A 64,521-nucleotide genomic window follows, 5' to 3' on the forward strand; every position below is an offset into this window, starting at 1 on the left:
TCATTCCCTACAAATTGGCAAAGATGACAAAAGATAGGAATGATCAACACTGCAAAGGTTGTGGGAAGATAGGCATATCTTTGCATTCATTGTAGGTAGAATTATGAATAAAAACAACCATTTTTGAAAATAATTTGGACTTATGCAAATTAAGTATTCCTACTTTTTGATGCAGAGATTTCTCTCCTTAGGGTATATACTCAGAAGGTTATTGATCAGAACCAAAATATGTGTAGCAGCACTTTTTGTGCTAGCAAAAGATTGTAAACAAAGTCACTGCCCATAGATTACAGAATGATTAGACAAATTATGGTACATGAATGTAATGAAATATTACGATGCTTTAAGAAATATTGACTGGTGAATTCAGAGAAGCATGGAGTGATGCACACGAACTGACACAGAGTGAAGGAAGAAGAGACAAGAATATACACAATGACGATAATGAATGTAAGCAGAAAGAACACACACACACACACACACTCAAAAGTGAAAGTTGCAAAATTACAAAGAATAAGCATGACCTAAAATGAGAATATGAAAAAGCATTCCAATTTCACCTTTTTGCAGAGATCACAATGTACACTGCATATAGTTTCAGATTTTTTCCACATATATTTTTCGGTTCTGCTTATTTTTTCCTCTTCTTTTTTCTTTTCTTTTTTTTTGTCTTTAAAAATGTTATTTGTAATATTGCATGGTTTTCTGGGAGAGTTGAGGAAAGTTACTGAAGGAAATGATGGTAATATAAAAAACAAAAGACATCAGTAAAAGACATTTAATATAATAAAGCAAAATGCAACTTTCCTATCAGTCAGCGAATCTATATTAATACTTCAAATTATCCCTTAAAGTAACCTGGTTTTTTAAAACCATTTTGGATTAAAACTTTTCAAAAACCTGTTACATTTGAATCATGGTCTTTTAAAGGAGAGATCAGTCACTGGACACAATTTGACTTTTTCATGACGACTCAGGTGCATTATTTACAATATCAAGTATACTTAGTTGCAATACAGTATTACCCTTGGGATCTTTTGAGGTGTTCCAGATTATTTTCTCTGACTCTAAATGGCCCCAGTTTGGTAATATTTTAAATTGTTTGAGTTGATGTCCTAGCATCACCTCTCTTTAGATTACTTAATCCCTTCCAGGCTAAAGAACCATGTAGCCAACCTTGTTAAAATTATGAGTCAACTAAGAATCCATAAGCATTGAGGAAGAGTCTAAAAGGGGTCTCTTAGGGAATAAAGCTCATAAGCTCATTATGTGGTCTTTATAGGAACAATTTTGACTTTCAGGTGTTTCTTGCTTCTTTCCTAGTTTTCATTATGTTCTGGATAGCCAAGATTATTAGACAAGAGAAACCTAGGTTGCTGAGAGGTTTCTATATGGTAAAATACACATCTTTTTGTAATCTAAATAGTGTTCCTTACCTAGAGAGATGGTAGAAATTCCTTTTTGATAAGATCACAGATCCACTTATTTATTTTACCAGATATTCAAGTTCCCTTTCCCACTGAAGTCTTCCTCTGAAGCCCCATTATGGAATGTTGGGTGACTTCAAGGTCTTATAGGCTAATTTAGCAGATTACAGGTCTAATGAAATTGGAAAACCTTCAAACCTTGCTACATATTTGTCTTCTGATAATTAGCTAAGGATAGAAAGACTCACAAAAATTGTTCAACAATCAATCGTTCTGGCCACAACAACTCACTGAGGTATGGAAGAGCTGCCATCTGTATGGGTTTAGGGAATGTCCACTTAATGAAACCATGAATCCTTGAAGTATTCTCATAACGTTGGTCCAATTTTTTCAGTTGTTACCAAAATGCCCCCAAACTATGTACTAAATTTCAGGAGTTATCCAGGAGTTTTTTTCCCTTTTTGTCCATAGTAGAAAAGAGTACTGGTCTATTCTACTATCAGATTCCAAATCTATCTAATTCTGTCCCTTGGGGTTAATTACCACTTTGCCAGTTGTCTCCTAGATTCTGAATATTTGTGCCTTAAATCAGTCTCTTCTAACTCCAAATTCATATATTACAAATATACTGAATCAGTCCTTTGAATTATAACTCTCATCACTGGTATTTCTAACATCCAGTGTCCTCTGTACATTTCATCACAATGCTGCATACTTCTTCATTCAGGTCATTAAGATGTCAAATATAGTCATATCAAACACCACCCTCCTTAACGATACTTCTTCCTTTGTATATTATTTTTTATTTTATTATAGTTTTTGAAAAAAGGTTTCATGACTTTATTTTTATATTAATCAAAATAAATTTTTAAATCAAACTTTGTATCACTATACAAAATATTTTATCATGGTGCAAATACTATATTCTTTCCATTCTTTTTGCCAACAATACAATTCAACAGAAGAAAGAGTGTTAAAGATTATCTGGTATGTTTTCCTTTCATAGTATATTTGATTTTTGTTGTTCATCATCCACTAACTTGTTTTTTTTCTGATTATGCCATGAATCTTTTCTCCTCAAACAAAGACTATCCATTTAGGCTAGAAGAGAGTGGAAGTGGAGGTGTCCTGATTTTAGGGAATCATTTGTGCTCATTTTTTAAATTCCTTGTTCAATAAAGTTAACATAATTGATCTCATTAAAATTGTGTATCATGTGCTGAGGTTTTTTCATATGCATACTTAACTTTACCCATGATCATAATTCATTTGAATAAAGGGAAAAGCTACTATTATTTATTTTGTGTTCAAAGCTCTATGCCAAGGCATACTATTAATCCACCAACAAAAGTATCACTGTGGTTTGGATAAGAACTAAGAGTTTTGATTTTATGAATTTTAGGAATTTTTAGGATTTCAGGAATAATTGGCTTGAAAGCCATGATCAAAAAGAGTAAAATAGACGATGAATCCACAGATCACCTCCAGAAAGAAATCCCAAATGACAACTCCCAGGAATATAATGGCTAAATTCAAGAGCCCCCAAACCAAGGAGAAAACATTACAGGTGGCCAGAAACATTTCAAATACCAGAGAACTATAGTCAGGATTACACAGGGCTTAGCAGCTTCTACATTAAAGGATCAGAAGATGTGAAATATGGCATTCAGAAAGGCAAAAGATGTATGTTTACAGAATCACCTGCCCAGCAAAACCAAGTGTATTTTTTCAGGGGGAAAAATGACCATTCAATAAAATGGAAGATTTTCAAGCATTCCTGATGAAAATATCAGATGTAACATGCAGAAAATTTGAAGTCCATAGCAGAGTTGATTAAAAAAACAGAACCTACTATATGTTGTTTACAAGAAACACATTTGAGGCAGAGTGACACACACAGAGTAAAGATAAGGGGCTAGAGCAGAATTTATTGTGCATCATCAAAAGTAAAAAAGTAGGAGTAGCAATCATGATCTCAGACAAACCTAAAGCAAAAATAGACATGATTAAAAGAGATAAGTAAGGAAATTATATCTTGCTAAAAGGTACTATAAACAATTAAGTAATATCAATACTAAAAATATTTTCATCAAATGATATAGCCTCTAAATTTTTAAAGGCTAAATTAAATGAACTTCAGGAGTAAATAGACAGTAAAGCTATACTAACAGGTGACCTACCTTGATTTCCCTCTTTCAGATCTAGATAAATCAAACCAAAAAATAAACAGCTAAGAAGTAAATGAAGTGAATGAAATCTTAAAAAAGTCAGAACTAATAGATCTCTGGAGAGAATTGAATGGAAATAGAAAGGAATATACTTTCTTTTCAATGGTAATGAATCCCACACAAAAATTGACCATACCTTGAGGCATAAAAACTTTACAACCAAATGCAGAAATGGAGAAATAATAAATTCATCCTTTTCAGATCATAACACAACAAAAATTATAATGATCCATGGAAAGATAAATCAAAAATTAACTGGAGACTAAATAATCCAGTGCTAAAAAAAAGTTGGATCAAAGAATAAATTATAGAAACAATAATTTTATTAATGACAATGAGAAGACAACATATCAGAATTTATGGGATGCAGTCAAAGCAGTATTTAGGGGGAAATTTTTTCTCTAAAGACATATAGAGAAAATGCAAATCAATGAATTGGCCATGCAACAACAACAAAAAAAAAAAACAGAAAAAGAACAAATTAAAAATCTTCATTTAAAGACTAAATTGGAAATCCTAAAATTAAAGGATAAATTAATAAAATTGAAAGAGAACCATTGAACTACTAAATAAGAGGAGTCAGTTTTATGAAAAAAACAAATGAAATAGACAGTGTTGGTTAGTTCAATTTTAAAAAAAGGAAAGAAAAAAATCAAATAATCAGTATCAAAAAGGAAAAGGGTGAACTCACCACCAATGAAGAGGAAATTTAAGCAATTATTAGGGGCTATTTTGCCCAATTATCTACCAATAAATCTGGCAATCTAAGTGAAATGGATAAATATTTACAAAAATACAAATTGCCCAGATTAGCAAAAGAGGAAATAGAATCCTTAAATAACCCCATATGAGAAAAAGAAATTGAACAAGCCATTAATAAACTCCCTAAGAAAAAAAACCCCCAGGGGCAGATGGACTCACAAGTGAATTCTATCAAACATTTAAAGAAAAATTAATCCTAATACTACATAAATTATTAGGGAAAATATGCAGAGAAGGAAAAAATTTTATAACAAATGCCTGATAAAAGCCTAATTTCTCAAATTTATAGAGAACTAGATAAAATTTATAAGAATACAAGCCATTCCCCAGTTGACAAATGGTCAAAGGATATGAACAAGCAAATTTCAGATGAAGAAATCAAAGTCATCAATAATCATATAAAAATGTTCTAAATCCCTCTTATTAGAGAAATGCAAATTAAAATAACACTGAGGTACCACCTCAAACCTATCAGATTGGCCAATATGGAAGTGAAGGAAAGTGGTAAATGTTGGAGGGGATGTGGCCAAATTGGGACACTAATGGATTGTGGTGGAATTGTGAATTAATCCAACCATTCTGGAGGGCAATTTGGAACTATGCCCAAAGGGCTATAAAACTGCATGCCCTTTTATCCAGTAATACCACTACTGGGTCTGTATCTCAAGAAGATAACAAAAAAGGGGAAAAGACCTGCTTGTACAAAAATATTTATAGTAGCTCTTTTTGTGGTAGCAAAGAATTGGGTATTGAGAAGATGCCTATCAATTAGGGAATGGTTGAACAAATTTTGGTACATGATGGAATACTATTATGCTATAAGAAATGATATGCACGATGATTTCAGAAAAAGCTGTAAAGATCTGCAAGAATTGATGCAGAGCAAAATAAGCAGACCTGGGAAAACATTGTACATAACAACAGCAATATTGTATGATAATTATCTATGAAAAATTGGCTACTCTCAGCATTGCAACGATCTGAGACAATTCTGAAAGATTTATGACTGGGAATGCTATCTGCCTACTGAGAAAGAACTGTTGGAGTCATATTTCACATAAGAGTATTTATGGCTTTAACTGGGAGTTTTAGTTATGTATGAGTGTGCCCTTACAGCAGTGACCAATGTGGAAGTGCATTTTGCATGACCATAAAAATAATTTTTTTTTAAAGTCAGAAATGCATAGTGGGAAGACAGCAGAGTAGGGTGTGAAGCTTCCTCACTCTCCTAAAAAAACCCACAGAAATAAATAAATCAATCCACAGAATCTGCACTTTAGCAGCAAAAACAGACAGGAGTCAGGAGTGAAGCTGAACAGCCATGGATAACTAGGGAGAAATGTTTCTGACTTGCCTGGCCTCAGTCCCACCACTCTAAGCCCTTGGGGTAGGAACAGAGCAAACAGTCAAATCAGCAAGGGAGTCCCTACAGTCAAGACCAGCAACCTCATCTTGTGCTGAGCCCCAGAGCTTGTATCCCTAAGGATCCCACTAGAGTCTATAGGTAGAGAGCTCTGAGAGCAGTCGCATCTACTGGGACCTCCTCTCCAGAAATCTCCACTGGTCCACAGCTAGGGTCTGAAGGAGTAGACACATAGAGTCTACAGATGCCAGGCTCTAAGGGCAGAAACTCCAACCTTACTGCTAACAAATAAGGAAGTTTGGAGGTCTAGAACACGACTAGATACCTGCTCTGTCCCGGGCTGTAGCAGGAGAGTAGTAGGGAAGGAGCACACCCTGATAAGTATGGTTCCTGAGGGACTGAGGCCCATCAGCTGTGGTCACTCCTAGGAGAGAAGAGTCCCTGGCTTCTGCCACAGGAGGAGATGGATTGTCTGCTCAAAGTTATAATGGCAGAACTGCCTACGGGCTGTTTTTGGAGCACCTGAGGTCAACCACAGGCTAGGGTTTGAGAAGACTGGGAGTACATGTGACCCTGGACTATAACAATTGGAATAACTAAATGGAACCCAAGAAAAAACATACACATACCCACAATCTTGAAACCTGAAAACATATCTCAACACACTAGGAACCTTGAAACTCCAGCAAAAAAACCCAACACAATAATTGAGTATATTGATCTGGTTGCTAAAATTAAAAATAAACATATAAAAATGAGCAAGAAAAGGAGAAAGAATCCAACTATTGAAAGCTATTATGGGTACACAGAAGACATCAGCTCAATCTCAGAAGACAGTGAAGTAAAAAGACCTATTCCAAAAACAGCAAAGAAATACAATAAACAGCCACAAGTTCAAAAAGAGCATTTGGAAAAGCTTTAAAAAGACCTCAATACCACCTCACACCTAGCAGACTGGCTAAAATAACAGCAAAGGAAAGTAATAAATGTTGGAGAGGATGTGGCAAAATTGGGACATTAATGCATTGCTGGTCGAGTTGCAAATTGATCCAACCATTCTGGATGGCAATTTAATGCCAAAGGGCATTAAAAAAACTGCCTAACTTTTGATCCAGCCATACCACTATTGGGGTTATACCCCAAAGATATAATAAGGCAAAAAACTCATACAAAAACATTTATAGCTGCACTCTTTGTAGTGGCAAAAAATTAGAAAATGGGGGGATGCCCTTCAATTGGGTAATGGCTGAACAAATTGTGGTATCTGTTGGTGATGGAATACTATTGTGCTCGAATGAATAATAAACTGGAAGAATTCCATGTGAACTGGAACAATCTTCAGGAATTGATGCAGAGTGAAAGGAGCAGAACCAAAAGAACCTTATACACAGAGATGGATACACTGTGGCACAATTAAATGTAATGGACTTCTCTACTAGCAGCAATGCAATGATCCAGGATAATTCTGAGGGATTTATGAGAAAGAATGCTATCCATATCCAGAGAAAGAACTGTGGAAGTAGAAACACAGAAGAGAAACAACTGCTTGATCACATGGGTCAATGGGGACATGATTGGTAATATGGACTCTAAGCAATCACCCTAATGCAGATATCAACAATATGGAAATGGGTCTTGATCAATGACATATGTAAAACCCAGTGGAATTACTCACTGGCTACTTAGGGAGGGAGGGAGAACATGAATCATGTAACCATAGAAAAATATTCTAAATCAATTAATTAAATAAAAATTTTCAATTCAAACTTAAAAAATAAAAAATAAAAAGTCCTCAAAAACCAAATGAGAGAGACTGAAGAAAAAATTAGGGGAAAAAAAGAACAATGCTAGAAAATACAAGAAAATTACATAAAATCACCCAAATAGGAAAAAAGATCCAGAAATTCATGGAAGGGAAAAAAAAACATATTAAGAACTAGAATTGGACAAGGGGGACCAATGATTTCCTAAGACAACAAGAAATAATAAATCAAAATCAAAAGAATGAAATAATAGAAGAGAATATGAAACATCTTATCTTATGAACAAATGGCCTGGAAAATAGGTCAAAGAGAGAAGATATAAGAATAGTTGGACTTCTAGAAAATTACCCTAAAAAAAGATTTTGGACACTATACTCCAAGAAATGACCAAGGAAAACTGCCCTGAAATTCTAGAATCAGAGAGTAAAATGGAAATTGAAAGAATCCACAAAGAACCACCTCAAAAGAGACCCAAAGATGAAAATGTATAAGGAACAACATTACTAAGGTCTATAGCTCCCAGGTTAAGGAGAAAATACTGCAAGCAACAAGAAAAAAAAATTTACTACAGAGCTCCAGTCAGAATAACACAAGACTTAGCAGCTACAATTAAAAGAATGCTGGACATGGAACACAGTATTTTCTTAGACTAAAAGAATTGGGTTTACAGTCAAGAATAATATAGCCACCAAAGATGAGCATAAGTATAAAATGTTAAAAAATGGACATTTAATGAACTAAATGGGTTTCAACTATTCCTGGAGAAAAACCCAGAACTCATCAGAAAATGTACTATATAAGAAACGTACAAAGGAAATGAAAGACTAATCACAAACAACCCAAAAGGTCAAAGCATTTGATACCTGTATGGGAAATTTCATCTATGGCTCATGGCCCCTAGGAATCATTGCCTGAGTACTTTTTTTGTTTCTGGTTTTTAAAAAATATTTATTTATCACCATTTACATGTTATAACAAATTTCCACACAAGTTTTCCTAAATTATATGATTAAACTTATCTCCCTCCCTTTCTTTTCCCTCTCCATGCCAGTGCTGGCAGGCATTATGATCTAGGTTATACATGCATTATCATGTAAAACACATGTCTATATTGTTCATTTTTGTGAATAATCTTATAAAGTCAAAACATAAATCCAAATAAACAACTGAAAAATCGTGTCCTTTCAACTACTGATTCTGACTACAATAGTTCTTTCTCTGGAGGTGGATAGCATTCTTTGTCATAAGGCCCTCAGAATTGTCCTGAATCATTATATTGCTTAAAAGTAATTAAGTCTATCACAATTCCACAATATTGTGGTTACTGTATACAATGTTCTCCCAGTTCTGCTTATTTCACTCTGCATCAGTTCATGTAGGTCTTTCCAACTCTTTCTGAAATCCTGTTCATCATTCTTTACAGCATGGTAGCATTCAATCATCATTATCATCTGCCACAATTTGTTCAGCCATTCTTCAACTGATGGACATCCCCCTTAATTTCTAATTTTTTACCACCACAAAAAGGGTATAAACATTAATTATAAATGTTTTGTACAAGTAGGTCTTTTCCCCCCTTTTTTTACCTCTCTGGGATAGAGACCTAGGAGTGGTGTTCAAAGGGTATACATTGTTTTGTAACCCTTTAGGCATAGTGCCAAACTGCCCTCCAGAATGATTGGATCAGTTTGCAGTTCCACCAGTAATGCAAGAAGGCCCCAATTTTATTGCCTGGGTATTCTGAAGAGTCATTTATGGATAGAAGACTTGAAGTTGAGGTGAATGTAACAGAATGAGCCAAAATGGTAGTGGAGTAGACCAGGAGGAGGTAGAGTGGAATGGCTATCTCATATGGCAGAAGAATGATTAAGAACTGCCATAGAGAAGAGAATGAAGAAGTGGAGGGTTGATAATCTTAGAACCTTATTCTCATCAGATCTGGGATAAAGACAGAATAGCATACACAACTAGAAGGGCAAAAATCTTCCTAATGTCCCAAGAAAAAGAGGGAAGGAGGATGGGATAAAGGAGGGCCTGGGAATCCCTTTGCAGGACTAAGAAAACAAGTAAAGGAGGAATGGGTTAAGAGAAAGGAGGGAAAGGGGATAAGTAAAGGGAGGGAAAGGAGGAATATTTAAGGAGTATATATCAAAAGGTAGGGAGGAATTTTTAGAATCAAACATACCAAGAAGTAGGAAGCACAGTTGTTGGGATAAGGAAGGGATTTTTAGACAAAGGAGGGATCTTTGGAAAAGTGAGCCAATTTGGAATTAGGAGGGCAAAGAGAGAAGATAAGGGAGGATTTGGGGGAAGGGTGTGAATTGGAGAGATATAGGTCAAAGGAAATTGGACATCTGAGGAGGAATATGGCAGAAAGAAAGGAGGAGGGGGAACAAAGTGAGAAGGAATGGATTAGATCAGTGATGGGCAAACTATGGCCCAAGGACCAGATGCAGCCCCCTAAAATGTTCTATCCAGCTATAGGACATTATTCCTAATCTGATGAATACAATGAGTACAATACAATGATACAATGCAATGAAACTTCAAAAGAGTTGCCTTAGAAACAGATTGACAGTTGAGCATTTCCTTTCCTTTGGCCCCCTCTTTAAAAAGTTTGCCCATCACTGGATTAGAAAGAAAAGCACCATGATAAACTATGACACTGAATATAGATGGGATGAATTCACCCACGGCAAGAAAGTGGATAGCAGACAGGATTCAAAACCCAGAACTGACAATGTGTTTATAAGAAATACATTGAAAATGAGAGGCACACCCATAGAGTGAATGTGAGAGACTGGAGCAGAATATACAGTTGATACAGAGAAGACAGAGGTAGCAGTCATGATCTCTGACAGACTTGGGGCTAAAATGGATATAACTGGAAGGGATGAACAGGGTAACTATATTAAGGATACTATGGATAATGAAGCATTATCAATATTGGATCTGTATGTATCAAATTATAGTATCCAAATTTTTAAAGGAAAATATAAATGAGACACAGATGAAAGTAAATAATAAAGTAATAACAGGAGAGGCTTTAATTTTCCCCTCTTAAAATTAGATAAATCTAAACAAAAACTAAATAAGGAAATTAATAGAACTTTAAACAAGATAAAGATAACTAACTGAAGAGTTACACAATGCATGAGACTAGTAGTAGATCTAAACTTGAGCATACACATAATCCAATCAGCCTCTGGTGGAACAACAATGGTTTGGAGAGCACAAATATTCTGCAAAAGTCATACTTTAACACTCTTCATACTATAGAGGTAATCCTGAATTCCTGAGAGGTTGTGGCATTGGAAAAAAAAATTCCACTGGATATGACCAAACTGGAAAGACTTGATTTTGGAAAGAGTATGGTCCTGACAACAGATTGTATCTGCTGCCTAAGGCCCAATCCAGTTAAATATGGCCCTGATAATATAGGTTGACTCAGGATCTGACAGATTAAGTTCATCAAATTAAATGCTGATAGGAAACAGAGAGATATAGTTCTAATATTATGTTGCTAGAGCAGCTGTGATTTTTTTTCTTTTTAGAAAACAAGATAGAAATATACATCAAGAACTAAAAATCTGTTCATGTTTATTGAGTTAGGAGTAAGCTGCTCAATCATATGTTATTCTGACTGTAGCTCAACATTACAAATTCCATTACTAGGATTATTATTGAGAAGGTAAAGAGTTATGCATGTATGAAAATATTCATGGAAGCTTTGTTTGTAATGGCAAAATAACTGGAAATAACAAAAAAGCTATAATTGTGAGAAATGCTTAATAAATTGTGATATTTTAATATAATGGTTTATATCATGTTATTAGAAATGAAAATATTGGAAATATACAGAGATAGGAAAAGAATAAGAATAATACACACTATGATTACATTAAAAATATAACAGCCACAAAATCAAGAAAAAAAAAGTACCAAACTACCAGCATTGGGAGGGAGGGAGATAAGTTTGATCATATAACTTCAGAAAATTTGTGTAGAGATTTGAAACTTGTTATAACATACAACTGGTTAAAAAATATTTTTTAAAATCAAAGTAAAACAAATTCATGGGGAATTCAAAAGCAGAGGATGTTTAAATTAGCAATTATATAATTTACATATTTTAAAACAAATCATAATCAATGTAGAATTTATGGTTTTGTACATAATTTTAGTGCATTTATTTATTTAAATGGGGTTTTTTGTGGTAGAGTTTACTAAGTATAAATTTTTAAGAATAAATTTTTTCAAATGCTTGTTGACTGCCTGGACTCCCAAACTCCTATTAAAGCCTCATCTCCAGGACCTTGTTTCCTATTGCCCCAAAGTAGTTTGTGTTTCTCCTCATCCCCAAGATTACTTGGCATTTATTCTATATGTACATGTATTCTCTCTCCAACCCACCTATACCCAAAAACAGAAAATGTAAGCTTCTAGAAGGCAAGAATTGTTTCTTTAGAAAGTCATCTAGCTGGTCCTTATAAGTACTTGATGAATTCAGTGGTTTAAGGTCATGCCAGCAGCATAGCTACAATTTGTATTTAGGTCCTCTGGTTTCATATTCAGCCCATTTTGCTCAATTATAATTTCCTTGTGATTGATAATGAAAAGCTACCTAGATGCATAGGCATGATTTCACACATTTAAAAAAAGAAAATGGAAAATCAGCATACCATAAGTGATGAATAAATTACTTTAATGTTAAAAAGATCTGTATTTAATACAAACATAAAACAGCACATTGTCTGTTTTAGTTACAATAATTTTGCAAACTTCAAGAATAATTTTAACACTTTGTGACACACTAACACAGTATAAAAATGACTAAGTTATTTAACCCAACATTTAGTTCTCTTGCATTACTGTGAAATGTTAAAATACTAAGAGTATCAAATGTAATACAGGACTCTTACTCAATTTCTTTTTAAAAATCAAAATATTAAAAATATGCTTCTTACCAAACCATACATATAAAAAGCCGAAAGCTTCATTGTTCTTTTGCAATTATAGTACCTGTAATATTTATATCATAATAAAGCATTTTGGTTATCTGTAAATCAGTTACTTGGAAGGAATTTTAATTCCAAAAATTCCCAGTAATTGTCAATCCTTTGGATAGCAACATAGTCTTAGGAAATAAAATCTTAGGAAATAAAAACTACATCACTAAGCTTCAAGAGTCAACTGGCACTTGAAACCACAGTATTAAGCACATAAATGTAACATTATTTTTTTTAATTTTTTGCCAAAAAGGAATATTTTTAGATTTAATGTCATTATTCAGTGTTCAAATGGTTCAAATGGTTTCATGTGTTTTTATCACTTCTATTTGGGTATTTGGTTATAAACCAAAATCCAAGAGTTATTTAAAGAAATAACTGACATTAAAGAAAGGCATGTTACATTTCCACGTGGAGGTAACTTGTTTTAATTTAAATGACATATTTATTTACATATTATAAACACTAGATGCATGAAAACTGGTTTTGGAAACTGGAAGTAATGGTCAAATAACTACAAAAAGACCACAACAGAAAGACAGACAAAAGGAATTTTTTTGTTCTTTTTTTTTTAAATGTGATAAAATTAAGGGTTGGGATAATTCTTTTAAGATGACAACTACCACAAAGTACTCAATTTCAATTCTTTAGCCTTTGTCCTTAATTATGTGAAATGTTAATAACAATTAATAATTTCTCTTATAGGTAGTAAATGTACTTTCTGAAAGAAAAGGAAGGTCAAATTCTTAAGAGTGAAAAATATGATTAACAAGTGAAAAATTAAATCCCTGATTTATTTTTTCTAAAAGAAAAGAGAGATTTTAGTTGGGAATCTATATTACCAATATGCAAGTTCAATAATATAATTACCTAAAATTTCAGATATAGTTTATGGATAAAAGAGAGAAGATGTGTATCTGAAACAAATGATAATATGATTTCACTCATAATGTTAAATACCTTAGTAAAGTTTTATTCTCTCCCTTAATTGCTCAAATTAAATGGTTGACAACCTTTCACAGCTTTAAATTCTAGAAGGCAATTAGCAGTGTGAACTGAAAGTATACTTCATATGCAAATTTTTAAAGGTACATGAAAAATGCTAAGGGAAAATGAAGACATTTATTTTTCAGTATTTTTAACTACCTTTTCGATTTATTTCCCTAACACTTGTAAAAATGCTAGTCTTATTTCATCAATATAAAACTATTAAATATGATTACAATAGAATCTTTTGCATTTAACTTAGAAAAACATTTTACATGATATACTCATATCATCCAAGAAATTATAATCAAATGTCACTTTTAAAGAACTACCAGTATCCCTCTCAAGCAGAATGTAATAGTTCCTTTTTGTCACCTGCATGTCCTTACATATATAATCCTTACTTCACATCATTTATGATAGAAATATTTATCACAATTTGTGAGGTAAACAAGAAAATGTTTTTGGCAACCTTGAGCTCGTCAGATGAATTTATTCCATTTTTTTATTACGTATCTCATTTTCAACATTAGATGAAGCAGTGCTTGAGTTGTCTTCTTTTACATCACTAAAAGATGATTTCAATTTCTTTTGTGGCTCTCCTGAAAACTGCTGCTGCCTTGAGCCAAATAACATTCGACTCAGCATAGCTTCCAAAGGAGAGAGGGGAGAAGAGCCACACTCGGTAAGCAGCATAGTTATCTGAAAAACACAGAGGTATTAACTTATTACAACATTTTGGTCATTTTATAACTAAAAAGAAGTAGGAAAAACAGATGAAAAGCATGTTAATTATCACTGACAAGAGCAGAGACAGTAAGAGCTTATACACTGTGCAAGGGGCAAGCTCTAACTGCTGAGGAAGCACCAGAAGGAGAGGGCGCACCACTCCTGGGGGCTGCAGTTGTTAGCTGGCAAGAATTTGGAGTAGACGTATGCCTTAAAGGAAGAGTAGTAGGTCTTTGACAAGTGAAGACACAGACAAATGAACATGGAGGAAGACACTGTTGAGATCAATTATAACTTTCTTCTCATAAATGGGATAAGTATAATTTAAATACTTGTTTAAATTATGTATTCTGAACTTTTAAAGTGAATAATTCCCCATAGTACCACTTATATTTGCTTACTTTTAAAACCTTGCTAATTTATTTTATTTCATTTATACACATACAGACTGAAATGCAGTGGATAGAAAGCTAGTCTCAAAACCACAAGGTCCAGTGTTCCAATCCCACCTGTTTCCCAAACACGCTAGGTGACCCTAGCCCAGTCACTTAACCTCTTGGGGCTCTTAAAACTCTCTTAAGACAATAAATTATAGAGAAGGTACAGACCTAGAAATTCCCTAAACCAATGTATTCAGAGCTGAGGTCCTTATACTATAAACAGACTACAAGACACAAAGGAAAGGAAGAAAACATAACTTACACTAAGCACACCACAGTTGGCAGAAAATGAATTACTCATCAGTTCCCTATGTTCCCTGGCTAATAATCCAGGTTAGTTTCAGGGGTCCTTGGGACAGCCCAGATGTCTTGGTACACTGAAAATAGAGCTACATTTGTAGTCGGAAGGCTGTGTGACCTATTTTGTCACTTCTTGATATATATTTCTCAAATGTGGATTTTTCAGCAGCCTACTTGCATCACATTGAAGTTTCTCTTCTGCTTGAAAGGGTATAGAAACAGTCCCTAGTTTTCCCACAGACCCAGGTTTGCTAACCAAACCTTTAGAATTTCTCTTATGAAGTCTAGGATATGAATAGAAAATTAATCCTTGGAAGCCTTCTTATAAGGAAGCTAAGTTAAATCTCATGTTCAATAAATGATTTTATTTTTCCCACCAAAATGGTCTTCTCTGAATAAGAGTTGAAAGATCTTTCTCTTTCAGTGACCAGCTTCTAGCCAACTTTTCATGAAGCAATTTGCCAAAACAATAAAGATTAAGTATTTTATAACAACTCTGATGCTTACCTATTTAGTGAATTAAGTAACAATTTAAATAAATTACTCCTGCTCGGACTTCTGAAGGGAAAAGAGGAAGTTTCTTTATATACTTAGAGAGTCAAAGTAGGAAATGTTACCTCCTTCCAATCAGTGAAAAATAGATATATGCTCTGTCTTTGAAATAAAAGTTATGTAAGAGTTGAGAGCTAAAAGTAAAGAAGTGTTATGTATACGGATCTGTGTGTCTGTGTGTCTGTCTGTGTGTGTGTCTCTCTGTCTCTCTTGGTCTCTCCCCCCCTCCTTTAGTTCTTTCTGGGGTAGCTAAGAGATATTAAAACAATAGAAATCACTGGAAGCTAAAAAAAATTGCCCAGAGATAATCAAATGCCCATGTGGTCTGGAACCTTAAGAACCAAGAAAAAGAAATCATGAGTCTGTACTCCAAGTAAGATGAACGGTATGAATCAGAAAGAAATATTCCAATCAGTTAATGTTTAAAATTTGAATCAGAATAAACCACAGGCAAAATTCTAAGATTTACTGGCAAAGCCAAAAGAATCAGAGAATCACAGAGCTGGAAAGTCCTAGCTCTGCATTGACTTCAAATTATCAATTTGTTTTAAATGGTACTTTAACAAACAACTTTTAAATATTTAATTTCCATAAATATCTAGACAATAGTTTTCAATTAAATTAAAGATTTATTTCTATAAAGAGCTATACTATTTATAAACAGGGTACTAAAATTCAGTACCATAAATTAGTAATGAGAGAAAGGCTACACTGGAGTTTAGGGAAACATAAATTTTTAGTCTAAAACTCACTTTGTTCTTCAAACCAAATAGTTAAAGTGTCATTCTGTCTGGCAGAAACATTCCCAACTACATGATCACTGGCATTCTTTTTAAAGGATCAACAAAACTCTTTAAAAGTTAAATCTGTAAACCCAAAGTTATACAATGACAAAAACATGCCTCTCTCAAAATTGGGTAAGAATGAGAAACTTATGAATAAATTGGATGAGGGAAACTAGTGTACTTAATTTGCATTTTCTCCCCATTTGAAAATATTTTCCCTCATTCCTCAAAGAATGAGAAGGAAGGAAGGAAGGAAGGAAGGAAGGAAGATGTAATATAGTGATCATATCAACTCCCCTGGCTTCAATAAGTACCTCAAAAAATCTCAGAGCTATTAAAATAACCAGGGTCATCTAGTCAAGCAATTAACAACAAAATCCCTCTATTAAATCCATAAAAAGTGATTGCTTAGAAAAGCCTACTGAGAGGTAACCTGCTAGGGTTGAGACAAGCCCATTTAACTTTTAGATGGCTCTAATGATAAGACAGTTTGTCTTTATATTAATCTGACATCTCTACTAACCATTGTTCCTAATTCTTAGGACAAGAAGAACAAAGCTAATCTATCTTCCATTTGACAGTTTTTTAAATAAAGGCTATAACATAGCTAAATCTACATTTCAATCCTCAACTTGTCCCCCAAAGCTCTGGGGTCCTACATTTCTCAATGCCAAAGGGCTCTATCCAACTGGGTGCCCTTCTAGAACTTCAGATGTTGGATGGGCACATCGTGGCACAGTGTAGAAGAGATGGATTGGAACATGGCAGAGCTTAGTTCAGTCACCACAATCTCTGCATCAAGAGCTAATCACTTCTCTCCAGACCTCCCTTTCTTCATCTATAAAATAAGGGGTAAGGAAAATCAATTTTAATGCTGTATAATTTAATTAGTAATATCAAATTTGTCATGTTGCCTTCTCTGTCAAAAGGCCACCATTTACACTCAAGTTTAAAAAGATGTACTTCCCCAGACAGTATGAGGAATGCCATTGCATTCCTGCTCTAAAAGCATTTGCTCTTAAGCAGATTGAGCTGGGCCCCCATCTGCTGAGAACTTGAGTTCTCTTCCTTCTATAAACAGATCCTCTCTTGAGCCACATCTCTCCATAAAGGTAATGAGCTTCTGTTCTTATTCCTCATCATGGAGGTTAGGGGAATCTTGAATCATGAAGGAGAAATCTAACTAGAATTAAGTAGTTTTTCTTCTTCAGACTGCCAGACTGCTACTGACATCTCATCATCTCATCACCAGGCCCCTTTCTCAGCTGACTTTTCCCCTTCAACTACAGGTCACTGCAAGGAGCTGAGAGCTCTTGGTTCACCTCATCATTGTGTCTACCACTTAGAGTTGCCTTTTTTTGTCTGGGGGAGAGCTCAATAATATGCTGTAAGGAAAATAGCAGAAAGAGAATAGCTAAAACAGAATCTGTAAAAATTAATTAAATGGTGTTTTGAACTCTTACCGATATGACAACAATAAATAAAGAGTAGCAAAACATAAGAGTATGTTTTGGAACTGGCAGATCCCCTGTGTGTTGTAATGTAAAGAGAATTGCCCCCAGCAGACTTATCTTCGCAGAACTGAAAAGAAAATGAATTTTAATTAAATATATAATAATATCTAGACCATAAATTCATCACAACTTTAAAAATATAGTTTGCAAATGCAACAAAACTTTGGAACAGAGAAATCAGACTAATAACTCACGTATGTAACTATGATTTCTATAGTACTTTAAGCATTACCTAGCTCTTTGCCCCAACAATCCTGTAAGACAGATAGTGCAAGTGCTAAATAGAGCCCCATTTTATGGATGAGTACCTACAGGAGTGTCAGAGCTAGCTTAATATTTTCAAAATTATATTCTTGAACTATTTATTTGTACAATTTTAATGATAGTATATGATAAAATTTTATTTTTCCATGCTTGCAACTAAGGAAAAACTTTAGATAAATAAATGAAAAAATCTAATACAATACTAGAAATACTGCATAAACATAGATAAGTTTATCTATGTTTTAAAAGTTAGCTATATGTTTTAATACTCTGTGAAAATAAAAGTTGGAATTATTTCATAATTTAGTAATTGAGAACTGAGATATCAAGAAAGATAAAAGTTATGTCTGGCCTACTACATATCCTCTCTAGATAATGAGAAGCAGCAAAGTCAGTCCGTCTTTAAGGAAAAAAGTCCAAAATATTTGATGAGATAGGATCGAGGTCTTTTGCAGATAGATCAAGACATGAGTTAATTTCAAGACATGGCAAGGACTAGTTAAGAGTCTCTAAAAGCATCTAAATGTAGATCATAAAAGTGATTACTTGGAAGTTAGTTTAAGAAAGGTTTGACTTATTGTTCTTAAAGGACATAGACAGTGAAAATGTCTTTCTTTGGAAAAGCTTTATTAATTTTTAAATATCTCCACAGCATTATTCCTCACAGCATCACTGATGAACAAAAGATAACATTATCCCTAATTTACAATTTGAGAAACAAACTAAATGATCTACTCAAGATTCATATTATTAGTAACAGAGTTTTAATTTGAACTCAAAGCACTAAAAAACCTATATGAAATGGCAAATGAGAATTGCGATTATTACTTTTTCAAACTATGCTACTTTTATTCCAATGTAAAAATAGCAAAGACTCATTATGACACTTTATTTTTAAATCAGAAGGCACTCACCCCAAATCATCTAATAAACATTAATCAAAATAATTCAAGAACATTATAACTCGAAGGAAAACAACAAAATACTATTTTCCCAAAAGTTTACATTTGCATATTTATATTATATAAGGTTTTAGTCATCATGAAGATCAAATTGAATAGGAAATGAATGCAAAAAATAAGTATCTAGAAAAGTATCTACTTATAATTAAATATTATAAAATTGTGGTAAAATTATAAAAATTTTCAGTTGTGAAAATAAGAAATCTTATTAAGCAAAATATTTTGAAATATTTTTTAAACCTGTTAACAATAGAAAGAAAACTTAATTTGGAAACAGCATTGCTAATTTTTTTGGTCACCTTTTCTTACCAAGGATAACTGCATAAGGTGTAGGTCATTTTGACATTACAACTGATACTGTACACTTGAGTACTATTAAGCATGTATTTTGGGGCAATCTAGATATACTTTTATAAGCATACATATAGATTAGCACTATAAGCCTTAAGATTTCTTGGAAATGATTTCAACTTTTCTTTTTTTTTTTTGGCAACACTGACTTTGGACACTGAGAATAACGTTTATGCTAACATATAATAAATATCATTAAAAAGAATTATTATAGGTATGCAGTAAATTTATAGAGATATTGGAATAAGCTAATGGTCCACTTATTTGGAGCAAAACTGTGGTGAAATATTTTTACCATTCTAATGTTCAAAGAATGTTCAGTCACATGATGATGTATGACCACAGATTTCAATAGTAATACAAAAACAATGAGAAGTAATATTCTGATATGACTTACAAAATCTTACAATCTAGGGATAAAGTCTTTATGTGCCTCATAATGATCACTGCTGAAAAATGTTATGTAACCTTAAAGTTCTATGTAAATGCAAATTATTATTGCAAAGCTCATGGTTGTTTTCCAAGACAACTAGGTCAAAAGTTGAAGTTGTAGCCTAAATAGCCAGTGCCCAAAAATCTATTGTGGATGTTTTTATTCATTAATTTTATTAGTTGTTTTAATATTATTTTAATCTTTCCACCAAACTACCTCTTCAGATAATAAGTATACTGTGGACAGTAACAATATAGAGAAGTAACACTTAATTTGTCTCACTTTCTTTCAAACTTCAAGAAGTTTCCTAATTCTAGCACCCTAAAATGGTTTTTAAAAGCCTATTTACTCTGTCCATCCATTTCATTATTTTATGAACTTCCCTCTTATACTTCACACTTTTTAATACTACAGAGCCCTATTTCTTACAACTATTTTCATTAGAAGCCTTCCATCCACCATACTTATTCAAAAGTTATCATTCTCTGAACTTTATTTCTTCTAAGGGGTATAGCTTCAGTATCCATGACTTTATTTTCAGATTCATCATAGTTTATATAAAAGGCTAGGGCCAGTAGACATCAGTAGAAAAAGCACTAGAATTAAGAACCAGCAAAATCTTGGGCTCAGATCCCAGTCCTGACATTCACTAGTAGTATGACCTTGAAAAAGTTACTTGTTTGAATTTCAGTGTCCTCATTTGCAAAACAAAAACAATAAAAATTACAATACCTACCTCACAGAGCTGTTGTGAGGAAAGCACTTATAAACTTTAAAATGCTATCCAAATTGCTTTTTTCCTACTGTGTTAACATAGTAAGCATCATTGTATCATCATACAAATTTGAGTTGCTTTTTTTTTCTGATGATGCCTAGCATTTATTAGTCCTTTTATCTGCAGCAGCACATAAGGCCAAAATCTTCACAAAACATCTAACATCAATGCCCAAGATCTCTTTAAAAGATTAAAAATTACTGCTCAAACAACATCATTTTTATAAACACAATATAGGTTATTTTTCTCCAAATATGTTAATTTCTAATTGTCCACCTTGAAATTCAACTACCACTTTTTTCAAACCAACTCACAAAATATTATGAAAATTGCTTATTATTTATTTCATCAATTCAATATTTAATTAAAGTGAGAATTCTCTGGGTAACTCATTTGGATCACTTATAAAAATGCTAAGAAATCTTTATTTCCTATCTAGTGACAAAATATTTTTTCCAAGGGCATTTTAACTCAGGATCATTTGTTTGTTTGTATACACATATCTCTGTGTAAAGCCTTCAAAATCTTTTTTAAAGAATAAGAAAACAATTTTTTTTTCATCGCCCCCCACATGTTATTGTAGAATCATAGATCTAGAACTGCTTGGAGGGATCTCAACCTTCTTATTCTGGAGATAAACTGAAGCCCAGAGAAGCTACACAAATAGCAAATGTCAGGGATAGAATTTGAATCTAGGTCCTTTGACTCCAGGGCCAGTGTTGCTTCTACCATATTATGCTACCTCCTTAGCATATGTCCTAATGTTATACAGTTTTGGTACTTAAATTTCACAGGCTTAGATTTCTCAAATTCATGTTTTTGAAAGACATTCAATGACTCAGATACTAATAAGATCTTATGGTTACAACTTACTGGGACAGCTCCAGCAATTTGCTAGTTTCAGGTCTTATAACCCCTCTTAGTGACTGTTCCATATTTATGATTACTGAACCACCAGCACCTAAAAATATAGAAAATAATATTATTTAGATCTGATTACTTGACAGGAATGAGTAAGCCAAATAAAGATAATTCTGTAACACCTTCAGCTGAAAATTCTAACGTGAAGTTTCAGATTAGCAGGGTTAGTTGCATAAGCATACAATTATAATCCATAACTACCATATTTTACAGATTATAAGAAGATATCTACAACTGCCCAATATATTATGGTCCTGAGACAATGAAAGTCTTATGCTTTCACTGACATAGCATTTGTGTTTCATACTCTATTAGCAGGAAAAATCAGAGCTGCAAACTCAGATCTAAGCAGGGTTTTAATAACTGACAAAGAAAAATAGTCCATATATTTCAAAAGCAAAATTTCCTATAAATCTCATTTATTTCAGTGTGTTCCATGTTCTAAGAACATGGAAAATTAGTAACAATAATAAAATATTTTCATTAATATATGTATATTTAATTACCTAACATGAAGTTAAAAGAATATGCTAAGTTAATTGTAACTCAAACATATGGCGATGAAATTACCAAGTACCTGAGCAGAGGCACCACTCATATTAGAATGAAAAGTCCAAAAAGAAAACATAATTTATCAGAGACAAAGCAATCTATATTACAGAAGAAAGCAAGAATTTCAAGTGGTTCTAAGTACAACATTTTCACATTATTATGCCACATTCTTGTATGTTTGAATTGACTTTATAGCTAGTCATAAATAACTACAAGTTTTTGTGATTATGGAGATTCCTGATCACATCAACCCTAAAAGTTTTACATTATGACAATCAAACTTTCAAAAATAATTGATTACAGTAATTTCCATAGTAAGGTGATACTTTCATGTCCAGAGATGATAAGAAGTCTAAAAGCAAAATTTTTTTTATTTCCGAAAGTCATCAATATGGCAGGTGATCCTATTACTCTGACTAAAACTGATCAACAGTTTGGGAATATTAGGTAATAATTTATGATGTTAATATTACCTCCGGCCCATCCAACAGCTATCAACACCATCCAGGCATCTGTGTAATTGCTACTAGCATGTGTGATTCCAGTTGTGATTTTCCAAGTTCTGCCCATTTCCCGCATTCCTGTAGCCATGAGTTGAACAGGCAGGAAACGATAGCACTTGTAAACCATGTCATATGGGCAATAAAATACAATATACCTGAAATAAAATTTTAAATATTTTTATATGTGAATGGGGAAAGCAGCAGAAGAGCAATAAAAATACAATGTGTCATCATCAAGCAGCATTTATTTTGTGCCCACTGTGGCAAAGCACTACACACAGCATTTATTTGGAATTACAAAATAAATGAGGATGTAGGATCTATCTTCAAGAAGTTTATAATAAGAGGGTGAAATCTACCTCATAAAAGCAACAAAATATATATATATATAAAACCATAGAAATATAATACTTATGTAGTCAGCCAAAGCTATAAAAATATATAGTAAATGATCCAAGAAATTCACAACTCTAATTATATGAGTAAATTTTTAGTTTAGTAGATTTTATGTCTAAACAAACCTAGTATTTGTGCATACCCTATGCTAGGCAACAAGGAGGATAAAAAATATAAAACCGTTCCTCTTTTACAGGAGCTTACAAAGAAATAGGGGAAAGGGTTAAGTTGGTAGAACAATAGGAAACCCAGCATCTCCACCACAACTCCTACACAAAGACCCAGAATATACATCTGACTAAATCCTGACTGGGAAATCCAAGGGGAAAAAAAATCACAGTGAATCATTTTATCAGTGCAGATTGGCATAAGGAAACAGAAGGTTCTGTAGACACTGGGAATAGCATCTGACCAGACCCATAAGGCTCAGCAATGCAATTCAGTACCCAAAGACTGAGTACTCTGCTCTTTCCTGGTGCAGGAAGCACCAAGGCAGGAGAAGGACTAAGGAAGTCCCTGAATATAGTAGTATAGGATACAGGAAAGGTGGCATCTGCAACGATGTCAGTCACCACTCAAATTCCTAGAATCTAGTTGGAACAAGGAGGCAATTTTTACCTATGGGTAGTGAAACAGTCAGGAGTTCTAACTATATACTGAGAAAGGAGCAAATTCAGAAGCAAGAGTTACTCTGTGTGGCTCCTATCCCAGGAGCAGAGCTAGGACTCAATTCTAGCCTATGCTACTGAAATAGCGTGCTGGTTAGTCTGCCTGTCAAAAGAGTCTTTTCCATTCCAGTCCATCCTACACTTAAGCCACCAAAATGATTTTTGGTTGGCTAAATCACAGGTCCAATTATGTCACTCCCATACTCAAACTCTAGTGGTTCCCTATCATTAATATCTACTATAAAATCCACTGTCTTTTAAATAAATTTTTTATAAACCCAGTCCTTCTACATCTTATACTCCTCCATCTACCCTTCAAACCAGTGTCACTAGCTTCCATTCTATTCCTCAAACAAAACACTCTATCTCTTGACTCGGGCATTTTCAGTGGTTCTCCTCTATTCCTGGGGTGTTCTCCTTCATCTCCATACCTCAGCTAAAATTCTACTTTCTACAAGAAGACTTTCCCAATGTCTCCTTAATTCTTATGCCTTCCCTTTATTATTTCCTATTTATTCTATAATCAATCAATAAACATTTACTAAGCAACTACTACACATTAGACACTATAGTAAGTGCTGGGGATACCTAAAAGGATGAAAGAATAGTCCTTGCCTTTAAGGAGCTCACAATCTAATGGGGGAGAATATTTGTAATTAGCTGTTTGCATGGTGACTCTCCCATTAGACTGAGTTCTTCAAGTGTGGGGGCTGTCTTTTTCCTTCCTTGTATCCTCACTTAAGAGACTATTTGCCTGGCACATAGTAGGTGCTTAATAAATATTTAATGACTAACTTCTGCTGAAGTAAAAAAACATAAGGGCAGCAATCATGATTTCAGAAAAGGCAATAGCAAAACAAAAGACCTAATTAAAGGAGGTAAACAAGGAAATTACATTTTGATGAATGCTACCACAATGAATTAATATCAATACTATGTATACATGCACAATATGGCATAGCACCTAGATCCTTAAAGTAAAAGTTAAATGAGTTCCAGGGAAAAACAGGCAATGAAACTTAATATTGAGAGAATCAACTTACACACCCACCCACCCCACATCTAGATAAATCTAAACAAAAAAGAAATAAAGGACCTGAAGAGAATTTTACAAAAGGTAGAAAGAATGGACATCTGTGGAATATTAAATTAAAATAGGAATATACATATTTTGTAGCTATGAATGGTTCCTTCACAAAATTTGACCAAATATTAGAGGATTAAAAACCTCACCAAAAAAAATGAAAAGCAGAAAAATTAAATGTAGCCTTTTATTGACCACAATTCAATAACAATGATATTTGATAAAGGGGTCTTTGAAGAGAAGGTAACAAATTAATTTGAAACTAAATTACTTAATCCAAAATAATGCAGAGGTCAAAGAACAAACAGAAATAATAAAAAATTTCATTCAAAATAAGGACAATATTTGAGATACAGCCACACCAGAACCGAGGAAAAATATTTATATCTTTAAATATTTTCACACAAAAAAGGGAAAATAAAAGATCAATAAATTGAATGAGCAATGTTTAAAAACTAGGGAAAAAAAACAAGAAATTAATAACTCATTTACACACCAAAACAGAACTGAAAATCAAAAAACATTAATAAAACAAAGCAAAAAAAAGCCAGAATTAATAAATAAAACTAGGAACTTTTTTAATCAATAAAATAAGATATACCATTAACTTGATTTTGAAAAAGAAAATCAAATTACCAATATTAAAAATGAAAAAGTTTAATTCTCAATCAAGGGAAAATTAAAGAAATTATCAGGAAGTATTTCACCCAATTATACACCAATAAATTTAATAATCTAAATGATATGGATGAATATTTACTAAATTGCCTAGATCAGTGATGGGCAAACTTTTTAAAGAGGGGAACAAAGGAAAGGATATGCTCATCTGTCAGTCTGTTTCTAAGCCAACTCTTTCAAAGTTTCATTGTATTGTATCCTACTCATTGTATTTGTCAGATTAGGAATAATGTCCACAGAACTTTTCAGGGGGTCCCCCACATCTGGCCCGTAGGCCTAGTTTGCCCATCACTGGCCTAGAATATAAGAATAAGAAGTAGTGTATTTAACTCTGTCTTAGAAGTAGAAATTAAACAAGCCATAAATCCATAAATGAACTCACAAAGAAAAAAATGTCAGAACCAGATGAGCTTATAAGTAAATTTCATCAAACATCTAAAGAATAATTCATTCGAATTCATTCGAAAGCCACAAAAACTGGTTCAAAAAATGGAAAAGGAGAATCAAACAAATTCTTTCTATTACACAACTCTAGTCTTGATACCTAATCTAGGAAGTCAAAACAGAGAAAGAAAACTATAAATATCCCTAAACAAACACTGATAGGAAAATGTTAAATAAAATACTAGTAAAGAGACTTTACAGCAACATTTGACAAAGATTTTAATCACTGACTGCTATAAGCAGGTTCTATTTATACCAAGAATACAAGACTGGTCCAATATTAGGAAATATACATATATGTGTGTATATATGTGTATATGTACACATATAAAAGTGACTATATTAATAACAAAAAATAAGCTGTCAATAGATGCAGAAAAAATTTTGACAAGCTATATAATACCCATTTCTGTTAAACATACACACATATATACATATACAAATATATGGAAACATAGGAATAATTGAAGCTTTTTTTAAAATGCTAAGTGATATGTATCTAGAACCAAGTGCCATTATTATTAGTAATGGAGATAAGCTAGAGGTCTTTCCAATAAGAAAAGTAAAGTAAAACTATCCATTATCATCATTACTATTCAGTATAGTGCTAGAAATGCAAACTATAGAAATAAGACAAGAAAAAGAAATGAGGAAATATACATAAGCAAAGTAGATAATACAGTATCACTTCTGCAGACAATGATGGTTTGCATAAAGAAATCTAGACAGTCATGTAAAAGACTACTTTGAAACAATTAAAAACTTCAGCAGAATTGAAGGACATAAAATAAACCCACATAAATCATCAGAATTTCTATACATTAATAACCAAATTCAGCAGAAATAAAGAGAAAGAGAAATCCTATTTAAAATAACTACAGATAGTATAAAATATTTGAGAGTCTACATGCTAAGATACACAAAAAAAACCATATGAACACAATTGCAAAACATTCTTTACAGGAATAAGGACAGTTCTAAAATAGTGGAGAAATATTAATGGCTCATGGGAGATCAAATCAATATGATAAAGTTTTTTATCTTTCTTTGCATCCCCCTCATCAAGCCTAGTACCTGGCACATAGTAAATGCTTTAAAATGCTGAATGATTAATTGCAAATATTCTTTCCAGTCTAATGAAAATCCCAAAGCTTAGAGTTAGGTAATTCAACAAGTCTTAATGGCAAGGCCTGAAATACATTAATATTACTCTCTTCTTTGGTGTTTCAATTTGAAAATACCTTGTATCCTCCCCACAATGAGTGACTAAATGAATCAAATATGTATATTAGAACCTAGTGGAGAAAATGGATAACTGCTTCATAATGAAGTAAAAATACCATGGAATCAAATAACTCATTCCAGAGCAAAAGTTGAATACATGATGTATTACAAATCCTGTGAATGGAAATAAAGGTAATTTCTTAGAATTGGATAGAACAATAGTGAACATAGCAGAATTTATGAAACTGAAGAATGACAGAGTGACAGAAAAAAGAGCATAAGATAAAGTAATAGCATAAGAGAAAAAAAGTTTAATTTTGGACAAATCAGTGAATAGTTTATTATTATTTGTTTCAAAGTGTTAAATATACCCTTGTGATATATCTTTTTTAAAAGAACATCTTAAATTCCCAGGCTTTTTTTCTTTTTAAGTTAACACTGGCTTCCCTACCTTTAATCTCTACCCACTCCTGTTGATCCAACTCACTGCTATTAGTTTTCCTAAAATTCCCATTAGATCTTGTTACTTCCTTTCTCAACCCTTTTCCTTTCCACCAGCTCCCCAAAGAAACCCTCAGTGCTTTTGGAGTAGCAAAAACAGGTCTAAAAATTTGGCTGTAAACAAATCTCTATCCCATTAAGTTATATATAACCTCATATTCTCTCTTGGTCAGATCACATTTGGGAGTACTGCACTCACTTTGAGGTGTCCCTTTTTGAGAATATCACTAATAAATTAGAGATCATCCAAAGAAGTAAAATTAAGATGGTTGATAAAGGACTTGAAGGACCTGGGATTTTTTTGCCTAAAAAGAGAAAGATTTAAGAGGCAAGGTTGGGAGTGATTGCTGATTTCAAATATCAGAAGAAATGTCACATGGAAAAAGGAATATACTTGCTTTTCCTGACAGAAAGAAAAACCAGCAAATAAGAGGTAAAAGCTACAAAGAAGCAAATTGAGACTACATATAAGGAAAAGCATATTTAACAATTAGAGCCAAACTGAGCTAGAAGGTAGATTCTCCCTCACTAGAGTTCAAGTAAAGACAAGGGGATGTTGTCTACTGTTTCCCCGATTCCTCATAATTTTTTGAAGTCATACAGGAGAAGTTGGAGCTAAGAATGAACAATTTTAAAAGGACTGGACATATAAGTGGGGTAAAACATACAAGCTAGGGAGAAGTGAAAGCCAATGGCACAAAGAGAAGCTAGAAGCTAAAGTTAAAAGCAGAGCTGTAATTAAAATTAAAAGGTGGGTTGCAAGATGGACCCAAGGTTAAACCATGCAGAACTAAGTTTAGGCAATCTTAGAACGAAAAAGAAATTTAAAATATGCCATAAATACAAGCTCTTTTCCTTGAGGATTCATTTTATAAGTTTTTTTAACTACCTTCACAAATCCTACTCAACTGCATCTGCAGTATCATTAAATCAGGTTTTCACAATATATGCCTGCCTGCTGTATGATGCTGGGCAAGTCCCTTGACTGCTCAGTGCTATAAGGCAATTCTCTGAGACTATAAACTGCAAAGAAGAAGCTGATCTGCACTGGTAGAGGGAGTTTCCTCATCTGAGAGTTCTTTATATCAATGAAATCATAGCTCTGTATCCTTCCTTCCTGTCCCTATAATCGACTAATTGGCCAAAAATACCTCATATCAGTTCAATGGTACTTATCAATAATAGATTTTTAAAATAAAAAATAGTATATCAAAAATATCAACAATAATAATTATAAACTAATGTGGTTGTTCATCTTTATCTTCAAAGGGGATCAATGACATCGTGGGGTGATGTAGACTTGTGCACAAATGGGAGTTAAGTGAGGCACTGTTGCATGAAGCCATCAGCCTCATTCTCTCTTCCAGAATCACTGGAAGTTCAATGGCAAGACAAAAGTCAGGACAACTGGTGAAGACCTGAGATGCAGCGGATGACCGTGGCAACTTTGATGTCTGATCAAGCTCACTTGCTTCAGGTGCCTTCATGGCCCATTAAAACAAATACTCCTCATCCACTCACTTGTCCAGGATAAGTCTTTCCATGCTTAACTAAGGTAGATATTCCCCTACTGCATGGAGGAGTTTGAGGACCATTGGATACCCTCAACCTGGTCTAACCCATCTGCCAAGACATTTTTACCAAAATGTGGCCACTGCACACACTACAGCTTCTTGGAGCCACAAGTGAGGGCAGGGTGAAAGGTGGATACCAAAGATGGGATGATCAGCATGGAAAAGGGATATATGAAGTGTTCCAGGAGGACTACTAGCAGCAATGATGTGTAGGCTACAAACTAATAAACATGAAAGTCTCAGTTATTATCAATAATAATAGCAATTATAAGAGTTTCTCTAAATATTCCTATCCTTCATTACAAGGCCATCATAGGATGACAGTCCTGCCACACATTTAATCTAACTTCGGTTGTAGTGATATTAAACATAAAAATTATGTCCAGTTGAGAGAGTAGAAATGGTGTGACAAAAAATTAGTCAGTAAATGGCAAATAAACTAATAGGTACAACACTGTGAAACATTCTTAACATTCCTCAGAAATTTACTTTTAAAAGCATAAAGAATTACAAATAAATATTATCATCCAAACATTAGCTATCATTAGTCATTATTCTTCATTACCAGTAGATGGTGCTACTCCACAAACTTAAGCCATGTGACCATTATTACTAGAGCAAAAAAACAAAAAAAAGGTATTCTTTTCAATCCGTTCGTTTGGATAATCAGCTGGGGCTCATTGTCCACCAGCCCAAACAAATTAGAATTAGATGAAGCAAAACTCACGATGTACTATGAATAAAAAACATGGGAGAATAATATTTAAGAAACAATTGCTGAACACCATTTTACACACTGAGGATCCAAAGAAGTATGTGATAATCAATTCCTGCCTCTGAGGAACTTATAACCTTAACTTGCTTTTAAAATAGCCATGTCTAAACTTTATGAAACAAAACAGATATGATTGTAAAGAATTATAATGGCATGGAATTTTTTGTTTTAAATATTCATTTCAGTTTAATATTGGTCAGGAACGGTTTTGAGGGGATAGAGATTACTTTAATCTCACTCACATCATTCAAAAACACTGTGTTTGTGAATGGCTACAAAGACTAGTAGTCTGAGGGAGAGGCTCTACAAGATCCAACACATATAACAATTTCCTAAGCTAATACCAAGGTAGTGCAAAATTTTGCAACACCATAAAAAAATTTAAGATTCTAATTCACAATCTCTAATTTTATTCAACTGATAAAATAAATGCTATTTAAAGCAACATAAATTATAACCCACCTTATATAATAACTAAAACCAATATATACATATATATGAAAAGAATAAAAACTGTAAATAAATATTATTATAATTTTCACATACATGATTTAAAGAATAAAAAACTGTAAATACATATTATTATAATTTTCACTTACATTATTTAAAATGAAAACAATAGATACATAAACTAATATTCCTTTCTAAATTGCTTTAGAAATTTTGTAATTTAGAAAAATTACAAACTAATATATATATAATCACAATTTGTATATATGGAAAGAACAACAAAGAAAAACTCCTGAATCTTTTGTAACTATAATAAGCAAGCCTGATCCCAAATAAAAGGAAAAACAATAAAGCTACCTCTCCCTCCATTCTTTTCAGAGTTTTGGAAAAAACTATGGAAGTAGAACTATCAGGTTCCTTTGATATCTTGATTAAGTTTCTCTGAATTACTTTCTCCCCTTATTTTTTTACAGGGGGAAAAGTCAGTGAGTAGAGAAGGAAAAAGGAATAAATTTGAAAATCAGAATATCAATAAAATTTTAAATATATATAAATCACAAAGAGAACATCTCTCTATCATATGGATTTAGCTAAAACATAGCATAATTACAGTTCTTCAAAGCCAGAAAGTCTTAAGGACTTATTTTTGAAAATGAGAAAAGAAGCTTAGCTAAGTTCAGCCATTTGCCCAAGGTCATAGTAAGTGGAAATACAGAATTCAAATTCTGATCCTCTGCCTCCAAGTTCAACAGACTTGCCCCAGTGGCATGAGCATTGTACTCCCAAAACTATAGAAGTGTTTCAGACAAACTATAATCAGGGAAATTCCTTTGCTCCCTTCTCTCCCTGTGACTCCTAACCCAAAACATCTGATAACTCCTATAAGACCCTGAGAGAATTATCTTCCTTGGATCATCCTTTAGATACTGCCCCCTTTCCAGAAAAAATATTACTTAGCCCCCTGGAAATTAATTTTTTTAATTTTAATAGCAATTAATAGGAAAGATAAATGTACCTGTGGCCATCACCGCCCCACCCTGGATAGCTGCAGCACCCACCAGGGGGCAGTAGCACCCACTTTGGGAATCACTGCTTTAGATGGACAGAGAGATACACCTCCTTGATATCAAGTGGTATCTCAGACATCTATCTGTCATCTAAACTATGAGGGTCACCCCCTATGTCTTCAGGCAAACCTCTCCCACCCCCAACCCATGCCTCAGTGCATACCATTCTAGAGTCATGTCTTCACCATGGCACAGAGTCACATCTTCACTCTTGTAAAGAGTATAAAGAGGGGGCAACTGGGTGGCTCAGTGGATTGAAAGCCAGACCTAGAGACAGGAGGTCCAGGAGGTCCTAGGTTTAAATCTGGCCTCAGACACTTCCTAAATGTGTGACCCTGGGCAAGTCACTTAACCCCCATTGCCTAGCCCTTACTGCTCTTCCGCCTAGGAACCAATACAGGATATTGATTCTAAGATGGAAGGTAAGGGTTCAAAAAAAAAAAAAAGAGTATAAAGACTGCAGAATTGATGTCATCTGGAAACAGCTTTCCATCTATGCTATTCCACCTTAGGTGGCAGTCTTCCACCTATGCTGTCCTCCTGGCCAGATTCAACATTACCTTCTAAATTAATAAATTTCTTTTTATTTTTAAGCTAAGTTTCAGAGTCTTGCATCTCTGTGCAAAAGGTACCCTTCCCAAACCCTGGGGGTTCACCTCAAGCCCCCCACAACATCAGCAATATACTACCTTTAAAGAATCTTACATATCATGTCTTCATTTCAAAAATAAAAGAAATGAGTCAAAGAAGTGTTATTTATTAAATTACTGAGAGACTACAAAGCAATGTGCTACACCTTGAGAGAAGATACAAAGTAAGACATGAAACCTGCCCTTACAGCCCATATTTAGAAACACACCCAAGGACCTACCAAAAAAGCATTACAAATACCTGCTAAAGGTCCAAAGTTCTGCATGAAGTCTTAGGAAGAAACACCCATTTCCAAGTAGCTTGAACAAAGAGTGAAGAAATGGCCTCGGAGCTGGGATTGAAGCACGCACAGTCAGAGATGAAGGAAGTGGGTGTTCCAAAAACAGAATAGAGCTTGAAACAAAATGGAGAGGCAGGAAAGGACAGGACTTATAAAAGGGGGATGTGAGCAAATAGGTTGTTTGGAGAATAAGATAAAACAGCAAAGGAAGGGCAGCATAAAACTGTGAAAGGCCTGATTTCCAGACTGAGTCTAGATTTTATTCAGAAGGCAATAAGGAGCCACTAAAGGATTTTGAACAAACATGACTTAAACAGATCTGCACACAAGGAAGATGAGTATGGAGGCTGTAAGAAAATGGAAAGAGAAAATGCTTGAAGCAGGGAAACTTAAAAAACTAAAACAAAACCAAAGAAGTGGTCATGAATCCCCTTAACCCTCCCTTAAACTCCTCAGCAGAGAACCAAAAGAGCACTGGACAGAATAATGATCAAGAAGATCAAGGGACAAGGCTAATAATAAGCTCCTCTATCCAATCCGGGATTGCACAAGATAGTCAAAAATCTGTGGTGGCTTAAGAGAAGGGACATGTAGTAGAAGCAGAAACCAGCGCAAGCCCTAGTCTAGGGTGAACAGGATCTTGACTCTGGAGCAGGTAAAAGATGAAATGATTGAGAAAAAGGAGCTTCAAGCTAACTACCATTTCCATTCATTAAGCAATACATGCCAGTTGTCCAACAAACCGAGACCAGGTGCCTTCCTCAGCTTAGGACTAGAATCCAAATACAGAGGACACAGACTTTTTGTACATTAAAAACAATTAATTAAATAAAACCAATTAGTTAAAAGGAAACAATATAACGTTAGGTAATCAGATTTCTAGTTGTTTAGGTTTGGTCTTTTCTTTAGGAATACTTGGAAATCTTCTATTTTATTAATGACCACATAAGAAAAGAAAGAATATAGTCAGTTTTGATGGGCAGGTGATTGTTGGTTGTAAACTCCGTTCCCTTGCCTTCTCGAATATCGTACTCCAAGCTTTCTGATCCTTCAATAGAAGCTGCCAGATTCTTGAGCTGGGGCTCCAAGATATTTGAATTGTTTCTTTCTGGCTGTTTGCAGTATTTTCTCCTTGATCTTGAGCTCTTGAATTTGGCTACAACATTCCCTAGTTGTCATTTAGGGATTTATTATAGGAGGTGATCTGTGGATTCTTTCAACTTCTATTCTACCCTTTTATTCAAGAATACCAGGGTAGTTTTCTTTCATAATTTCTTGTAATAGGATATCTAGGCTTTTTTTTATCATGACTTCCTGGTAGTCCAATAATTCTTAGATTGTTTGGACAGGATCTATTTTTGAGTTCAGTTTTTTTTTTTAACGAGACATTTCATATTTTCTTTTATTTTTTCATTCTTTTGATTTTGTACTGTTTCTTGATGTCTCACGAAGTCATTAGCTTCTATCTGTCCAATTCTAATTTTTAAAAACTGATTTTCTTCCATGACTTTTGATCCTCCTTTTTTCTATTTGGTCCATTTTACTTTTCATGGAACTCTTTTCTTCTTTGGATTTTTTTACCTCTTTTTCTAATAGGTCAATTCTGTTTTTTAAAAAAACACTTTTTCTTCACTGGATTTTTATGCCTCTTTTTACACTTGACCAATTTTGCTTTTTTTAAGCTGTTATTTTTCTTTTTGCATTATTTTCATCTCATTTTTTACCATTTTCCTTCCACCTCTCTTATTTAATCTTTGAATTCCTTTTTGAGGTCTTCCAGTGCCTGAGACCAATTCCTATTTTTCTTTGAAGTTTTACATGTGATTACTTTGCTCTCACTGTTCCCTACTGAATTAGTGCTTTGTTCTTTGTCTCTGTAAAAAGGTTCTCCAGTTAGGTGTTTCTCTTGCTGTTTTCTCATTTTCTCAGTCTGTAAACCAGGCATTCTGAAAATTGCTGATTCTGTCTCCTCTGTAGATGGCTTGCAGGACTTAGAGGACTATGAGCTATTTTGCCCTGGGGCTAGCTAAGCAGCTTTGAAAGGGCCAAACTCTACAGACCTCGGGGTCTCCCTGAGGGCTGGTGCCAGCACTTAGGAATTCAAAGAATGGGTGAGGGGTGCTCTGCTGTTAGCTGAAGCAGAAGTCCTGGGATCCAAAATTTGACCTATGCCTAGTCTCAGAACCTGAGACAGTAGAGGGAGGGGGTGATTGGCCAGCATTCCTCTGTGTGAAGTTTTACTTCCAAATTCCCCTTATCCTGTAAAAATAGATTCTCTTTGTCTACCTTTCAAGTTGTTTTCTGTAGTAGAGCCCCCTCACTACATCTCCTTGTTGGTTCTGTGACTTCATTTGTCTTGAGGCACTATTTTAAGGTTGGTTTGGAAGGATTCGTAGAGCAGTCAGGCTTTCCCTGCTACTAAGCTGCCATTCTTGACTTCCATCTACTGATTTCTAATTGAAGGAAAGATTAGGGACTTTCTAAGTTGGGAAAAGGAAAGAGCAAGTATAATTCCCTGAATTCAGAAAAGAAGGCATCTAACTCACACACATACACCCTTCAAGCCCTACCCGCCCTTCCAAGGGTCTCTAAACAACCAAAGGAACAAGGAAAATAACTGACTTATCAGTAAAGAGCTACTTGTCAAATAAGACATATGGTTTGCTTGAGATGTATAACTATGACAAATCTTCCTGCATCAATCTTAAGACCTGACTGGATTTCTGGTCAGCATAATCTAGGGCAGCCTTGGCAAAGTATTGGTTCATGTGCAGAGTAGGCACTCAGAGAACTGCTCCCCTTCCCCTCTCCACAGCACCAAGGACAATTTTTGCATGCCCCACCCTCTGTCCAGCCACCCAAAACAAGCACTTTCCCCTTCTACTCTCTGGGGTAATGCAGGGAGCTCACAGGCAGCTGGAAGTTGCAGTTGGGCATGCAAACTTGAAAACTTTCACCAGTGCTAACAGTCTTAGTTAAGAGTCTCTAGTCTCTAAATATCAAGTAGAGGTGATCCAGCTTCCAAGTCATGCAGGGATAGATCCAAAAAATACAATAAGGTTTTCTCTCAATTGCCCCAATTGAATAAAGTTTTCACACAAGTCACTGTTGGACTAGGCTCATATCTGAATAGAAACTAAGCTCACTCCAGAACTGAGTCACAAGATAAGAGTCAGTGTGGTTCCTTCAAATCCCATAATTAACCATCTGCTTGTCTTATCCCTCCAGTTCCCTCTGCTCTGGCTTGTGGGTATGACAGGAAAGAATAGAGCTACTGCCAAGTGGGCCATTTCACAAGGAGGAGACACTAAAGAGTACACATTCTGGGATACCCAACCACTCTTATTTGGGACATGGCAAATGATAGCTGAATGAAGGGAGAATGAGAGGTGGAAGGCAATTTTAAAGAGGCATAAATCCAACTCTCCTTTCAGAACCATAGCAGAAAAAAAGGTCAGTGCAGCACCTAGCCAGGGTTGTTCACAAGACTTGAAATCAGAACTCTTACCAAAGGCAAAGAAGAAGCCCAAATACCCTCAATCCTCAAATAGCCTTCATGCTAGGTTTGGGACTAAAAATGAAGTCAGAATGGGCATGGTACAAGAGAGGTTCCAAGAGGGCTGATGCCAGTTTTCATGTCAAAATCATAGCAGAAGATGAGGTCAATGAGTGAGGTCTTCCATAAAGCCAGCAATCACTACATTCTCCAACATCTGGTTTGGGACCTGTCAGGGACATAGCAGGAAATGAAGCCAATAACTCCTCATCAGAGATTATGCCAAGAGAATGATATTCAGAGCCATTGCCAAAATCCACATTGAATCACCACCTGAGGAAGGCATAAGCTACAATTCCTGGGTGAAAGAATTATACTAGTATCAGGGATGATTTAAAACACAAATCCAAAAAAAGAGAATGACTCCAAAGTATTGGCAAGGAAAGTCAGAGATTGAGCAAAAATTCAACTAGAATTCCTGGAAGAGATGAATTGAATTTTTAAAAAGAATTTTTGACTGTTTTTAGCACTGAAATAAGAGTGCTAGAGAGGAAAATTAGAATAGAATAGAATAGAATAAAATAGAATAGAATAGAATAGAATAGAATAGAATAGAATAGAATGGAATAGAAGGCAGTGACTCTATGAGAAAACACAAAATATTAAATCAAAATCAACTAAAAAACAGAAGAAAATTTAAAGTACTACATAGCAAAAACAATAGCCCCCCCCAAAAAAAAACAGATAAAGGAGAAAATTTTTTTAAATCATTGTTCTACATAAAGGCCAAAAACAAAAAAAAAGAAGCTAGTCAATTCCAAGAAATGTCAAAAAGAAAACTGCCCCAAATCTCTTGGCACTGGAGGGAAAGAGGAAATAGAAAATTTGGTTACCTCCTGAAAGAAACCCCAAAATGAAAAGTTCAAGGAATAGTAACACCAAAATACAGTTTCTATGTTTAAAAAAAAAAGGACCACAATCAGCCAGAAAGGATTCAAGTACCAAAGACCAAAGAACCAGTGAGGATCCCATATAATTTAGCATTCACCACTATTTATGAATGGAGTGCTTGGAATACAATATTTCAGAGACAAAGGATATAGGCTTATAGTCAAGAATAACTTACCAGTGAAACTGAATATGATCCTATAGGAAGTAAAAATGGATCTTTGATGAAAATAGAGAACTTCCAAGCATTCCTGATGAAGAGATCAGAGCTGCATAGAAAAAAATCATAGAAACAACAGCTAGTAGAAGGAAGGGAATGAAAATGACAACATACCGTAATTTATAGGATGCAGTTCTCAGAGGAAAAATGAGTTCTGAAAACATATCATGACAAATTTTTTAATAGTTTTCATGAACCAAGTATACATTTTTAAAAACTAGAAATTTAGCTCAAAAATTCAAAGAGGAAATCTTGATAATTAAAGTAAAAATGGAAAAAATAAAGAATATGATAAAACAAAATTAAAAGCTAATTCTTTGAAAAAAGTAACAAACTCAATAAACCTTTAGCAAACCTGGCTTGTAATCAAGAAAAACAAATAAAATTACTAAAACAAAAAACACACAAGATGAAATCATAAAAAAAGAAAAAATGAAAAGGATTAGCAGAATTTATTTTGCATAAGTAGATGTTGGAAAAAGAATTTAAAAGAAATGGAGATTTACCTACAAAAATAAAAAAGAATTCCCAAATTAATAGGAAATTTAAAAGATATCTTAAATCCAAGCATAGAAAATGAAATTGGAGAAGCAATAAAGGAATTATTAGTTCTATCAGACATGAAAAAGACAATACCTATGTCACATAATTATTTTCAAAAATCGAGAAAAAAACTCATTACCAAAGTCCTTGAAACAAATATGCTCCATCACTGCAAAATAGCTAAGAATATGGCAAGAAAAAGAATTACCATAAATCATCATCACTAATAAATGTTGATGCAAAAATCTTAAATAACATCCCAGCAAAAGCTACAATAATATAACCAAAAATGCATTCACTAGGATCAATCTGAATTTATAACAGGAATGCAAAGATTCTTCAAAATTAGAAAAACAAAGGTAGCTAGGAAGCACAGTGGATAGAGCACCAAGCTTGGAGTTGTAAATACCTGGGTTCAAATATGACCACATACATTTCCTAACTCAGTGATCCTGGGCAAGAAAAGGACAAAAAAAGGTCATGATGGGCTTATTTAAAAAATCTCATAGAATCAATAAAGAAATTGAGACAATTAATGGTTTCTGTAATGCAGCAAGGATACAAAGTAAATCAAAAAATGAATCAACAAGGTTTTATTAATCACCTACTACTTGCTAGGCACTCTTCGAAATGCTGGAGATAAAAAGACAAAAAAAAAAGTCTCTGCCCCCTAGGAGTTTATAATATACTGGAGGAGAGAGAATGTACATAAATAATTAGCTGTATCAAGGCAGCTAGGTGACTCAGTGGATAGAGAAACAGGCCTAGAATCAGGAGGACATGGGTTCAAATCTGTTTCAGACACTTCTTAGCTATGTAACCCTGGACAAGTCATTTAACCCCAACTGCCTAGCCCCTACCTTTCTTAGTAGCAATTCTAAGACAGAAGGTAAGGATATTTTTTTAAGTAAACTAGCTATATCCACATGGGAAGTTTGGGCGTCCATTTCCTCAAGGATCTTTCAAATGTTTAATAGATCCCTTTCAACCCTAAATCTACAAATATATGATATACTAAAGTATATTTTTGATGACAAATCTGTGATTTCATTGGTAGGAAATTCCCAATAAGTATGCTTCCTCCTATGCAAATCAGCAACTACTCTACAACTTGTATTGTGAAAGAGTAATCTTAGGAACTGAAAGGTTGAGTGCCATGCACGGTGTTGCACAAACAGTATGTATCAAAGGCAAGACTTAAGCCCAAGTTTTCCTGATTTCAAGCTCAGCAACAATAAGCTGCCTTTCATAGAATATACAAAGTACGAGCATAACGAAAAGTCTTCATGTAGAAGGCAGCACTCGGGGTTTGAGCTTTGCACAAAGCAAGGGACTCTACCAAGCGTACATTAGAAGGAAATGCATTCCAGGAAAAGTGACGAGGCCTGCTCAAGAGCACAAGGAAAGAAGTCAGAGCTCCAGGTGCACTAAGAACATGCCTGCACCACAAAGCCAATGAAGATGGGTCGTGCATGATAAGGTAAGAAGAGGTAGGTTGGAGCCAGGTCTTAATAGGCTTTAGAAATCTAATAGAAGAATTCAGATTGGATCCTAGAGGTAATAGCAAGTTTCTGGAGTTTCATGAATAGGCAGTTAGTGTTTGCTATGGGCCAACAACCACTGTCATTGTAATAAAAAAGCAATGAGGATAATGAGTTAGTCCCTGCTCTCATAGGTCACCTTTTCTTTAGAAATGACAACACATGTAGGAGAAGGTCAGTTTAGAATGAATAGAATTGGCCCAGAGTTCACAAACAGAGCAGATAACAATGTCCAGGGCTCTGAAGGGTATAGCAACAAAGGTGTTCTTAGTCCCATTAGATTGTGAATGCCTGAAGCACAGACTCTTGTGTTCCCAGCCCAGTGCCAGACATACAGTAGGCACTTAATAAATGGCTTCTGAATGCTAAGCCTGAGAAAGAATATGTCTAGAAAAATAAAAGGGAACTCAAGTGAGAGACTTGGAGCACAGTTGGGTGTCAGATATTGATGATGCTCTAGTAAGAAAGACTGAGAGGGCAGACAGATTAGGAGTAGGGGCAATAAGGGCCAAGCCTGAGAAGGAACTCAAGAGGGAGGGCAAGAGAAGCACTGTGAAAACCTAATATCCAGGAAGAGAGGGTAGACCACAATGATAAGTGCTTTAGCTAGGATGACAAGGTTAGAGACTAACATCATCAGATCTGGCAATTAAGAGATAAATAACTTTGGAGAAGGAAGTTTCCCTATTATCTGGGAATCAAACCACTTACTCAAAAATTTATGTAAAACCAATTACAAAATACCATGTATTTAAAGAATAACTTAAATAAAATGTCACTGCTTCTGATTGGGTTGTGACAATATAATTAAAATGATGTTGCTTCCTAAATTAATGTAAAGATTTAATGTTAAATCACACTATCTAGGAGTTTCTTTAAGAAGACAAATTATAATAATAAATTATTTGGAAGAAAAATAAGGTCTAGAATATTAAAGGAAGCCATTTTTAAAATGGTACTTAAACCTAAAATTATATTATAAAGAAGCAATTATCAAAATAGGTTCTAGTTTTAAAAAAAGAAAAATAGATTAGTGAAACTGACTAGATAAAAGGATCAGAAAAAAAATTCAACTATATCTCCAGTCTACACCTTCCTCTCAGAACATACTCTTTGATCCAGTGACACTGGCATCCTGGCTATTCCATAAATGAGATTTCACTCTTGACTCTGGGCATTTTTGCTGCTCTCCATGCCTGAAAATGTTTTCCCACTTCAGCTCTTCTTTTAAATCCCTTCTTCTACTAAAAGCTTTCTCTATTCCCTCTTAGTTCAAGTTCCTTCCTTATGTTGGTTTTCTATTTATCCTATATATATTTTAATTTGTTTATTTGTTAGTATGTTGTATGTCCATTAGACTGTAAATTCGTTGGGGGGCAGGAACTGTCTTTTGCCTCTTTTTATATACCCAGAGTTTAGCGCAGTGCCTGGCATATAGTAGGCACTTAATAAATGTTTACTGATTAATTGACATAGTAGTGCAATATAAAGAACACTGGATCTGGAGTCAGAGGATACAGATTCAATCCTTTCCTGGACTTTTATTTACCCATGTCAACTTTGGGCAATATAAACTTCACTCAAGATCTAAGATCCTATGATCAGGAACCTTGAGTTTTCAATAAACACAAAAACATAAACTATTTGAGGAAGGATTCTCTATTTGATAATTAAATTGGTAAGCAGAATGGAAGAAATCTAGCTTTAAAACAGCATCTCATACCATAAATCACAATAAAATCCAAATGATCTGAATGTAAATGATCTAAATATAAAAAAAGCAAACTATTTTTAAAATTGGAGAGAATAAAACCAGGTACCTTTCATAGTTAAGCAGAAGAGCAGCAAAGTGGCACAGAGGATAGAACTCTGGGTCTAGAGTCAGTAGTACTTGGGTTCAAATCTGGCCTAAGGCATTTTCTAGTTTTGTGACCCTAGGGAAGTCACTTAACACTGCTTGACTACCCCTTGCTCTTTTGCCTTAAAGTTGTTACTAAGATGAAAAGAAGGGTATTTAAAAAAAAGATAGGAGAAGAATTCTTACCTAAAGAAGGAAAATGAAAGATCACCCAAGATAAAAATAGATCATTTTCATTACACAAAATTGAAAAGCCTTTGCAATAACAAAATCAGTACATCAAGGATAAAAAGAGAAATAATCAATTTGCAAATAAAAAAAGAAATATACATATATATATTTGCATTAAACACCTCTAGCATGGTATCCAAGATATGTAGGGAATGAGCATGAATATATATAAGACCAAGAGCCACTCCCCAAAGGATAAGAGGTCAAAGGATATAAAATTCTCAAAAGAACTAAAATATATTAACAATCATTTCTATGAAAGGCTGCTCAAAATCACTAATTGTATTAAAGTACAAATAAAACAAAAGTGACAAAAAATTTAAATGGTCAATATTAGAAGAGCTAAAGGAAAATAAATATATACCAATACAATGTTGGTGGAGTTATGAACTGGTCCAATCATTCTGTAAAGCAATCTAAAATTATGCTTTATAAAAACATGACTAAGATATGCATACCCTTTGATCCCAAAATCCCACACCCAGGCATTTACTTAAATAAACACTAGAAGATTTTAATAGAATATTTTGTGGTAGTAAAGAATTAGAATAAAATAGATGCTCATCAACTGAGGAATGGCTAAACAAATCAAACCATGGTACATGATTACAATCAATTATTATTGTGCCATGAGATATGACAAGTAGGATAAATTCAGAGAAACATGAGAAATTTATATGACCTAATGCAAAGGAAAATTAACAGAATGAGAATAATAATGTAAAGAAAAACAATTTTACAAGACTACAGAACTCTTATCAATGTAATAAAGAATCAAAACTTCTGAAGACTAATAATGAATCATGCATGCCTCCTTATTTATTTTGGCAAAGAGATGATGAACTAAAGGTATAAAAGGAAATATACATTTTTAGACATGGCCACGCATTGACTGTTTTGCTTGACTATACCTATTTGTTATATGGGAAGTTATTTCTAAAAGGAAAGGATTTCTCAGGGACAGGGTTTTTACTGGGTAGTGTTAAAGATAGAAAAGAAAGATAAAAGAGTCAATAAAACATTTAAAAATAAATAGAAGAAAACAAAAAAGATCATAAGGAAACAAAATAACAAGGCAATTTCCTTACTATCAAATTCAATTTAATATATGCTTTAAAAAAACAAATGATGTAACTAAAGTTCAAGGTTCTATTTATAAACTCCCTTTTTGTTCTTTGTAACTGAAATGTTGTTTGTTGATGATTAAGTTGATAATAAAAATGTAAATTTAAAAAGAAATTATAAATATGAAGAATTCTGAAAAATTTGGAAAGACTTCAATTGATGCAGAATATAGTATGATGGAAGAAGGAACATAAAATATACAATAATTACAACAGTGGGAAGAACAAAAAAAGAAACAATACCATATAATAACCAAGTCAACACCATGGAATAGCTGAGAAAGGCATCTACCTCAACTGCCTCGGTGGAAGACTATGAATATAGGATTTAACGCATGCTAACAAATAGTTTATGAACTGGTTTCTGTTGAAATGCTTTTTTTACTTTTTCTTTTTTAAAGTTTGTTAAGGGATGTGTAAGTGGTATGAAAATGGGGAGAGGAAGTGGAAAGAAAGAAGGCATCATTGGAAATGACTGTGATATAAATGCAAATGCTATCAAAAATAGGATATTTTATAAAAAGAATTAAACAGAAGAAACAGAGTAGGGTAAACTGTATTTAGGAAACTGTGCAGCCCTTTCTACAATACTAAGCTGCTATGTGATGCAAAGTTCCACCATAGTACAATTATTTTCTTAGTAATTCTCTGTGGCTGTGAATCATGGTGAATAGTCCAGGCCTCAAGGAATCAAAATGACCAGTGACTAAAAAGGCAGTGAAGAGAGATGCCTGGTAGGTATAAGCAAGTAGCAACATGTTACTAACTATGATTTTATGAAAGAAGTTACATAAAAGTTTTACATATGCAGTAAGGAAATGATGAACAAGTTAATTTAAAACATGAGAAGATCAACATGAAATTATACAAGCAAAACCAAGAGAACACTGAATATAGCAACAGAAACATTGTTTGAAAAATAACTGTAAATACCCACCTTCAGAGAAAAAAGTGATAAATAGAAATATGCAAGACATAGCTTTAAATATACATTTTTCGGAGGTCAAATGATATCTTCTCTAGTGTGAAGAGAGGAGAAAGGGAGGATAATACCTGAGAACTTCAATGTAGGAAACAATTTTTTAAATGAATAAGTTATACAAAAGCATGATTAGAACAGGGGGTAGTTCAATCATATAACAAGAGTAAGTAATAAGAGATGGACATCTTAAGTATTCTTCTCATAACCATAAAATGTTTAAAAGTTCTAGAAAAATCCTTTTCATACAAGGTAACACTTCTATGAAGGATGTAGGGGAAGACATGGACAAAAATAGCAAAGGATAAGAGAGAGTAAATGGGTTACTACATGCAAAACTGAAAGGAATACAAACATCAGTGAGATCCAAAATCTACTAACGTACACCAAACTGAAAGCTAAGCAATTTTATTTAAATGGATAATTAGTACCAGTCAGGGTTTGGTATTCATATTATCTGAACACATATGAAAATGTATTTCTTCTTAGCTCTTCCTGTTAAGAAATTGTATTAAATTCAGGCCTGTACTGAATTTTAATTCAGTAATTAAATTAATTAATTGGGGCTGCATAAAGATATCACAATATGTAATAGGAGTAAAAAAAATAGGAGTCATACATAAATAATCAGCCAGACAATATTACTGTAGAGTTGTATGATTTCATATTAGATTTTGATTATAATTTCTTAATGAATGTATTATCAAATTGTATTATTAGGACAATATTATATGCAGTATATCTCATCTTCAGTAATGAGGCAACTAGTGTGAATACTTACACATTCAATTATAGAATCAATGAGAATGATCAATAAAAGAGGAGTCATCACTAATATACCTTAATGTGTGTTTTAATGTAAATATAGAATCATTATCCATTTAAATAAGTTTGTAAAGTTTTTCTACAGGAAAGTTAAATGAGCTGAGACTTCAGACTGGCAAAGAATATTCCAACACAACTAGTAATAGAATTCTTAATTTTAATTTTTATGATGTGCTAGAACTATTCCAAAATTGAGATGCTTTCAATACAAGAGTAGTTTTGAAAACATTTTTATGAATGTGTCATACTCTACTATAGCTGCTACTTACCAGATTGAAGATGCCAATAAGACATTAGTGCTATTTTCAAGAAATTTTGTTGGAGCCTCTCCAAGCAGTAGAGAAGACAAAATTCCCCCTCCAAAGCAATACAGCATAGCTCTAAACCAGCTTACAAAAGGATTATTCCATGCCATTGCAATAGCTCCTGAAATGAAAAATTAAAAAGGTTGTCTGGGATAATTATACATTTTTTAAAATACAGGTATGTCAAATACAACTATATAACCAAACTATAATAAAATAATAGACTATAGTTTTCAAATATTCAGTAATTTTCATTTATAGGTTAAAAAGTTAAATATGCATATTTAACAAATGTATTTGTTAAAATATGATCTTATTAACTAAAACTGTCTAGAAAAACTCCTGACATTCTTTAAATGACATTATTTAAAACCTTACCTTCTGTCTTAGAATCAATACTCTGAACTGGTTCCAAGGCAGAAGAGCACTAAGGATGATGCAGTGGGGGGTTAAGTGACTTGCCCAGGGTCACAGAGACTAGGAAGTGTCTATGTCAAATATTAACCCAGAATCTCCCATCTTTAGGCCTGGCTCTTAGTCTAATTAGTCACTTAGTTATCCGGCCTTAACAACATTTGTTCGCCATTAGTTGTATTTCTAACTACAACTCCATAAAATTATGATGTAATTCATAGTTTTCTTTATCTCAAACCAAACATGCTTCCAGTTCTATCAAGTATTCTTAAACACTTGAATGCCAATTCTGGGGCTAACAACTATTAATGAAATATATGAATTATTTTTAATTAGAGGGCTATTTTCAATGCCATTCCACGAGATCCAATTCCAATACTTCCTTATAGAAATCTACTGTGCTTCAAAAGATTTCTTTAATTGTGGTGTTAACAAAAGACCAAGTCAGTTTTTCAAGAATAGACATAGTTGAAAACTACCACACCAATGCAACTAACAACAATTTGGAAATAGGTCTTGAACAAGGACACATGTTAAAACCAGTGAAAATGTGCGTCAGTTATGGGTGGGGGGACAGCGGGGGGGTGAAGGGGAAAGTAGGGGCTTGAATCATGTAACCATGTTAAAAATGAATATTAATAAATGATTTAAAAAAATAAAATATACCATAGTCCAAAAAATAAAATAAAATAAGTCTAATTTCTTCAAAAAAAAAAAAAGAACAGACATAGTTGAGTATAAAAAGATGCATCACTATGAGGCCGGCCACTTAAATTCATTCAAAGTCCACATAACAAAGGAAAATAAATAGAAAATGACTTTAAGGCTTCTGCAGCCTTCTTTTACTTATGTAGGGACAGAAGCAGAGTAGCAGCAATGATGGCAATGTTAAAAATCATGAAGTCTCTAGATAGTTTACAAAGGCAGCTTATAACTTAGCTGTTGATATTCTAAATGGAAGATCCTTGTTCAATATGCAAAAGTGAACATACCATTAAATAAAATTAATCTTATCAATCTTTACTTTCTCACCATTAACAAAGTCCTAAGTTGAAGAAACCTAAAACAGCAAAATGTAAGGGTACTCACAGTGTTCTTGGAAAAGCAAATAAAAGAATCCCAGTCCCCTAAAAGTAGCTACTCTCTTTCTTTACAGACATATTTAACCAGCTTATGTTAATTATATATATATATATTTTATACACATATTTACATGTGTATATAAAATTCCTCCAATAAAATATTATTTCATAAGACATTTGGTGATCTTATATTACACTACTCATCATAAGTATTTGCCAAAATAATGAAAATAACTGCAAACTATGTATCATCATATGTTGCAATAAAGACAGAGAAATTCTATAAGGGGCTCAAGAGAACTTACAAATTAAATATACTTTTACATATTTGGTGACAGATAAGGATGAACAGATATGAAAAAACAGTTCTCAAAGGAAGAATTACAAACTATGAATTATATCATGTTAGAGATTGTTCCAGGTGTAAGGATGGAATTTGTGCAAGGGGGATGGGACAAGAGGAGCCAGAGAAGGAGTGACTGATGGTTGGTGACAGTTGAGAGACCAGAGGAATTCTGGGTAATTCTCCAGAGGAGGAAAGGGAAGGGGAGGACTTCTGGTGGAGGACTGAGAGAGGGAGGAGAACATCTCAGCTCGAATCCAGTCCTGTGGGCTTCCTGAGGATCTTTCTTTGGACATTGAAACCCTGATTCCCTGGTCAAAGATCCCATCACTTCTCACCCAATATAATCAATAATCAGGTAAGATGAGTTTTAGGACTCCATTTTGGGAGCGATCTCTTAGGCTCCTTCTCCCATTACCTAACCTTGCTGAGAGAACCTTTCTGGTCTAACTTACAATTATAGAAAAGGATAGAAATAGAAAATAGAAATAGAATCTGAAGGAGAAGAGGTGAGAGAAGATGCTTGGGAGTGGGAACCCCAAAGGTTCCCTCCTGAGTGATAAACCCCATAGAAATAGAGAAGAGGGCAACCCAAATCCCTCTGCCCTTTACCCCTTTCCCCAATCCCTGAACTGCAAAGAATAAAAGTCATTCATTAATTAGATAGCATTCCAGAGTGCCTAAGAAACAACAGGGGAGGAAGGAACCACAGCTTGGTCTGGCTGCCTCCATCTTGAAGTCAGATCACCCGCTTACTGTGAAGTTGACTGACCTTGGGGGAAGCTTGTGTGAACGCGGCCCTCATTCAGAATTGGATTGGGGCACCCCATACCTCATCTTATAGGAAAGCCAACTCCTGTGGGGCGGCAAGACCTTCCAGGTCACCCAGTTTCAGGGTGACACCCCCTCAAAGTCTTGGCAGTGCATATTGGGCACTAGGGGAGAGCTAAAAGAGTCTCCTCATAGACTCTCTCTCTTTCTCCCCTCTATCATAACATTGGTTACTTGGCTCTCATTTATTATTACAGATTTGGCAAGGCTCTCTTTATTATTGTTACACAGGTCATCAATAAGAGAAATAAAAATCAAAAACAATTCAAAGTTTCACCTCAAACTCAGTCAAACAGCAAGGATGGCAAAGGATGGATATTGTAGGAGTTATTCAAAAACTCTGGGAGGTGCCAAGATGGCAGAGTAGTAAAGGATAAATCCTAAAGAAGCTCTGAATATCCTTCCAAACCAATCTTTAAAAAGTGTCTCAAAAGAACAGAAGTCAAAGCAGTATGAACAAAGGGGCTCATCAGTGAAGATAAGTCTCAGGGTAAAACATTGTGGAAGTGTACTAACCCAACAAAAAAAAAAAAACACTGCAGACCTACCCCTGAAAATCCTAGGCCCTAGAGGTGAGGGTCAGAGCTCTATAGTATTGGGCTCCCCCTGGTCTCTGACAGGGAAGGGAAGACAGCCCCAAGGCAAAGCCCTATGAGACTGAAGCTAAAATGGAAATGACCAACAACATGCAGGGCTTTCAGTCCTCAAGCAGGAAAAGGAGTAAACAGCAGCAAAGAAAGCTCTTGGCCCAGGAAAATTTCTAAAGTGAAAAAGAGCAAAAAAACAGAAGCAACAGGAGAGGGTAAAAAACAAGCAAACACATGCAAACTCTCCAAAAAAAAAATGAAGGAACTCAAAAAGGAGTTCAAGACATCACCTACCAATCAAAACTGACTATATACTTTCAGGGGAAAGTATGTGCATTTAAGACCAAAAATTAAACAAGAATTTTGATGTCCAAATACAAAATTCAAGAGAACCATAAAAAGGTAAATAAGAAAGAGAAAAAAAATTAAGGGCTTCAACAGGGTCAAACTGATTACGTTCCTTTATGGAAAAAATGATATTTGTAAATCTTACAAATTGTTTTCATTATTATAGTATATAGAAAAAATATACATAAGGCAGAGGGTGTGGTATTACGCTGTTTAGGATGATATGTAAAAAAATGTAAGGGAAAAAAAGAGGATGGTCCTAAGAGAAATGCAAAAAGGTAAAATGGGGTAAATTATACCACATAAAGAGCACAAGGGAGGGGAAGAGGAGAGAATACTATAAGAAGGGGAAGATGAGGATGGTGACAGGTAATATTTAAACCTTACTCTCAGTGGAATCCATTAAAAGAGGGAAGAATAGCCAGATTTACTGGAGTAGAGAATCCTATCTTACCCTATGGACAAGTAGAAGAGGAATAAGATAGGGAAGAGAGTAATATAAGGGACAGAAAAGTTGGGGAGGTGATTAAAAGACCCTAAAGAGAAGTAGGAGGGGAATAAGAAGGGAGGTGCTAGAAACAAACTGGGAAAAAATTTTATAACAAAAACCTCTGACAAAGGTCTAATTTCTCAAATTTATAAGGAACTAAGTCAAATGTACAAGAAATAGCCATTCCCCAATTGAAAAATGGTCAAGGGACATGAATAGGCAATTTTCAGATGAAGAAATCAAAACTATCAATAATCACATGAAAAAGTGTTCTAAATCCCTCCTAATTAGAGAAATGCAAATCAAAACAACTCTGAGGTGCCACCTCACACCTAGCAGATTGGCCAAAATGACAGTAAAGGAAAATAATAAATGTTGGAGGGGATTTAACAAAATTAGGACATTGATGCATTGCTGGTAGAGTTGTGAATCCAACCATTCTGGAAAGCAATTTGGAATTATGCCCAAAGGGTTTTAAAAGAATGCACATACCCTTTGATCCAGCAATACCACTACTGACTTTGTACCCAAAGTTATAATTTAAAACGGTTGTACAAAAATATTCATAGCTGCACTCTTTGTGGAGGCAAAAAAATGGAAAATGAGGTGGTGGAATTTTTTAAAAACCAAACACACTGTTGCTAGTGCTGTGAATTGGTCCGAAGAGTCTGGAAAGCAAATTGGAATTGCACTAAGAAAGTGACTACAACAGCCCTCGCCTTTAATCTAGAGATTTCAGTGTGGCATATGCACCAAGAAGGTCAAAGATAAAAAAGGCCTAATACACAGCAAAATATGTATAGCAACATTTTTTATCATAGCAAAGAAATAAAAAACAATGTTGACAGCCATAAACTGGGGAGACTAAATACAGTTATGGTACATAAATGTAAAGGAATAGTATTGCTGCATAAGAAATGACTATAAAAATACAAAGAAACATGAAAAAATTATTAAGAATTGATTAAAGTGAAGTAAACAAAGCTAGAAAAACCATAAACACAAAAACCATAACGATGTAAATGGAAGGAACCAAAAAAAGAGAGAAAGAAAAGAAAATGAACATTATTTAAGACCAAACTTCGTCCCCTCAGAAGAAATATAAGAACATACCTTCCTCCTACCTTTGAAGAGGTAGAGGGGACTAAGGATGTGAAAAACTATAGATACTATAGGACTAGTGATAACTAGAGTTAGAACAGAGATATATTTGGAAATGAAGGTGACATGAAAACATAAGAGAGCAATAATATTTTGAAAAGAGAAAAATGTTGTATACATTTCTTCCTTTTTGCATCATTCGACACCAAATACAATAGCCTTCCAAGTTCCATCCCTGACTAAGTAATCTTAAATACATAAGGAATCACAGAAGTCATCTAGCCTAACTCTTACTGGAATAAATCCCCCTACAATGTAATCTGATATATGGTCATTTTACCTAAAAGCAAGGATTAAAGTCAGTTCAATTTAAATTCCATAAAATCTAATTCCTGATCAAACAAGTTAACATATGTAAAGTGTTTGGGAAAGTTTAAAGTGCTAAAAAATACTGTTAACTATTATTACTATTTGTACACATGCTACTCACCAACACAAGTCCATTACTTTTCACAATGTATGTATTCATTCAAAAACAATACTTTTATTAGGTTCACATAAACCACCTCAGAATGCAACAAATAAGTATACCTGATTGCTTAAAAATACATTACCATGGGGGCAACTGGGTAACTCAGTGGATTGAGAGCCAGGCCTAGAGATGGGAGGTCCTGGGTTCAAATCTGGTCTCAGATACTTCCCAGCTGTGTGACCCTGGGCAAGTCACTTGACCCCCATTGCCTACCCTTACCACTCTTCTGCCTTGGAGCCAATACACAGTATTGACTCCAAGATGGAAGGTAAGGGTTTAAAAAAAATACATTACCATACTCATACACAAAATATAACAGCTTTCTTTAAAAAAAAAAACAAACATCCCCCTTTCCTCCATGAACATTTGAATTGTGTAATCAAGTCCAGACAGTCTAAAATTACAATAATAAACTTATACTCAAGCACACACATAATATTCAACCAATCAAGTATGGCGCATTTAGAAGACTAGCATCTCTGGTGGGAATATTGTTGTGCTATAAGAAATGACAAGCATGATATAGACAAAGAAGCATGGTGAAATTTACACAATCTTATGCAGAATGGATTAAGCAGAGCCAAAATATAATACATAAAATGACTCTAATACTATATAAATGAAGAGAACAACCACAAAACAATACAAATTGAATGTTTCAAAATTACAAAACTTAAATAATCATGACTCAAAAGATGAGATATGAAAAGACATACTCATTCCTCTCCTTTGTAAAGGTGGGTAGTACACTGTACATATTTTCAGACTTTTTGTGATATTTATCAGTTTTGCTGATTTTTTTTCACTGCTTTTCTTAAAATATTGTAGAGTAATGGGTGAAATTTTAGTCATGTAAAAAACAAAAGATCAATAAAAATGTATTTAATAAGAAATAAAACTAAAAATTCTATAAATAGGTTTTCTAAAACAAAAATTAGATTATAATTGGAAACATGGAGTAATTCCACTGACACAGTCTAATTATAAGACAATGGATAAGTCACTCAACCTTTGTTATGAGTACCTCAAAAACACTATCAACTGCAAAATATTTGCTGCTATTTATTACTACAGAGAGCTACCTTGTAGAGAACTCATATCATTAATGATATCATAGTTCTAGACCAAAACAAAATATAACTTGTATCTTTGCAGATTCATAATTAATAAGTGGATAAAGAGAACCTCTCCCTTACATACAACATGCTAACTCTACTCTCTCCTCCTCCAGGGAACACCAAAATAATCTTCCTTAAAAATAAGTCAGACCACGGTCCTTGTCTTCTACTTAAGAACCATCTAGTAATTGCCTATTATTTTTAGTATAATATACAAATCCCTCAAATTGGAATTTTCAGATCTAATCTTTTTTTCCAAGCTTCCTGCATTTCGTCCTCTTTACAACATTCTACTTCAAAGTTTAAATGGTCTACTTGCTTGCTGTTCCCCATAAATGGCATTCCATATTTTGCCACTGTGCCTTTGTAAGGCATACCCAGAATGCATTCTCTCCTTATCTCCAACTCTTAGATTTCCTAGCTTCTTTCAAAGATCAGTTCATGTACATCTCTTACCATAATGTTTTCTAAATTTTGTGTGGCACTCCATCTTTTTTTAGACATTAAATTATAGGGGCAGCTGGGTAGCTCAGTGGAGTGAGAGTCAGGCCTAGAGACAGGAGGTCCTAGGTTCAAACCCCGTCTCAGCCACTTCCCAGCTGTGTGACCCTGGGCAAATCACTTGACCCCCATTGCCCACCCTTACCAATCTTCCACCTATGAGACAATACACCGAAGTACAAGGGTTAAAAAAAAAAAAAAGACATTAAATTATATTGTGCCTCTCCCTACTTTTCACAAAACAATCTATTCAATAATTGTCTTAGCTCATATTTTATCAAAATAAAATCAAGTACTTAAATGTATGAGAAAAGCAATGCAACATATAGATAGATATGTACTGATTACACCCTTCACAGTTTTTGTGGTTATAATATAAAATAATAATCATAATTATAATATTATTGTGATAAGTGAGCTTGGTTGGTGATATTTCTACTCATAATTCTTTTTTAGCCACTGAGATCGGTATTTGGTTCTTTATAGCAGATTGCCATGTTTTACACCAATAAAATGCTGAGATGATAGATATTGGGTTGTAAAGGAATCTTACAAGCTATAGAGTCCTACATCCTCATTCTACAGATAAGGAAACTGAAGCTCAAAGAGGTTATTTGCCCAAGGTCACACAAGAAGCAAATGTGAAAACTGGGACCTAAAAGCCAGTGCTCTGTTAATTAGATTTGCATCAAATTATATAATAAATCAGACAAAAAAAATCTATGAATCATTGCTGTTGGAACAGTCAGATCAAATGTACCAAGTACAACTAAGGCAAATGGTTTACTGATAAGATTCAAAATTACAAATATCTTGGTCTTTAAAATAAAATAGTAAATATTTCTGAAGAGTGGTGAACTGATTATATACAGGTCTTTACTTTCTTATATTTTAGGGTAGTCTTTCATAGTCACAAATAATTTTTATATGAAAATAGCTTTAATTTTTCTGTAAATCCAGTACCTTTTATGTTTCTGAATCAGAGTATGAATCAGAAAATCTTTCACTGATTTAGAGTGCTTAATTTTTTTTAAACATATCTAATGCATGTGCAAGCTTCACAAGAAAAATTTGAATTTTTTTTTCATCTTAATCATCTCTATGGATGATGTCAACTTCTTCTTTTAGATCAAATACACTTTAAAGTAGCATCATAGATTTAGGGCCAGAGAATACTTAAAGATCACAGTTATTCCAACCCCAAAATTGTATAGATGAGGAAATAAAGACTCTGAAAGACTAAGCAATTTATTACACAGACAGGAAGACTTTAGCACAAGTCAAAATCAATGTTAAGCAATGTCATGTTCTATGTTTATATAATTCTGCAAAGACCTTTTCTCTTAAAGAGCTTTTTAGTAGGTTTACTTTTGTAATAATTTCAAAAAACTGTATATAGTTCCTTTTTCATATTCACCTAAAAAAAGTAATTGTGAAGCATGTCATAATTTTTACTTGTGTTTGTAGATCTATATTTCATTCTGACATCAAGTAATCCTTACTAGTGCAGAGTCTAATGTAATTTGTGTCAATTTTTAAATTTGTCACTTATTCTAAAACTTTCTTCTGATGTGGCAATGCCATTAGTAGGCTTACCCATATCTCCAGCAACAATTTCAACAACAAATCATATCTACATCAACAAATGAGTATCTTTGACTACGTCAGTTGCTTTTTCCACTTCAGTAGTGACAAGTTAAGTGACTTGCCTGAATTCTCATTCCTACTTATCTACAAGTCAAACCAATGCCAAGTGTTCTTTTAACCATGTCAACAGCTAGAGATAGTTCCAGAATTTCTTTTATTAATAAGGTTTTTTCACTTAGCAATTCTGTAAGCAACCTTATGTGACAAAGCAATCCTTGTGATGTCACTAACATGACTTTTAAACAAGTTTAGTTTTGGCTAAGTAAAAGAATCTAACTTTCCCTAGAAAAATATTCCATGTTGTCATTGTATATTGTATTGATACTTTCAAAGTGTCATTTCAATTTATTATTTTCCATGCTCTCTAGATGCCAGGAGCCTCTCAGAGAAATACGGTCTTATCAGGGCTCCATCAAAGTCAGTGCAGATGGCAAAACCCTGAATTGACCTCTGTGATCTGAAAATCAGCCACAGAATGAATGAATAGCCCAATCAGATCCCTTTGTGTGACTCTTCTGACCAACATTTTTTATTATTAAAATTACTATAATCTATATTTTTAGGATACCCTCAAGTTTTGTAGTATAGATATAAAATTTCTTTATAGAAATCCATTTACAGAACTCTCTTATAGATTTCCCTTTAATATTCTATAATAAACCAGCATTTAATGAGTTAATAGCTATACCCTCAGTGAAATAGGAGGAGCTACTTCAATCTCTCTCTCCCAAGAGCTTGAAGAACACAGTATGAATAAACCAAAATATTCTCACACTTTACTACTTTCCCACATTAGACTTATCCCCCCAAATTTGAGAGTTCTCACACTCTAATACACTTTTGAAATATGTTGATGGTCTGTTATCAAAATAATAATTGGATAACCTAAGGTCTTGGTAGCCTTGAAAGTTGTTTAGACTAAAATATAATTGATATGAGAAATTGAACTTTTGCTTACCAATTTACTGTAACATTGGGTTCTTCTCTGTTTTGATTTTGAAATGTAAATTTTCCCAGCATTTGTGTGACTGTGAGAGAAAAAGATTCTACAGGAAGTAGCAGAGAGCAGGTTCCGTAAATCCACTGTGTCTCTGACTCTTCCTCCCTCTTAGCTAAACCATTATACCTCTCAAGATAACTGGAAACTGCTGGCTGGCTTCCAGCATCTAGAGGTGAAGCATTTGTACTAAGCTAACAATGGTCATTCTATCTCCATCACTAACATCACTGACAAAAACAGAAATGTGTATTCTAAAACAAGAAGAAGCTGGAGTATCAAAATTATATGTACCTCTTAAACCACTGTTGGAATTTATTCCCCAACATTGTAAGAACTAAAATTTCTCCAAATAAATAATTCATTTTCCCATACTAAGGAAGAAATGAAAACTGAAAACTGCTGTTTGGTCCAGGAAATACTTTCAGTAAGATCTAAATATTTTCTAAATCAGGTGTTTGTCATCTCCCTGTTAGAATTTAAGTTATTTGCAAGTAATGACTGTTTTATTTATTGTATCTGTATACCCAGCTCCTAGAACATAGTGGGCTCTTAATGAATACTAGCCGATTGACTGACCAGGATTTCAATAAACCTTTCATCCCAATACTTTGAGAATGAATTTCAGCATTCCAATTACAGTAATTCTTCCATTAATAAAGATGATACCCATTAAAGACAACAATTTGTTATTAAAAAATGTCATTAATTTATAGCAATCATGCAGAAGGCATAGGGTTTTCAGTATGTCAGAAAGGGGGAATAATGGCATGAAAACATACTAACAAAAATAAAGTAAATGTGGAATAATGCCATGAATGAAACTCATTCACATTATAATTATTCAATCCTAAATATAAATGTTGATATTGGATTCCCATCTATGATAATGGGAAAAGGAAAACAGGGGCAATAATTAGAAAGCAACTAGTCAGGCAATAGACCCTCTATGGCCATGATGGTAAACCTACGGTATACATGACAAAGACAGCACACAGAGACATCTCTGCGGGCATGTGCCCCATCCCTGGCAGAGTTGGTTACTAGAAAGGCAGAGGGACTCTGGCAGAGCTGCTCCCTCCCCATCTCCATCATGCCTCCCCACCCTCTACCCTTACTCCCTCCCCTGTCTGGGACTAGGGAATACAAGGGAGCAGAGGGTCTCCTCCCCTGCCACCAGCCCAGCCCTACCCCCTAAAAGATCTCCACTTTCCTCCCTTCCTTCCCCACTAGTTGCCAGTCTGGGGAGTGACCCCAACCCCCAAAGGCTCACTGTGTTCTCTCCACCCTTCTCTCACCCAACTTGGGTCAGCAGCCCAATAGGCAGCCCCACTCCCAGTAGGTGGTCACATGATGGATGCATCATTGTTATGCAAATATAAGCAGCCTAAAAGGTACTGAGGTTGCATCTCTGCCACAGGACTGAGCAAAGGCTGCCTGGGGCTCTCTTGACAAGGACATGCACCCCACAATAAGAAGCTGCAATCCCCCCAGCCTTCTCCCACCTTCCCAATCCTACTAGTCTTCTCCAGCTGAGCAAAACTCGGCAGCAGCCCCTCACTCGGCTCAGGGTTCCCACAAGCAGACTGGGACCCCAGCATCGCCCCCAAATACAGGGAGGGAGAGTGAGGGCACTCAAGAGTCTCAGGCACAGAGTCTGGGGCATGGCACATGGTCTCTAAAAGGTTCACCACCACTACTCTAAGACCTAACTCTACCTTTCCAAATCACTAAAGTTGAAAGTGATTCCTCAAACCCCTTGAATTTACCTGATGCATTTTGAATCTTTCCTTTAACTCAACCATTATGCCTTATAGTGTACTTATTTAGGTATATCACCCATGGTTCTCCCTGTTTAAAGGTAAGCCTTTTGAGGTCAAGGCCTGTCATTTTTGCATTTTAAGTGCTGAGCACAGTGCCTGACACATAATAGACTTCCTGAATAAATTCTCTCTGAATTGAATTATCTCCATCATCCTTCGTTCTCACTGAAACCTCTCATTCAAATATTCCTCAAAATTTTCTCAGACCATTACCCATACTATCACTTCATTTTTATCAATTCTTAAAAGAGTGACAGAATAAGGCAATGAATTGGGAATGCATCTTTTAGAAAACTAGGAAAGCAAGAAATTTTTAAAACTCCGAATAGCAATGAAAAAAATTATCAACAAGGCTACAACATATCAAAATTATTACACGCTATGATCAAGTTGGGTTGATACCAAGAATGCAAGGTTATTTCAATATTAGATAAACTATAACCACAATAAGCCATGGTAATAACAAAAACAATAAAATGGCATTATTATACTGATAAATAGATAACAAAAGACTTTTGACAAAACACTCATTCCTGTTAAAAATACTAAGAAGCACAGGAATAAGTAGGCTTTTCCTTAATATGATAAATAGTATATATATAAACTAAAACCAAGCATTAACATTATAGATTCATGGAGGCAAATTAGAAGTCTTCCCAATAAAATAACATCAGGAGCAATAATAATAGCTAGCATTTCCATAATATTTTAAAGTTTGCAAAGTACTTGGTAAATATTATCTCAAGACATAATAACAGCAAACAGGTACTAAGTGTCTAATAACCTTGGAAAGTAGGTACTATTATTATTATTTCAATCCTATAGATGAGGTAATTGGGTCAGAGATTAAGTGATTTGCACAGTCACATAAGTGATGATTGAGGCTACATTTTTAATTCTGGGCTTCCTAACTCCAAGATCAAAGAGAAAGCAAGAAAATCCTTTATCATGCTATAATTTGATATATAGCTACAGGTGCTAGCTAAAGTAATATGAAAAAGAAAAAACAGAATACTTGAAGAAATAAACATCAATTTTGAAGATGACAGTCTATTTGGAGAGCCTGAAAAGATTGAACTAAAAAACTTAAAACCATAACTTCAGTAAAATATCAAGACACAAAATAAATTCACATAAGGCTTCAACTTTTTCTCTATGTTACCATCAAAACCCAAAAAGAAAAGATAAATTCCATTTAAAATAACTATAAAATATGATAACTATACAAAAAATACAAAATGTGATACAAATATTTGGAATTTCATCTTCCAAAACACATACACACACAGTCAACAAGTGTTTATTAAGCACCTACTATGTGCCAAGAACTGTGGTTAAGTGCTAAGGATACAAAGATAAGCAAGGAATTCACACATTAATAGGGAGGGAAGCATTCAGATAACCATGCACAAATAAGATATGTGTAAGTGTTATGTATGTATCAGTCAGTAAATGTTAAGCTCCTACTATGTGCCAGGCACTCTGCTAATAATCTTATGGGGAAGATAACAAAGAAATATATATTAAAAAGTAATATACAGAAGAAATAGGAAATGGTTAAAAGAGGGAAAATACTATTATTAAGAAGGTTTGGGAAAAGCCTCCTGTAGAAGATGGAATTTTGGCTGATTTAAAGGAAGTCATGGAAGCCAGGAGGAAAAGAGGAGGGAGAGCATTCCAAAAATAATCGCCAGAGAAAATACCCAAAGTCAAAAGAGTGTTTTATTCATGGAACAGTCAGGAGGCCTCTGACACTGGATAGAAACATGTGTCCAGGAGGTAAAGCATATTAAGACTAGAAAGTAGGAAGAATCTGGTTATGAAAGGCATTGAATGTAGAACAAAGATTTTTTTATTCAATCCTGGAAGCAATAGGAAGCACATGTGCTTTAGGAAATCACTTTGGTTGCTGAATAGAAGATGAACTGGAGTGGGAAAATACTTGAGGTAGGCAGATCTACCAGCAGTTATTGCAATAGCCCAGGTGCAAGATGACAAGGGCCTGCACTAGAGTAATGACAGCATCAGAGGAGAGAAGGGGGCATATTTGAAAGAAGTTGCAAAGGGAAATCACCAGGCTTTAGGAAGAGATTGAATATGGGGAGGTGAAAGGTCAAGGATAACTCATAGGTAGTGATTGCAGGCCTAGAACTACATTGCCCTCAACAGTAATAGGGAAGTTCGGCCTGGGAAAGGAAATTTCGCTGAGATTTGAAGTAAGCCAAGGAAGTAGAAATGAGGAAAGAAAGAATTCCAGGCATGAGCCACAGCCAGTAAAAATGCCCAGTCAGATGACAGAGGTGTTTAGATGATGTTTGAGGACAGCAAAGAGACCAATGTTACTGGTCACAGTTTCAAGAAGACTGGAAAGGTAGGAAGGGGCCGGATTATGATCCTAAAAAACCAAAGGATGTTTTTATTGTTGATCTTGGAGGTAAAAAAAGACTCACTGCAGTAGACTGGATAGGGAAATGATGTTCAGACCTGTTCAAATCTGGCCTCAGATACTTTTTAGCTTTCTGACTCTGGGCTAGTCACTTAACCCTGTTTGTCTCAGTTTCCTCAATGAACAGAAGGAAATGCCAAACCAAAGCAGGATATCTGCCAAGAAAACTCCACATGGGATCATGATCAGTCAGACATGGCTGAAAAATAACTGAACAGATCTGCCTATCTTAAGTCTTCCTCTACTTCAATCCATTCTCCATTCAACCACTAAAATGATTATCCTAAAACTCATCTGATCATGTCTGTCATACTCGCACACATGACACACACTATAAATTCTAGTGGCTTCCCATTGCTTCTAGTAGTAAAAACAAAATCCTGTTTGCATTCAAAGCCCTTCATAACCGAGTCCTACCTTTTCAGTCTTCTTACACCTCACTCTTCTATATATTCTTCAATCCAGTGATATCAGCCTCCTGGCTTCTTCACAAATAACATAAATATATCTTTAATATCTATCCCTAGGCTGCAGGTACTCTCTCTAGCATCTCTAGGAAATCTCATTATGTTGCAAGATTGAATTTGCCTATTCCTCACATCTCATTAGTACCCTCTGCTCCTCTGCCTAAAGGGTAGGTCCAGGCTCCAGGGCCTCTATTGAAAGAAGGGGCTGGGCAGTTTTCTCCCAATTTCCAAGAGCTCCACTGCTTTGGGACTTATCTACCTCTCCATCACTCTTCAATCCCTTTTCAGCTTCCTTTGGTGCATTGTCTTCCCTCATCAGAATATAAACCCCTGGAAGGCAGGGGCTGTCTTTGTTTCTATCAATATAGTGCTATTCCTATAGTATGCTCTTAAATGTTTACTGGCTGACCCGGCTGAAATATAAGGGAAAATTCCCAGCTGAGAGAGTGAAAGAAAAAGAAGCCAAGGGAAGTTTGAAAAAATGATGAAAATGTTGCAAAAGGCACTGTGGTGGATGGGTACCCAAGTCAGTTAGCAATCCAGGGATTCTCAAACTCTTTAACTCCAACTTTTACTTTCAGACCATTACTTTAAATACTGACAGTATATTCAGGGTTGCAGTGTCTCATAATTTCAATAATATTTCAAGAGATGCCTTTTTTTAATGGAAAAAAAATCTTGCGCACAATTTGGAATTGTCAACTGTGAGCCTTTTGCCTTGGCTCTTAAATGCTTTCCAAGAACATGACTTTAACACTATGCAAAACTTATCCTTAGACTGCAACAGAAATCTTATAACCACAAATACTTGCTCTAGATCACTCAGCCACCTGTCTTAAATGGTATATCAGAGTCAGCAAACCCTTCCTCACAGGCAAGAGCCAAGACTGCATGCTTACTGGGCAGCTGAAGTTAATTATATACAGACTGGTACACAAGGAACCCATTTGGCAGTAATCCTCACAACCCATTTCACGAACTTACCTTTTAAACACCATGTATGGACAAGATCCTGTATTTGACCCCGAGGACGGGGATGGGTGGAAAAGTGTGTGTGTGAGTAAAGGGTTTTACAATTTTATTCTCACACCCCGAGGTGGGGTAAGAAAGACGAAAAATCGCAATCCCCAGTTCCAGGGCGCTGACAGTCTGGCAGTATTAAGCACGGGTGCAGAAGGGCCAAGGGAAGAGAGAAGACAAGAGAGGCGCCAAGGGGAAACTGAGGCGGAGATCGGTCTCTGTCTCCGGGTGGGCTAAGGCGGGGCGGCGGGGGCAGCTCCGCGTCTCCCCCATCGCGGGCGGACTGGCAGGCAACCCCTCCTGCCGGGACTCCAGGGCTCCCATAGCCAAAGGGACTCACCGGACTGCCCCCTCATCGACATCACGGACACCAGGTAATGGGCGATATCAAAGAAGGGAAACATGGAGATCTGAGAGAAGGTGAGGGGCACATCCTCCCACATACGGATCATGGCAGGGACGTCTACCAGCCGTTAGCTCCAACTAAGGGGGGAAGGCTCCGCGTTACTCTACCGCAGACCCCACTCCTCAGAGGTTCAAGCCTATCAAGCCACGCGCATGCGCTCAATACTCAGCTTAACCGTTGGGGGAGGGGTAGGAGAAGGGTAATCCGGGGGCGGAGCGTAGGCGTTGCGCCGGAGGTCGGGGGACTAGACACCAACAACCCCGAAAGGCAATTGGCCAGGAGAGATAGGCCCGCCCCTTCGTTCCCTCTGGGCCAGGGCTGGCGGAAGAGGAGGGTGAGGAGGTTGTGTGAATGAGAGGATCATCTTGGATGCGGTCGTGGGGATTCATCCTCACCCTACAGCCGACTCCCTACCCCGATCTTCACCCAATCCAAAACTAGGTACTACCTGAGAGGCCACTGAGGCTGACCTTATAGTGACGCCAGACTCCCCACTCACACACACCCCCTTACACCCGCCGCGGCTCTGGAGATCGCGGCGCCAAATGGCATCATTTCATTGGTGGGCGAATCTGGAGAGTTGAGACCGAAGCTGGGATTGGGGGGCAGGGAGGCGGCCTAAATCTCAAGCTACCTGCTTCTTTCTCCTCCCTCCTGGGAGCCGTAATTAAAATGATTTTCCATTTCAAAACACCAGAGTCCGCCTTTCTGGAGTCCTCTCCAGAGATTTACACTTTTATTCAGTTAAGCAGATGTACTACCACTGTGTGAAGAGTCTAGAAGCATTAGATAAATTGACTGCTGTGTACCAGCAAAAGAAAAAATCCAAGCAAGAAGCTCACAGTTTAGCATCACTTTATGCTGAACTCTGGAGAAGATTCAGTGTAGATAAGGTTGGTTTTCTTGCCCTCAGGGAGCTTAGATTCCAATAGGACCCTCAAAGTCAAGTTAATAAGCATCTATTAATATATTAATTTGGTACATAATACTAATTAATATTGATGTTTAATATTAGTATCATAATTTGTAGTAGCAAACTGAGGGGATGCCCATCAATGGAGGAATGGCTAAACAAATTGTGGTGGATGATTATGATGGAATACTACTTCACTTTAAGAAAGGATGAACAAACTGATTTCAAGAAAACGGGGAAAGAACTTTAAGAGATAATGAACAGTGAAATGAATAAAACCGGAAAGCGTTAAACCAGCCACATAACTAATACTAGAAAAAACTGAACAGTTACTTCTAGAGATAAAATAGGAAAGACAATTTATGTGAACATGTTAGCCTCCCTGACATTTTATGTGATGATGGGAGGGGAGGCAGAGGTAGGGGCACTAGTGGACAGGATCTATTATGTAAATATGAAGAAAAGTAAAACATAAAGGAGATCTGTGATTTCATTTGTGTAATATCTTCTTTTTCTTTATATATGGAAATCCTTGTGTTTGGATTTGTAAATATTTGGAATTTAAAAATTTAAATATATATATATATATATATATATGACTTCTGTGGACGGAGCACTATTCTAAGGGGGGGTGGGGGGGTACAAAGAATGGCAAAAACATAGAGGCTCAGGTCCCAAGGTGAAGGTAGTTCTAATGGGGGAGACAACATGCCTACAAACTATGTACAAACCAAATACATTAGATATCATCTCAGAAAGAAAGCACTAAATTTCAGAGAAAGGCACCTTGTACATTAGCTGAGCCTGGAAGGAAGGGTAGGAGCACAATGAGAAGGGCAAGAGGTCCCTGCACCCAGGACAGTCAGTGAAAATGCCCTGAAGACCAAAGTTGAGGTGCCTCTTGCTATAAATAGCATTTAAGGTTTGCAAAGCATTTTACACAATTTATTTCATTTGATATTCATAATAACTCTGTGTTAAAAGTTTTCTTAATCTCACTCTGTCTCTTTAAGAGCAGAATTTATAAGGAAGGATTGAGTTAAAAGTTGATCATTTCCTCCTCAGGACCTTGAGGGAAAAGGAGCTGTCGAAGAGGCTTTTCTCATCAGGACTTTGAGGGAGCAATATTCTGTGTCTGTGTCTCTGTGTTTCACTATTTATAGTAGAGGGAGAACTACTTGAAGGAGATTGTTTGCTGACTAATGCTGTTTGATTAGTTTCGGTAGATACAAAGGGAATTTAATCTTAGTTAAACAGAGTAGGTAAGTTAGGCCTGCTTTGTCAAGCATGAAGATCCTGCCCTAGAAGGCAGTTAGATTTAAGGTTTCTTAGAAATTTTAGTATAGGGTTATGGATTTTAGACATAGTATAAGATTTACGAGCTATAATCTCAGTTTCCTTCCTCCTATTCCTATCCAAACTTCTCCTTAGAATAAAATAAGTACTGCTTACCAAACTGCTCTCTGTACTTTTATCAAAGTCCTATCCCAAAAATTTAACCCTTAACAATTGAGAGGAAGATGCCTTTATTGCCTTCATTTTATAGATAGGGAAATTTATGTTATTTGCCCAGCGTTACACAGCAAGTGGCAGGGTATGAACTCAGGTCTTCTTGCTCCAGGTCCAGCATTCATCTGATGAATAGAAGTGATTCTTTGTTTTAATAGTGTGTTCTGGATTTGAGAATTATATCTTGAAATCTTTTAAATCCTAAAATAAATTATAATACTTAAATGTCAAAAATATTTGTTTCATTCCAACAGAACCATAAGATCATAGATTTAGAATTGGAAGGGACTCCAAGGGTTACCTCGTCCAACCCTCTCATCCTACTGAGACACAAAGAGGTTAAGAGATTTGCCCAATATCCCATCACTATTAAATTTCAACTTGGATTTCTCAATTTGAATTCAAAAATTCAACTGTCCAAGTATATGAAATGTAGGAAATATTAACAGCAACTCATGTCCATGTGCAAAGTGCTTTAATTAACTGAAAGGTCAATGTGTATCTAATAATGATTATTTATCTGAAAAAGGCTTATGAATTTTAGTGTGTTTTAAGTTCAATATAAGTAACATGAGTGTTACAGGACATTAAATTAATGCAATCTTGGACTAGAGAAATAGAAAAATAGTATTCAGAATAAAAGGCTAGTAATTATATTGTACCCTGCACTGGTCAGGCTATACTTGTAGCACTATGTTCTTTCCAAGATCAGGTAGCATTTCTTGGGAAATATACTGATAATTTGGAACAAGTTCTAGAAATTCTAACTTAAGTTCACATACAACAATCATTTACATATAGGCACAAATGGTTGTAAGACTGCACTTAATCCTTGACACATATTAACAATAACATGCCTTCATTCATTTTAACTGTGTAGAGTTAAATGAAAAATCATTCAAGTTTATTCACTTTTTAAAAGTAGGTTCCTCATTTGCTGACCTATAATAAATGTAACTGAACAAAACTTTTCCTTGGTCAAATTTTAGGTAGGGTAAGGATAATGATGAGAGGTCTGGCTGCATCAGAGAAGAAATTTATAAAGTGCTTGTCACAGTGCCTGGCATGCAGTAAGCACTTAATGAGTGGTTCTTTTCCTCCTTCCTTCTTTCCTTCATTTATGTGATTATTGATAGTTTTGGTTTCTTCATCTTCATCTGAAAACTGCCTATTCATTTCCCTTGACCATTTGTCAATTGGGGAGTGGCTTGATTTTTTTTTAAATTTGACTTAGTGTTCCGGTTAAGATGGCGGCAGTGAAAGGAGCAGCTGCTCGATCTCTCCTGACCAAAGCATACAGGACTCCTCAAGAGGAAATAAAAACGAGTCCAGAGGAACGAAGGAACCCCACAACAGGGCGCAGCATTGAAGGTACGCAGAATCGGGGCATTTCCACGCTATAAAGGGGTGAAACAGCTCTCACTAAAACGGGAGAGGAAGAAGCCCCTCCCCCACCCCCACACC

General features: G+C 34.9%; 1 protein-coding gene across 1 annotated transcript; it reads right to left on the reverse strand.

Annotated features, from left to right (window-relative positions):
- Positions 1–13,923: 13,923 nt before the first annotated feature.
- TMEM38B (transmembrane protein 38B) lies at positions 13,924–60,737 on the reverse strand. The gene is made up of 6 exons (XM_044657017.1): positions 60,570–60,737; positions 44,447–44,603; positions 22,591–22,775; positions 21,518–21,605; positions 17,809–17,926; positions 13,924–14,241 (listed from the first exon to the last, which is right to left on the reverse strand). Exons 1-6 carry the CDS (start codon positions 60,679–60,681, stop codon positions 14,032–14,034), a joined length of 870 nt encoding a protein of 289 aa, XP_044512952.1. The 5' UTR covers positions 60,682–60,737; the 3' UTR covers positions 13,924–14,031.
- Positions 60,738–64,521: the final 3,784 nt, after the last annotated feature.

Source organism: Gracilinanus agilis, chromosome 1, assembly GCF_016433145.1.
Source record: "Gracilinanus agilis isolate LMUSP501 chromosome 1, AgileGrace, whole genome shotgun sequence".
NCBI lineage: Eukaryota > Metazoa > Chordata > Mammalia > Didelphimorphia > Didelphidae > Gracilinanus > Gracilinanus agilis.

Bases quoted from the DNA above. Each gene is read 5' to 3' on its own strand.
- TMEM38B (XM_044657017.1), bottom strand. From the start codon at position 60,681: ATGATCCGTATGTGGGAGGATGTGCCCCTCACCTTCTCTCAGATCTCC. The intron at 21,606-22,590 runs GTAATATTAACA...CTATATTTTTAG, and splicing joins AGCTGTTGGATGGGCCGGAG to GTGCTGGTGGTTCAGTAATC. The intron at 17,927-21,517 runs GTAAGTTGTAAC...TTTTCTTTTCAG, and splicing joins AAATTGCTGGAGCTGTCCCA to TTCTGCGAAGATAAGTCTGC.